Source organism: Pongo abelii, chromosome 9 (assembly GCF_028885655.2).
Source record: "Pongo abelii isolate AG06213 chromosome 9, NHGRI_mPonAbe1-v2.0_pri, whole genome shotgun sequence".
Classification (NCBI taxonomy): Eukaryota; Metazoa; Chordata; class Mammalia; order Primates; family Hominidae; genus Pongo; species Pongo abelii.
Genome location: NC_071994.2, coordinates 121,353,052 through 121,413,368, shown reverse-complemented (window position 1 = coordinate 121,413,368; position 60,317 = coordinate 121,353,052). Strand labels below are relative to the sequence as shown.

At 51.4% G+C, this 60,317-nt stretch overlaps 2 protein-coding genes across 2 annotated transcripts; both read left to right on the top strand.

Annotated features, from left to right (window-relative positions):
* Positions 1-15,119: 15,119 nt before the first annotated feature.
* On the top strand, positions 15,120-29,050 carry SCN2B (sodium voltage-gated channel beta subunit 2). Its single transcript, XM_002822541.5, has 4 exons — positions 15,120-15,488; positions 23,110-23,276; positions 23,564-23,774; positions 24,774-29,050. The coding sequence occupies exons 1-4, from the start codon at positions 15,419-15,421 to the stop codon at positions 24,971-24,973; spliced, it is 648 nt and encodes a 215-aa protein (XP_002822587.1). The 5' UTR covers positions 15,120-15,418; the 3' UTR covers positions 24,974-29,050.
* A 9,959-nt stretch (positions 29,051-39,009) lies between these two features.
* On the top strand, positions 39,010-58,552 carry SCN4B (sodium voltage-gated channel beta subunit 4). The gene is made up of 5 exons (XM_002822540.6): positions 39,010-39,203; positions 46,600-46,772; positions 47,768-47,996; positions 50,504-50,633; positions 54,745-58,552. Exons 1-5 carry the CDS (start codon positions 39,062-39,064, stop codon positions 54,836-54,838), a joined length of 768 nt encoding a protein of 255 aa, XP_002822586.2. The 5' UTR covers positions 39,010-39,061; the 3' UTR covers positions 54,839-58,552.
* Positions 58,553-60,317: the final 1,765 nt, after the last annotated feature.

Sequence of the window (60,317 nt, the reverse complement as noted above, 5' to 3'; positions counted from 1 at the left end):
CCCATGAAACCATTTTCTCCTAGGCCTCCTGGCCTGTGATGGGAGGGGCTGCCATGAAGACCTCTGACATGCCCTGGAGACATTTTCCCCATTGTCTTAGGGATTAACATTCAGCTCCTTGTTACTTATGCAAATTTCTGCAGCCAGCTTAAATTTCGTCTCAGAAAATGGGTTTTTCTTTTCTATCACATTATCAGGCTGCAAATTTTCTGAACTTTTATGCTCTGCTTCCCTTATAAAACTGAATGCCTTTAGCAGCACCCAAGTCACCTCTTGAATGCTTTGCTGCTTAGAAATTTCTTCTGCCAGATACCCTAAATCACCTCTCTTCAGTTCAATGTTCCACAAATCTCTAGGGCAGGGGCAAAATGCCACCAGTCTGTTTGTTAAAACATAACAAGAGTCACCTTTGCTCCAGTTCCCAACAAGTTCCTCATCTCCATCTGAGACCACCTCAGCCTGGACCTTATTGTCTATATTGTTATCAGCCTTTTGGTCAAAGCCATTCAGCAAGTCTCTAGGAAGTTCCAAACTTTCCCACATTTTCCTGTCTTCTTCTGAGCCCTCCAAACTGTTCCCACCTCTGCCTGTTACCCAGTTCCAAAGTACCTTCTGCATATTCAGGTATCTTTTCAGCAGTGCCCCACTCAATGGGTACCAGTTTACTGTATTAGTCGGTTTTCTTTTTTTTTTTTTTTTTTTGAGATGGAGTCTCACTCTGTCACCCAGGCTGGAGTGCAGTGGTGCGATCTTGGCTCACTGCAAGCTCCGCCTCCTGGGTTCATGCCATTCTCCTGCCTCAGCCTCCCGAGTAGCTGGGACTACAGGTGTGCGCCACCATGCCTGGCTAATTTTTTGTATTTTTAGTAGAGATGGGGTTTCACCGTGTTAGCCAGGATGGTCTCAATCTCCTGACCTCGTGATCCGTCTGCCTCAGCCTCCCAAAGTGCTGGGATTACAGGCGTGAGCCACCCTGCCCGGCCATTAGTTCGTTTTCACACTGCTGATAAAGACATACCCGAGACTGGGAAGAAAAATTGGACCTACAGTTCCACATGGCTGGGGAGACCTCAGAATCATGATGGGACGCAAACGGCACTTCTTACATAGGGGCAGCAAGAGAAAATGAGGAAGATGCAAGAGCAGAAACCCCTGATAAAACCATCAGATCTCATGAGACTTATTCACTACCATGAGAAGAGTATGGGGGAAACCGCCCCCACGATTCAAATTGTCTTTCACTGGGTCCCTCATGCAACATGTGGGAATTATGGGAGTACAATTCAAGATGAGATGTGGATGGGACACAGAGTCAAACAATACCACTGCCAAAAGCAATCTACAAATTCAATGCAACTCCATCAAAATACCTCCACCATTCTTCACAGAAATAGAAAAAACTATCCCAAAATTCAAATGGAACCAAAAAACAGCTTGCATAGCCAAAGCAAGATTAAGCAAAAAGAGCAAATCTGGAGGCATTACATTCCCCAACTTCAAACTATACTATAAAGCCAGTTATCAAAACAGCAAGGTACTGGTATAAAAATAGGCATATAGACCAATGGAACAGAACAGAGAACCCAGAAATATAGCCAAATACTTACAAGTCAACTGATGTGTGATAAAGCAAACAAAAATATAAAGTGGGGAAAGGACACTCTATTCAACAAATGGTGCCAGGATAAATGGTAAGCCACATGTAGAAGAATGAAGCTGGATCCTCATCTCTCTCCTATACAAAAATCAACTTCAGATAGATCAAAGACTTAAATCTAAGACCTGGCTCCATAAAAATTCTAGGAGATAACATTAGAAAAACCCTTCTAGACATTGGGTTAGGCAAAGACTTCATGACCAAGAACCCAAAAGCAAATGTAACAAAAACAAAGATAAATAGATGGGATTTAATTAAACTAAAAAGCTTTTGCACAGCAAAATAAATAATCAGCAGAGTAAACAGACAACTCACAGAGTGGGAGAAAATCTTCACAATCTGTATATCCAACAAAGGACTATTATAATATCCAGAATCTACAAGGAACTCAAATAAATCAGCAAGAATAAAACAAACAATCCCATAAATTAGTGGGCTACGGACGTGAATAGACAATTCTCAAAAGAAGATATACAAATGTCCAAGAAACATATGAAAAAATGCTCAGCATCACTAATTATCAGGAAATGCAAATCAAAACCACTATGCCATAACACCTCACTCCTGCAAGAACAGCCATAATAAAAAAATTTTCTTAAAAATTTTAAATTTTAGATGTTGGCATGGATGTGGTGAAAAGGGAATACTTTTACAAGGTTGGGGGGAATGTAAACTAGTACAACCATGATGGAAAACAGTGTGGAGATTCCTTAAAGAACTAAAAATAGATCTACCATTTGATCCAGCAATCCCACTACTGGGTATTTGCCCAGAGGAAAAGAAGTCATTATATGAAAAAGGTAGGCTGGGCACGGTGGCTCACGCCTGTAATCTCAGCATTTTGGGCGGCTGAGGCAGGTGGATAACAAGGTCAGGAGTTCGAGACCAGCCTTGCCAACGTGGTGAAACCCTGTCTTTACTAAAAATACAAAAATTAGCTGGGTGTGGTGGCACATGCCTGTAATCCCAGCTACTTGAGAGGCTGAGGCAGGAGAATTGCTTGAACCTGGGAGACGGAGGTTGTGATCTGAGATCGCACCACTGCACTCCAGCCTGGGTGACAGAGCAAGACTCTGTCTTGAAAAAAGAAAAAAAAGATGCCTCCACATGCATGTTTATAGCAGCACAATTCGCAATTGCAAAAATATGGAATCAGCCCAATTACCCATCAATCAATGAGCGGATAAAGAACATAAATATGGTATATATATATATACACACCATGGAATACTACTCAGCCATAAAAAGGAATGAAATAATGCCATTTGCAGCAACCTGGATGGAACTGGAGAACACTATTCTAAGTCAAGTAACTCAGGAATGGAAAACCAAACCTGATATGTTCTCACTTATAAGTGGGAGCTAAGCTATGAGGATGCAAAGAAGAAAATAAATATGGTATATATATATATATATATATATATATACCATGGAATACTACTCAGCCATAAAAAGGAATGAAATAATGCCATTTGCAGCAATCTGGATGGAACTGGAGAACATTATTCTAAGTCAAGTAACTCAGGAAAGGAAAATCAAACATCGTATGTTCTCACTTATAAGTGGGAGCTAAGCTATGAGGATGCAAAGGCATAAAAATGATACAATAAACTCTGAGGGCTCAGAAAGGGTGGGGAGGTAAGCGATAAAAGACTACACATTGGGTACAGTGTATACTGCTCAGGTGATGAGTGCATCAATATCTCAGAAATCACCACTGAAGAACTTACTCATGTAACCAAACACCACCTGTTCCCCAAAAACCTATTGAAAAAAAATCCTTTGGGGTTGGGTGCAGTGTCTCATGCTTGTAATCCCAGCACTTTGGGAGGCTGAGGGGGAGGATCACTTGAGGCCAGGAGTACAAGACCAGTCTGGGCAACATGGTGAGACCTCCATCTCAATAAAATAAAGTAAAATAAAATAAAATCGATTAGCTAGGTGTGGAGGTGCATGCCTTTGGTCCCAGCCACTCAGGAGGCTGAGGTAGGAAGATCACTTGAGCCCAGGAGTTAGAAGCTGCAGTGAGATATGATTGCACCACTGCACTCCACTCCAGCCTGGGCAACAGGCTGAGATCCTGTCTCAAAATAAGAAAGAGGAAAGGAAGGGAAAGAGAAGAGGAAGGAAAACAAGAAACAAAAGAATATCCTTTGGTTCTGAACAACTTCCAGCCTCTGCAGATCAGCCTGGGTTCAGCTCCGGTCTCCTTTCCTTGACTGCCACAGACCCTTTCTTATTCTCTGCAACCCTTTCTTCGTATTTAGCCGTGCAGGGCCAGATAAAGAGGAGGTCTTTTCTATTTTTCTGATTTCTGATCCAGTCTTAAATGGGGCTACATTTCTTTTTTCCTTTTTTGAGATGGAGTCTCGCTCTGTCACCCAGGCTGGAGTGCAATGGGCTATTACGGCTCACTGCAACCTCCGCCTCCCGGGTTCAAGTGATTCTCTTGTCTCAGCCTCCCAAGTATTACAGGCGATTACAGGGATTACAGGCACACGCTGCCACGCCCAGCTAATTTTTTGTATTTTTAGTAGAGATGGGGTTTCACCATGCTCCCCAGGCTGGTCTTGAACTCCTAAGCTCAGGCAATCCACCCACCTCAGCCCCCCAAAGTGCTAGGATTACAGGTGTGAACCACTGCCCCTGGTGGGTCTACATTTTTAATGATTCCCCCAACTCTCCAAACATTAGGATCCTCTCATAACACACCGGTTATGTTCTAGTTTAGACCTGGATAAGCATCATTAAATGCTTCCTTCCTATCTGCCAACTCTCGATGAGGAGTATGTCAGGGTTTTCCATATGGGTATTGAAGGCAGTATCCTGTCCCAAACATACCAGGGACACATATTGGTGAGACAAGTAGAGGGGGAAGAGGACTCTCTTATATCCGGAGTGTTCATGGAGAGGAAGTGGTTTCATTTCTGGGCTATTAAGTAACTTCTCTCCTGGAATAAGGGACCCTTTTCCACTTCCTCAAATATCGTGTGCATTGGAAGATGGCCTTCAGGATACAGAGTTAGATGGGTGGATGGTGATTTTACATCTGTTGCTCAGGGTCTAAGAAAATAATTAGGATAAGAGCAGGAGGATAGGCTGGACAGCTTAGCCACATGATCCTCAGCAGGCACTTGGACCGTGAAAGTGTAGGTGTGCCCAAATTCAAATTTGATTCATTCAGAGTTTGGCTTCCATTCTGGGTTCGGCAGTTGAGACTGAGGGGGAGGAAGAGGAAGTCCACATCTCTGCTCCAAGCCTTCTTCCCCGCAAACCTTCTTCTTATCCACAGGCATGGAGCCAAGGTTGAGGGTGGAAGTCCACAGTTGTCAAACACTAATTTCGCCTAAAGCCAAAGCAGCCCTACAGGGGACTGGGAAAGAGACCTGCTTCTCTCTCAGGCCTTCTGCTAGAGGTGGTTTGTCCATTACACCCAGGAACATGAAGGGAAATTGTGTAGGGAATGGGCTTCAAGATCAAATAGTCCTGGTTCAAATCCTGGCTGCCTCTTCCTCTTCAATATTGCAAAGTGTGTTTAAATCCTTTGAGGTTGTTTTCCCTGTATGTAAAATGGAGACTCACAGAAGTTTGTTAGTTTGTTTGTTTTGCAAGGACTGAATGAGGTAGTATGGGGGATAGAGCCTGGCCTGAGCCTTCCATCTCCATCAAATGTGTTTTTCCACGTAGATGTATCTTCTTTACGTCACTCGGAAATGAAGAACCCACTCAGAAACAGGTTATTTTATCTTCTATTTAATGCTAGTCAATCTTTGCTATTCAATGTTAATAACACAATTAACAATAGGGATGACAGTATCTTCTGGTGATTCAGTCCCCATCTCTTAATTTTGATTTCTATGGACAAAAAGCCCTTTACCAAAATCCCTAAATCCCTCTTCCTATCCAAAGAAAGACTGAGTTAGGAAGCTGAGCTTAGGCCAAGGCTTTGTATAGCTCTGAGGACACAGATTTTGAAGGACCGGAAACCTACTGAAGATCCTTGTAGTAGAGCCTTTGGAAAGCAGTTTTGTTACCTGAATTTGCAGTATTTTAGATCCCTGGAACATCACATGCTTTCATATTTGAAGGTTTGCAGAAGTACACAGGCTTTTGCCAACAGAAAGCAGCCCCAAGGGTGGAGGGTGTGGAGCTACTCATGAATAATGGAGAACCTAGCAGCTTCAGAATTTGGCTATTGCAACTGAAAACAGTTCTGCCTGTCCACTGGGGATCGGTAGAAGATGAACTGAGTCTTCTTTAAAAGTCTGCAGCCTTTTGTCTGCCAGGCGTGGTGGCTCACGCCTGTAATCCCAGCACGTTGGGAGGCCGAGGCGGGCAGATCACCTGAGGTTGGGAGTTCGAGACCAGCCTGACCAACATGGAGAAACCCTGTCTCTACTAAAAATTCAAAATTAGCTGGGTGTGGTGGCGCATGCCTGTAATCCCAGCTACTTGGGAGGCTGAGGCAGAAGAATTGGTTTAACTCGGGAGGTGGAGGTTGCGGTGAGTCGAGATCACACCATTGCATTCCAGCCTGGGCAACAAGAGCAAAACTCAGTCTCAAAAAAAAAAAAAAAAAAGGCTGCAGCCTTCTGCTAGCCCTTTAGTTGTCTCTTCCTGGTTGCCCCGACCAGTGTCTTTTTCTCCCTTTTGACTAGTCAGTATGCTCACCTGTCTGTTGGTAATTGGCAATTTTCCTTCATAAAACACTAGCTCTGTGTGTGTGTGGTTGGAGGGAGCCACTGAGTTGGCTCAGTTATTTAGAGCTGCAGAGCCTTAGGTTGCAGTTATCCTCTTAATTCAGCATAAACAAAGTTTCCCAGGACCACTGACCTTCTGTCCTGGCCAGCTAGTTTGCAGATGTGGTCTAGGGAGGTCAGGCAATCTGTGACCACTTCTGTAAAACCCAACTACCAGAACATCTCTTCTTCAAAAAATAAGGGAACTTAAAGTTTTCTCAGAAAGCTGAGAACTTTCTCATTTCATAGATGGTGCGAGCCATAGTGATTTACCTGTCCGAGATCTTTCAAAGCTGTGTGAACTCTGCCTTGTATGTTCATGGCCTTCTGTATGCTGGTGCCATCTTGTCTGCCCATCTATACTTCGTTAAAAAAAAAGTTTTAGGCCAGGTGCGATGGCTCACGCCTGTAATCCCAGCACTTTGGGAAGCCCAGGCTGATGGATCACCTGAAGTCAGGAGTTCGAGACCAGCCTGGCCAACATGGTGAAACCCCCCGTCTTTACTAAAAATACAAAAAATTAGCCAGGCATGGTGGTGAGCGACTGTAATCCCAGCTACTCGGGAGGCTGAGGCAGGAGAGTTGCTTGAACCTTGGAGGCAGAGGTTGCAGTGAGCCGAGGTCATGCCATTGCACTCCAGCCTGGGCAACAAGAGCGAAACTCCATCTCAAAAAAAAAAAAAAAAGTTTTAATTTTTTTTTTTTAAATTTCAATAGTTTTTGTGGAACAGGTGGTTTTTGGTTACATGGATAAGTTCTTTAGTGGTGATTTCTGAGATTTTAGTGCACCCATCACCTGAGCAGTGTACACTGTACTCAATATGTAGTCTTTTATCCTCAGCCTCCTCACAGCCTCCCTCCGGAGTGCCCAAAGTCCATTACATCACTCTTACACCTTTGAGTCCTCATAGCTTAGCTCACACTTATAAGTGAGAGCATACCATATTTGGTTTTCCATTCCTGAGTTACTTCACTTAGAATAACGGCCTCCAGCTCCATCCAAGTTGCTGCAAAAGACATTACTTCATCCCTTTCTATGGCCAAGTAGTATTCCATGGTGTATATATACACCACATTTTCTTTATCCACTCATTGGTGGATGGGCACTTCTGTTGGTTCCATATCTTTGCAGTTGTGAATTGTGCTGCTATAAACATGCACATGCATGTGTCTTTCCCATATAATGACTTCCTTTCCTTTGGGTAGATACCAGTAGTGGGATTGCTGGATTGAATGGTAGTTCTACTTTTAGTTCTCTTTTTTTTTTTTGAGATGGAGTTTCACTCTTATCACCCAGACTGAAGTGCAGTGGTGTGATCTTGACTCACTGTAACCTCTGCCTCCCGGGTTCAAGCAATTCTCCTGCCTCACCCTCCCGAGTAGCTGGGATTACAGGTGCCTGCCACCATGCTCGGCTAATTTTTTGTATTTTTAGTAGAAACAGGGTTTTGCCATGTTGGGCAGGCTGGTCTTGAACTCTTGACCCCAGGTGATCTGCATGCCTCGGCCTCCCAAAGTGCTGGGATTACAGGTGTGAGCCACCACACCCGGCCTACTTTTAGTTCTTTAAGGAATCTCTACACTGTTTTCTATAGTGGTTGTACTAATTTACATTCCCACCAGCAGTGTAAAAGTGTTCCCTTTTCACTGCATCCACGCCAATATCTACTGTTTTTTAAGTTTTTAATTATGGCCATTCTTGAAGGAGTAAGGTGGTATCTTATTGTGGTTTTAATTTGCATTTCCCTGATGATTAGTGATGTTGCATGCCTCATTTTTTTTCACAAGAGGAACCCTCTGCTCCATGCATTGCTGTCTTTCCTGCTGTTGGTGTACTCTTGTCTGGGATGACCCTTTCCTTTCCTTTCCTTCTTGCCTCCCCACATCAACATTCCTTCAAGGCCCTGCTTTAGATCACCTGCCTGGGTGATCTCCTGCTTCTCACCTCTTCCTAGATGTCTCTGCACTTGATCTGCTTTTGTCTTTCCTTGTCTTCTAACTGTTTCATGGGTGTGATACTTTATTTTCTCTTAGAGATCTCAAACTCTTAGAAATTCTGCTTTAGGCCAGGCACGGTGGCTCATGTCTGTAATCCCAACACTTTGGGAGGCCGAGGTGAGTGGATCACTTGAGGCCAGGAGATTGAGAACGGCCTGGCCAACATGGTGAAACCCTGTCTCCACTAAAAATACAAAAATTAGCCAGGTGTGGTGGCACAGACCTGTAGTCTCAGCTACCCTGGAGGCTGAGGCACAAGAATCGCTTGAGCCTGGGAGGTGAAGGTTGCAGTGAACCGTGATCTCGCCACTGCACTCCAGCCTCGGCGAAGTTTGAAGACAAAAAAATTCTGCTTTAGGTCTTTTCTGTGACCCCTGCAGCATTTGACCCCAAGGGGGACAATCCCTTGTCGAATGAAATTCCTAGGGAGTGGAGGGGAACAGCATGCACAGATTGTGGCTGAACCTGGCTCCCATTCCCAATTCTACCACACCTTGACTGGGGAGATGAGGCTGATGGAATTTCTGCCCCTTCCCCAGATGTGAAGTAGATATTCACTCATTTTCATCTGCTCAAGGACCAGTAGAGGCCCAGTGCATGCTCAGAAGAATAAGACGCAATCTCAGTACTTAAAGAACTACAGTCTAGCTGGGGAGGTCAGATGGGTAAGTAACTAATAAAAATACTCTTTGACTCCTGTTAGTTCAATATAAGGTGTCCCTGGGTTCCCATGTCTCCGGTAGATGGGACTGCACTCACCATGCTGTATTGTGAGTGTATGCATTTATCTCCCTATCTAGAATGTTAGCTCTCGAAGGGCGAGCTGTACCTCATTCATTTCTTGGTCTCTAGCTCCTAGCTGAGTGTCTAGCACATAGGGGCTGTTCCATAGATATTTGAGTTTGTTCAATGAGAGATCTGATTGATAAATGAGTGAACGTACCCAGGGTCACAGGAGCAGAGAGAAGAGGTATTTAGAAGAGCAGGAGTAGGTGACTTTGGAGCACATTTTTGAAGAAAGACCATGAGATTGATGAGCAGGCAAGAGACAAAGGGCATTCCTACAAGGGAAAACGGCGAAGGCAAAGACAGAGATGTGAAGCTGCATGCAGGGTTAGAGAAACCTTGCCTGGTAAGGAAGGGCTTCAGAAGTGTGTGGGGCAGAGAAGAGAGGTGAGTGATATGCATCCCTACCTGGTAGCTCATGAACAGACTGCTGTGTGCTCTGCAGATCACCAGAGGCCAGCATTTCATCTGAGGCTTGTTCCTGCTTCCTACTCCCCTCTGCCTGAACCCCCAAACCTGGCTTCTAATGGCCCCTTGCTCATGGTATGCAAACCTTTTGATATCGGCTGAAGGCAGTGTTTCTCAAGCTTTAATATGTTCAAGAATCACCTGGAGATCTTGCTAAAAATGCAGATTCGGGCCGGGCGTGGTGGCTCACACCTGTAATCCCAGCACTTTGGGAGGCCGAGGCGGGCGGATCACAAGGTCAGGAGATCGAGACCATCCTGGCTAACATGGTGAAACCCCGTCTCTACTAAAAATACAAAAAAATTAGCCAGGTGTGGTGGCGGGTGCCTGTAGTCCCAGCTACCCGGGAGGCTGAGGCAAGAGAATGGCGTGAACCCAGGAGGCGGAGCTTGCAGTGAGCTGAGATTGCGCCACTGCACTCCAGCCTGGGAGACAAGAGTGAGAAACCATCTCACAAGAAAAAAAAAAAATGCAGATTTGGATTCCTTGGGACTGGGGTGGGGCCTGTGGCACTGCCTTTCTCACCAACTCCCAGGTGACACCCATGATGCTGGCCTGGGGACCACACTTTGAAAAGTGAGGCTCTAAGGTAAATAACTAGGGAGGCTCTCTAGCCTCAACGAGGCATTCCAAAGGTAAAAGGAAACTATCTTCTTTTGAATTATTTGTAACACTACTTCTCCCAGCAGGGTAGGTAATTGAGAGCTGTCTAATTAAACCTTCACTGATAAATAACCCTGGGCACAAATGCCAAACCCACAGGGCTTCACTCCTAAAAAAGCACATCTTTGACACTGGTGTCTTCATTTGGCAAAACACCTCTTAGAGCTGCTGCTTCCGAGAATTTCACTGGCTCCTGGGGAAGGCTTACTCTTTCGGAGCAAATCGGTGTCTGGAGGCCCAAGTGGGTTGTGGGGAAGTTCCGGGGTAGCTCTCCCTCTCTCTCCCCTTGGCTCTGCCTGTTACTGCCCCTAACCCTTGATCTGGTTCCTCCTGACCCTTGGTCCTGGGGGGCTGAGTTGGATGAAGACTGTTCTAAGTCTGGATAAGCAGTTTCTCTTTGCTGAATTCTGGATAGAAACAGATCTTCTGGATCCACTTCTTGCCTCAGATGCCTCCAAAATAGAAGCTTCTGGACCTAATGTGAGACCAAGTGAGACAGGCAAGCAGCTTCCTCCAGTTTCTGGGCCTCACGGGCACCCTCTGCTGCATTAAGAAAAAAAGAGGAGGCCGGCTACGTCAAACCAAAAATCTCTGGCAACGGGGCAGAGCTGACATGTGTCTGCGGCAGCATGGATGGCTGTGCTGCAGAGTGGGACTTGGCAGTGCACGCCTAAGCGGGAGCTGAGGCCTGGCTTGTGCCAGTCCACCCCTCGGGGCACAGCTGTGAGCTGCTGACAGCGGGGTAGACCTCAGGGCCGGAGGGCACTGGGGATGGGGCCAGGCATGGCCACTGAAGGAGACTTTTCTTCCCAGGCTGCCCCACCTCTCCTTCCCTGCAATTCTGCCCTGTGGGCCCTGTGTTTTGTGAATGGGCCAGCCAGAGCCAGACCCTAGGGATGGGACAGAGGCACTTGGGGACAGAGTCTGTGTGTGATCTGGGCAGGGACAACCACAAAGGGCGCTTAGACTACCCACCCTTCTGCCTTCTGGCAACTCTGCCTCAAAGCCCTGGCCCCCTTGCTCCTCCCCAACCCAGAACAGCTTGAGAGGCCGTGGCAGGATTTCATTTCCTCCACAATGTCTACTTTCCTCCCTTCCCTCTCCAGATTCATTAATTCATTCAGGTGTGCCCCTGTGCAGTCATTCACCGCCTGCTGACGAAGTTTCTGCCCTGAGCCAGGCACTGTGCTGGATTCTTACTGTTTCTCCATAGCCTGCCTCTTAGCCCTTGCTTTCATGTCACCTGCAGAGGCTAATTGCTTCATGTGTCTTGTTGGTCTTCTCTTCCCAGTGCCTTTCTAGACAACCTGGGGGTAGCTCCACGTCTCCTTCCCTTGGTGCTAAGCAATGTGGAATGCTGGAGACACCCAGAGTTTCACAAAGACCTTGGTTTGAATCCTGACTCTGCCCTTAAACTCTCATATGTAAACTTGGGTGGGTTGAGCCCCATGAGCCTCTGTTTCCTCATTTGCCATTAAAAAAAGAATAGGCTGGGTGCAGTGGCTTATGCCTGTAATCCTAGCACTTTGGGAGGCCAAGGCGGGCGGATCACCTGAGGTCAGGAGTTCGAGACTAGCCTGGCCTACATGGTAAAACCCCGTCTCTACTAAAAATACAAAAATTAGCCAGGCATGATGATGGGTGCCTGTAATCCCAGCTACTCAGGAGGCTGAGAAGGGAAAATTGCTTGAACCCGGGAGACGCTGGTTGCAGTGAGCTGAGATCACACCACTGCACCCCCAGCCTAAGCAGCTGAGTGAGACTCTGTTTCAAAAAAAAAAAAAAAAAAAAAAGAATAAAGGCCAGGTGCAGCGACTCACGCCTATAATCCCAGCACTTTGGGAGGCTGAGGTGGGAAGATCACTTGAAGCCAGGAGTTCAAGACCAGCTTGGCCAACGTGGCGAAACCCCGTCTGTACTAAAAATACAAAAATTAGCTGGGTGTGATGGCAGGAGACTGTAATCCCAGCTACTTAGGAGGCTGAGGCAGGAGAATCACGTGAACTTGGGAGGTGGAGGTTGCAGTGAGCCAAGATCGTGCCACTGCACTCCAGCCTAGGCCACAGAGTAAGACTGTGAACAACAACAACAAAAGAATGAAAAGAAAAAGAAAAAGGAAATCATGGTGGCGGGAACCTGTAAACCCAGCTATTCAGGAGGCTGAGGCAGGAGAATCACTTGAACCCGGGAAGTGGAGGTTGCAGTGAGCCAAGATCACGCCACTGCACTTCAGCCTGGGCCGCAGAGTGAGACTCCATCTCAAAAAACAATAATAATAATAATAAAATAAATAAATTAAAAAAAAGAAAAAGGAAAAAGAAATCACCTATCCCAGGGTTAAGATTAAACTGACAGGGCAGGGCATGGTGGCTCACACCTGTAATCCCAGCACTTTGGGAGGCCAAGGTCGGTAGATCATGAGGTCAGGAGTTCAAGACTAGCCTAGACAAGATGGTGAAACTCTGTCTCTACTAAAAATACAAAAATTAGCCAGGCATAGTGGCAGGCACCTGTAATCCCAGCTACTTGGGAGGCTGAGGCAGGAGAATTGCTTGAACCCGGGAGGTGGAGGTTGCAGTGAGCCAAGATCACACCACTGCACTCCAGCCTTGGCGACAGAGCGGGACTCCATCTCAAAAAAAAAAAAAATAAATAAAAATAAAAGATTAAACTGAGATATCACAGGCTGGGCATGGTGGCTCACGATTGTACTCCCAGCACTTTGGGAGGCTGATGAAGGTGGAACACTTGAAGTCAGGAGTTTGAGACCAGCCTGGCCAACATGGTGAAACCCTGTCTGTACTAAAAATACAAAAAAATTAGCTGGGGGTGGTGGCCCATGCATGTAGTTCCAGCAGCTCTGGAGGCTGAGACACAGGAATTGCTTGAACCCAGAAGGCAGAGGTTGCGGTGAGCTGAGATTGCACCACTGCACTCCAGCCTGGGTGACAGAGTGAGACCCTGTCTAAAAAAAAATAAAAAAATAAAAAAATAAAAAATTGAGATATCGCATGTAAAGTGCTTGGCAGAGAGTTTATGATCAAAAATATTAGTTGCTCCCTGTTTGGTACACAAAGGGCCCATCACAAATGCAGATGACTGCTGCATGTGAATCTCTGTCCTACTTAACCATCTCCCCAGGAATATGGGGGTCACCTCTGCTTAGGACCACCTTGGACTCCACCCACCAAGTTCTCCTACTTATGACGTTAGCTTATTTTTTCTTCCTTCTTCAAAAGAAAAGTTTTAAACATACACAAAAGAAGAGAGAACTATATGACAAACCCTTTACACTCATCACCAGCTAGTTTCAATTATCAAGCAAAACATCCAATCTCGTGTCACCTATTCTCCCATCTCTTTTTCTCTTTGAATTTTTTTTTTTTTTTTTTTTTTTTTTTTGAGATGGAGTCTCACTCTGTGGCCCAGGCTGGGACATAGCAGAGTGATCTCGACTCACTGCAACCTCCGCCTCCCAGGTTCAATCAATTCTCCTGCCTCAGTCCCCCCAAGTAGCTGGGATTACAGGCACATGCCACCACACCCGGCTATTTTTTGTATTTTTAGTAGAGACAGGGTTTCACCATGTTGGGGAGGCTGGTCTCGAACTCCTGACCTCAGGTGATCCACCTGCCTCGGTCTCCCAAAGTGCTGGGATTACAGGCATGAGCCACTGCGCCCGGCTTCTTTGAATATCTTAAAGCAAATCCAGTCATCCTATTATTTCACCCATAAACACACCAATGTGTGTCTTTTTTTTTTTTTTTTTGAGACAGAGTCTCGCTCTGTCGCCCAGGCTGGAGTGCAGTGACATGATCTTGGCTCACTGCAACCTCTGCCTCCCGGGGTCAAACAATTCTTCTACCTCAGCCTCCCACGTAGCTGAGATTACAGGCACGTACCACTGTGCCTGGCTAATTTTTGTATTTTTAATAGAGACGGGGTTTCACCACGCTGGCCAGGCTGGTCTTGAACTCCTGACCTCGTGATCTGCCCGCCCCGGCCTCCCAAAGTGCTGGGATTACAGGTGTGAGCCACCCCGCCCGGCCACCCATGTGTGTCTTTAACAGATAGAGATGTTAAAGGACAAAACCACATTTTATCACACCCAACAAAATTAAGAATGATTCATTAATACAATCTAATATGTAGTCCATATTTAACTTTTCTGAATTGTCTCAAAAACTTTTCTTTCCTGTTGATTTGTTTGAATCAGGTTTCTCCAAAGGCCTGTGTTACATTCAGTTGTAAGATCTCTTGGGTATTTTTCTATCAGCCTGCTTCAACATGTTCTGTTTTCAGAGGAAATGCTAGAATGAGGAAATCGTTACCTCTTGAAAGTCTCTCCAACTCACTTTCCTGAACCCTTTTCAATAACACAAAAACAAGCATCTCCTTTTTTTTTTAGGGTTTTTTTTTTTCCTTTGGAGGCAGGGCCAAGGCTGGAGTGCGGTGCAGTAGCTGGGACTACAGGCGTGCGACATTATGCCTGGCTAAATTTTGTATTTTTAGTAGAGATGGGTTTTGCCATGTTGCCCAGGCTGGTCTTGAACTCCTGGACTCAAGCGATATATCCTGCCTCCCAAAGTGCTGGCATTACAGGTGTGAGCCACTGCGCCAGCCTGGGGGTGTTTTTAAATGACAAAAGGTGTTTCCCTTTCCAGAGTCTTTAAAATAAATGGATTCCTCTAATAGCTTTCAAAATCCAACAATCATCCCAGTGAAGTCAAAAGGCAGGGTTTGTATTATTTCTTGTTTTAGAGGGTAAAAATTTCTGGGATTTTGTTCTTTTCAAAATGACTTTTTTATGCCCTCCCACCTGCTTTTTGAAATCCACCAACCACAATATTTACCCCATCCCCCTTTTCTCTCCCCCCCATCTCTCTCTCTCTCCTTTACACACTCCCTCTCTCTCTCTCTTTTTAGCAGCAACATACAAGCCGGCCATATTAGAGAGATGGAAATAAAGCTTCCTTAATGTTGTATATGTCTTTGAAGTACATCCGTGCATTTTTTTTTAGCATCCAACCATTCCTCCCTTGTAGTCCTCGCCCCCTCAAATCACCCTCTCCCATAGCCCACCCGACTAACATCTCAGTCTCTGAAAATGCACAGAGATGCCTGGCTACCTCGCCCTGCCTTCAGCCTCACGGGGCTCAGTCTCTTTTTCTCTTTGGGTAAGTTAGACTCACATCTGCATGCTCCCGAGGGTTCAGAAGTGTAGCCGCAATGTGAAGAGGATGGGGGCAGGGGATAGGAAAGAAGACATTGCTAGCGCTTTCCCTCTGTGTCCTTGGGAGGGGAGGTGCTGGGGACTGGAAGGGACGTTGCTGGGGAGTGCAGAACCCTGGGACTACTTAGTCACAGAAATGTTGGGTCAGGGGATCTGAGTGTTGCTGGGGGCTGACAATTGTCAAGGGAGGTGAATCTTCTCTGGATTTCCCCTAAGTGGACCTACGTGGGGGTGGGGCAGAGAGTGGATTGACCTGCAGTCTCTTCAGGGATTTTTTTTTGTGGTTGCCGCAAATGTGGGGTCCTGGGACTTAATGCTCCCTTAAAGGGCTTCTTTTTGGAACCTTGATCCTGGTGGATTTAGGGTATTAGGAGAGTGTGCAGGGGAGCTGGTGGCAGAAAGTTGAGTCTGGGTCTGGCTTCCTGGCACTCGGTCTCACTGATCTGTTGGAACGTGTGTGGGAGTAGGTGGGAAGCGGGCTTGGGGAATGATGTCTGGATTGGGAGGAGACCTGCTGAGGCACGCACTGATGGAGAAGGCACCTTTGGTTTGGGCTGGATGGAATGGAGGAAGGGCCAGGTGTAGAGATTCAGGAAAAAAAATGGAACCCACAGGCTGAGCGAGGTTGCAGCCCTTTAAATCCAGCCTCAGAACTGCCCAGCCCAGTCTTGCAGACTGTCCTGTCAAGTGGCCCCAAATATTAATTTTGTATTTGACCACTCAGAGACTTCCTGGTGGGGAAGTGGGCTAGAAAGTTATTTGCAAGCCTGCTTTTTAGAGTTTCATTCTCGCTCCTAAACTTACTTATTGCTGGAGCAGCAACTGAGAGTCAAGTCCAAGAACTGTTGATGGAACTATTCCCCACCACAAAGCCTCTCTTTCTGTGGTGTGATATGCTGGGTTTGGAGTAGGAGTGCTAAACACAGACAGTGCAGAGGCCCTGCCAGCCTGCTTAGCTGAGTTACTTGGCATATTAACATCAGAGCAGGAATGCTATGGAATCTCTGGCAGGACCTGGGTTTCAAGCCACCTTTGTCATTTACGTAATGATCACAGGCAAGTTACTCAACCCATCTGAGCTTCAGTTCCCTCCCGGGTAAACTAAAGAATGCCTACTGCCTGACGTGTTTGTGATCTGGTGCATGGCAGGAACTCAACGATGGCTAACGTAAGAATGCTTTTCGTGAGCCCAGGCACTGTGTATCTTGTTTAGCCCTCACAGCAATCTGAGGTAGATTCTATTATACTCAGGTTACAGGGAGGAAACAGATGACTATGGTAACGAGAGCTGAGATTTGGACTCCCTGTGTCTGACTTCAGCACACTCTCTTAAACGTTGGATTCCACTGCCCCCAATGTTCAAGAAATGGTACTGCTATATTAACAGTACCTAATTGATCAGAGTCTCAGGACAGGCTGAAAGAAGGGGAGTTGGGTGAGTGGCCTGTTGTAAGGAGCCCCAGCTGGAGGACAGGACCCCTCCCTCAGGAGTTAGGAAGCACTTCTTGCAGGAGAGAAGCTGCCTGGTGAGAGCCATAGCTAAGTAAAGATAGAAAGGGGGCTCAGTGACCAGGACCCAGAGCCCTGGGCTAGGGCAAGGAAGAGGGAGTCTGGGATGAAGAGGTCTGAGTGTTGGGGGTGGGGAGATGGTGGTGGGAGGAAGCTAAAGCTTCCACAAAGCTGAGTGGGAGAGGATGCAGGAATGGGGACCTTGAACTTGAACTTGAACTTGATTGGTGCTGTAATGAGGCATGTCCCTGGCACTCCAATGCTGAGGGCTGAGTTTACAATGGAACTTTGGTGGTGTTGCAGTAGCATCGATCCCCAGGATGGAGGATGCCACAAGTGACGAGGGAGGGGACTCTGTCGGGGCTGGGCTTGTGGGGATGACTATGGAGGTGGCAAAGAGAAAGGGCAGGTGGGCAACCAGCTCTACCCACAACAGAAGCATATGATGCTAGTTTTAGCCAGAAACAATTCAAATGACTGGACTTCCCTCAAGCTTTTCTTGAGACTGTTGACTCCACAGTCACTGGCCTGCTTACCAATGTATGGATTATGTTAGGGGAGGCATAGAAAGTGGAGTCTGGGCTGAGCACGGTGGCTCACGCCTGTATCCCAGTGCTTTGGGAGGCCGAGGTGGGAGGATCGCTTGAGGCCAGGAGTTGGAGACCAGCCTGGACAACATAGCAAGACCCTGCCTCTTCAAAAAAAAACAAAATAAAAAAAAGAAAAGAAAAATAAGCCAGGCATGGTGGCATGTACCTGTAGTCCTAACTGTTCCAGGAGGCTGAAGTAGGAGTATCAAGAGTTCCAGGCTGCAGTGAGCCGTGATCACGCCACTGCACTCCAGCGTGGGCAACGGAGCCAAACCCTGTCTCTTAAAAAAAGAAAGAAAGAAAGAAAGTGAAGTCTAGTCCTCACTGTAGCCCACTGCACATATCTGCTGCTTGTGGTGGCGGGGACCCAGACATGGAGAGAAAGCTGTCTCTTCTTCCTTTAATAGACTTTATTGAGTCCCCACTCTGCCACACACTGTCCTGGGTGCCAGGGATACCAAGATGAATAAGAATCAGTTCCCGGAGCCTCTTGAGGGAAACAGGCCCATGAACAAATAATAGCAAGACAACATTGTATGTATGGCAATAATAATAGCAATAATGATCATCATACTCGCAGATGACTTTTGTCCAGGCCATGTGCTAGGCACTGTGCTGAGCTTCATACAGGTAGTAAGTCATTTAATCCTTACGACAGCCCTATGAAGTTGGGCTTATTGTCCCCTATATTACAGATGAGGAAACTGAGGCACTGGGAGGTTAACTATCCTGCCATTCTGCCCTCAAGTCATGTGGAAGAGACAGGAACAGGGCTGGGGTGAGGACAAGGACACTGGGGAAACCGTCACCGAGGCTAATGCCCTGTAAGCTGGGACCTGAAGGATAAGTAGAAGGGGTCCAGGGGCAGGAGGGCAAATGAGCTTCTCAACCTGAAGCAAAAATACATGCAAAGGTATGGAGAAGGGAAGGAAGGTGGTGTTTTCGGAAAAAATCAGAACTGGGGTCACTGGAGTGAAGGAGACCTGGGGGGATGGGGGCTGGCAGGGGATGAGGCTAGGGTATAGGTTGGTCCCAGATGGCAAAGGGCTTGGAAGCTGTGCCCAGGAGCCTGGACCCGATCCTGAAAGCAGTGGGTAGCCGCTGGAGGTTTGGAGGTGAGGAGTGATGAGGGTGGGTTGCTCCTGGCTGCACGGGGATGGACTGGAGTGGCGAGGGTTGGGGAGGCCCTGGAGCAGGAAGGGTCTGGATGGTAAGGCAGTGCAGGTGCGGAGATACGGCCTGGATGTCACACTCACCTGGGAGGCAGGGGCTACCCCGGGAGACAGTTCATCTGTTTAGACACTTAAAAAAAAAAAAAAAACCAAGAAGAAAATAATTACCTCATAGGTTGCTGTAGGGTGGAAAGAGGAGTGAAGAGATTAACTTCCAGTCTCTGCAAGAGACAGCATTTGGCAGATGAGCAAATTTTCATAGTCTCTGCAAGATGGGCTAGTTAGAACAGTGGATGACACCGGGCCTGAGGGCCCAGATGTGCCTTGGAGACTGCGGGGGGCCCGCCGCTGCTGAGGTTTTGGATCTAAGATCAGAAGCCACATCCCGTTGATGATCTTTTCCCTTCTGTGAGTTGAAAATCAGGAGACACAGGCCCCAGACCTGGTCTCAAATGGGACAACCAGGAAGATTGTGGGCCCCCCTTGTATGGAGGTTCCTTTAAATGGGACCATTCCCTACTGGCCGGCCTGCCTGGAGTTGGACCTGCCATATAGTCGGCAAGAGATCAGATGCCTTGGAATGGGGCTCATTTCCCCACTCAGCTTCAATGCCTCAACCCTGTCTGGAGCCAGGCAGGCTGGCTTCAGATTCTAGCTTCACCTCTTACTAGCCGTGAACTTGGGCTCGTCTCTTAACTTCTTTGTGCTCCATCTTCCTCATCCGGAATGTGGGAGCGATAACAGGGTTTTGTTAGTATTAAATGAGGTGATATATGTAGAGTACGTAGACAGTGTGCCCAGCTCGTTGTAAGCATTTTGTAAGGGTTTGTGGCTGTGATGAAGTCCTTTCTGTGATCTCGGCCATGCATTCGGGTGCTTTCCCGAAGCAGGAGAGTTAATCAAGAGACCAGAGTTTTGCTCACAGCTCTGACCTTGTTGAGCCATGGTCCCCTTGTCTTTAATGAGGGCCCGGACTGGCGGAAGGTCTGAGGCCAGCACCCCAGAGCTGCTGGGATTCTGGTGAGGCCACAGGCTCACGTGGAGATCTTGGGTTAGGGGCTAGGAACCATGATTCTGGCCTCAGCTTGTCCCTGTTCTCTGTGTGTGGCTCTCATGGCCTGTCTTTCCTCACCGGTAAAACAATGGGGCTAGATCTGCGGTTTCTGATCTCAGCTCCAGCTGTGGCTCCGGATCTCATGCTCGCTCCGCAGGATGGAACTTGACGTTTGACTCTGTGACCACTAGAGGGCACGCGTGTTCCGCCCGGTACCTTCCGCAGTGCCCCGCTGCAGGGTGGGGAGGGGGAGCCCGCATTGCACCTCTCCGGCTGCCCCAGTCCTGCCGGCCAGAAAAGGCGCCCCCGCACTCCTCTCTACCCTGCTCTCCCCCACGGCAGGGTGCTAGCTCCTTCGAGATGGTGGAGTTCAAGTTCTAATCCGGAGCACTGCCTTGGGCTTGGTGGGGGGCAGAGGCCCACGCAGGGTCCGCCAGGCTTCACAGAACACAGACTTTTTGGTCTGGGGAGCCCCTGGGAAGATGATCGACCTTCCAAGGGAAGAGCTAAAGGGGCAGGACATTCCTGGGATGGGAGGTAAGCTCAGGACAAGCACTGTCAATGCCTTCCCTCAGAGCTCTGGGCCTCTGCAGATGGAGATGCTGTTGGCATTTTCTGCACACCTCCTCCTTGGCTGGTGCGGTGCCAGATGCTTTCAGAATGGCGATGAAAGTACAGGAGATGGAACTGGGCTTTGTTCTTCCTGGCAGGGGCCCACTCAGCCTCCCCAGTCCTTATTCCCCTAATGAGCACTTAAGCTAACACCTGGAATCCTCGGCCCTGGGCTCCTCCTCTAGAAAACGCAGATGGTGACACCTGTCTCCCAGCTTGGAGAACAGATGAGGTCCCCATGCCTACCCCTCCATCCAGGGCTGCTGCCGGTTCAGAGAATCTCTGGTTCTTAAGTCCTGCCACTTGCCCTGGTCACTCGGGCCAGGGGCGGGGCTGGCAGAAGGGTGCTCCAGGCAGATGTTGATTTCCCTGCAGGCTGCAGGGCGGCTGCTTCTGCAGCTTTGTGCAGAAAAAAAAAAAAAAAAGTTTGAAAAATAGGAGCCCTGCAGGCCTGGGCTGTTCGCCAATTCCTACGGACTGGCTGGAGGCGGGCAGTCTCCAAGGTGCCCTCAGGCCAGCCAGAGGCTCCCCTAGAAGCCCTTCCTGTTTGCAAGGCAGAACTTGGGGGGAACTGAGGATAACAGCAGCTACCATTTGCTGAATACTTACTGCTTCTTTTCATTATCGAAACAACCCTGGGAGATCGGTGTCACCAACTGCGTTTTACAAAGGAGCAGCCTCTACTCTTCCAGCTTCTGATGTTGGAGCTGGGATTGAACCCAAGTCTAGTCGCATCCCCTTGTCTACGCTATTCCCACATCAGCCTCTATCGGGCTCACCTGGACAGCCTCCCAGCAGCCCCCAGACTCCCCAGCCCTGCAGGGACCTCCTATCACACTCCAAAGAGGAAACTCCTAATTCCATATCCTAGCCCACAAAGCCTTTGTGAGCCGGTCCCTGCCTAACCTCAGGTCTCACTATGCACCCCCTCGGTCACTCTGCTCCCTCTGCCTCAGGCACACGAAACTCCTTCCAGCCACTGGGACTTGGCCCCTGGGAGTACCCCTGCCTGGGAACTCGACTCCCTCAAAACTTCAATGGGCTCACTCTCTCACTTCAGGTGGGCGCTGTCTGCGTGTCCCACTCAGAGCAGTCTTCCCTGCCCACCCGACATCAGACAATGCCCCTCTACCTTGCCGTGTGTCTCTACCTAGAACTCCATGATTTTTTTCCTTGTTGATGTCTATCCTTCTCTCCAGAATACAAGCTTCATGATGCAGTGACTCTGCCTGTCCTGTTCACAGCAGTAACCCCAGGGCCTAGACTAAGTGACTGGCACACAGCAGGTGATTTATAAATATTTAGTAAATGAGTGAATGAATGACGCTGAACACTGCTATTTATCCCCCATAAAGAAAAGGAATCTTCTGAGATAAGGTTCTTGAGGATACGGGCAGAGCATCTTGGAATGAAGGCCAGGGCTCAGGTGAGTCCTGTGAGGTGCCTAGGCCATGACATTTAAGGAGGTATTTCCATGACCAGACAGTGGATGCCCCTTAAGTGTCTTGCCCCAGGCCCCTCGCTCGCCTCTCTGTAGGCTCTGTCCTGCTTAGAATGTCGGAGTGGGACAGGCCTTTCTCAGCCCCAGCACCAAGTTCTCCTGGCCTACGTCTGGTGTTCCTAATAGGACTCCGCAGAACCAGCAGCTCCCACCCTGCCTGCCTGTAGCAGCTCCTTGCTGTGGTGTCTCCAGGCCTGACATCTCCAAGGACTCCTGTCCCTGCAGACCCATCAGCTGGTCCTTGGAATGGTGCCTCACCTTCTGGGGCACCTCTTCCCTCCCACAGCTTGTCTGCCCTCTTTCTTGTCTGTCACAAGCCTGAGGAAGGTAGGGGGCTGGGCTGGGCTGGGACACAGCTTTGCTCTGTCCCTGGGATATGGAGAGCGAGGCCTTCCAAATCTCCAGCTGTTCTCAGGCTGCTGTCCTGAGAACAGAACTGCAGGGGAGCCCTGCAGTTTCAGCTGGAAGGGCTTTGGCCCAGCAAAGATGGTTAGAAGTGGTGAGAATAAGGGGGAAACTGAGGCAAGCATAGTGAAGCCCCTTGTCTGTGGTCTTCTGCTAGCATGTGACAGAACTGGGGCAAGTGTGATGGGGGCAGGGGTGCCTAACAGTGGTTCTAGAAAAGGCTTGGGGCCATTTGGCTTTCCCTGGCTTGACAGATATAGATGATGTGATGATTTGGTCTCTCTCCCCCGCTACCTGCTCTGCGGCCCCACTTTGCCCCAAAGACCACATCTGGTGCCCCATATGTGCCTGCCCACTCCAGGAGTATGGACTGGGGAGGCTGAGTGGGCCCCTGCCAGGAAGAACGAAGTCCAATTCCTTGCGGCTTGCACCTGTACTCCCAGCTACTTGGGAGGCTGAGGTGAGAGGATCACCTGAGCCCAGCAGGTCTAGGCTGCATGCAGTGAATCAAGATTGCGCCACTGCACTCCAGCTTGGGCAACAGAGACCCTGTTGCAAATAACAGTAATTCCCACCTCCTGACTAACTGGAGCCGTCAGGGACCCAGTTGCCTGCCCATAGCTCTGCTCTGCCTCATCCCCCAACACCCTCAGGCACAGAGGGCTTGCCCCTCCCCAGCCCTTTCAGCCAGACTCCTCACCAGCTTGTGGCTTCATCTGCAGTGCCACCAGGACGGAGCATGGAGGTCACAGTACCTGCCACCCTCAACGTCCTCAATGGCTCTGACGCCCGCCTGCCCTGCACCTTCAACTCCTGCTACACAGTGAACCACAAACAGTTCTCCCTGAACTGGACTTACCAGGAGTGCAACAACTGCTCCGAGGAGATGGTGAGTCCTGGGCTGAAGGCGGGGGTGGGGGAGGAGGTAGGAGCCCCACAGCATGAAGCCCCCGGTCCCACCACCAGCCCCTGCACTGCACTAGGGCCCCAGAGGACCCTGGCTGGGCTGCGTGCTCTGGAGGCTTTGAAACAAGGTGTGCTGCACACCCAGGTGCCTCACAGAGGTAACTGCCTCTCTTCCCCAGGAAAAGGGTGGATGGGAAGAGGGGCATCCTCACTGTCCTTGTAGTTCCTTGCTCATCCAGCCACCCATCCTGTCCCTTGCTCCAACCCCAGTTCCTGCAGTTCCGCATGAAGATCATTAACCTGAAGCTGGAGCGGTTTCAAGACCGCGTGGAGTTCTCGGGGAACCCCAGCAAGTACGACGTGTCGGTGATGCTGAGAAACGTGCAGCCGGAGGATGAGGGGATTTACAACTGCTACATCATGAACCCCCCTGACCGCCACCGTGGCCACGGCAAGATCCATCTGCAGGTCCTCATGGAAGGTGAAGGCTGGGGTGCCAGCTGCGGGGCCCTGACCTTTCCCACGCACCTACTCTCCGCAGCACTCGCTCAGGGCACTTTGGAGAGGCCATGCCCTCCTGAGGGTGGGAGCAACCATTTGTGCTGCATAGAAGGAATCCATTTTCTTCCCTCTAGTCCTCAAGAACCTGGGAACATGTCCTAGAGAGTCCTGGTAATGATATAGACTATAATCCCAGTCTTAATAATGGGGCTTGGTGTGATGGCTCACACCTGTAATCACAGCACTTTGGGAGGCTGAGGCAGGCAGACAGCTTGAGCTCAGGAGCTCGAGACCAGCCTGGGCAACATGTCAAAACTCCGTCTCTACAGAAAATGCAAAAATTAGCTGGGCATGGTGGCTTGCACCTATACTCCCAGCTACTTGGGAGGCTGAGGTGAGAGGATCATCTGAGCCCAGCAGGTAGAGGCTGCAGTGAATCATGATTGCGCCACTGCACTCCAGCTTGGGCAACAGAGCAAGACCCTGTTTCAAATGACAGCAACAGCAATAATAATGATGGTGATGATGGCAGCTTTCATTTATTGGGCACCTCTATGTCTCAGTCATAGGGCTAAGTGCTGTTTATGCATTATCTCATCCTCATGAAAACCTTTGAGGGAGGTACTATTATTAACCCCATTTTACAGGTTAGAAAACTGAGGTTAGAGAGGATAAGTTACTTAAGGTCACGCAATTCGTAAGTTGTACAATTAGGACTCAGATTTGGGTCTGTTTGATCTTAAAGTTCATGCTCTTAAATACTTCATCACACTACCTCCTCTGGGGGCTTTAGGTGTCCTGGGATTTGGGGGTGGGGGTGCTTCAGGGTCAGTCACCTGGATTGCTTTTTGGCTTTGCTAAAGTCCTGTCTGTGGAGGAGAGTAAAGTCAGGATGGTTCCACGCATGCCACGGGTAGTGGGGTGGTCGGGGAGGCCCCTTTCCCAGCCCTGGTGCTCAGTGGCTCTGCTTCCTTTCCAGAGCCCCCTGAGCGGGACTCCACGGTGGCCGTGATTGTGGGTGCCTCCGTTGGGGGCTTCCTGGCTGTGATCATCTTGGTGCTGATGGTGGTCAAGTGTGTGAGGAGAAAAAAAGAGCAGAAGCTGAGCACAGATGACCTGAAGACCGAGGAGGAGGGCAAGACGGACGGCGAGGGCAACCCGGATGATGGCGCCAAGTAGTGGGTGGCCGGCCCTGCAGCCTCCCATGTCCCATCTCCTCCCCTCTCCGCCCTGTACAGTGACCCTGCCTGCTCGCTCTTGGTGTGCTTCCTGTGACCTAGGACCCCAGGGCCCACCTGGGACCTCCTGAACCCCCCACTTCGTATCTCCCACCCTGCACCAAGAGTGACCCACTCTCTTCCACCCGAGAAACCTGCCATGCTCTGGGACGTGTGGGCCCTGGGGAGAGGAGAGAAAGGGCTCCCACCTGCCAGTTCCCGGGGGGAGGCAGGAGGCACATGTGAGGGTCCCCAGAGAGAAGGGAGTGGGTGGGCAGGGGTGGAGGAGGGGGCCGCTGTCCACCTGCCCAGTGCTTGGCCTGGCAGTGGCTTCAGAGAGGACCTGGTGGGGAGGGAGGGCTTTCCTGTGCTGACAGAGCTCCCTCAGGAGGGCCTTGGCCTGGCACGGCTGTGCTCCTCCCCTGCTCCCAGCCCAGAGCAGCCATCAGGCTGGAGGTGACGATGAGTTCCTGAAACTTGGAGGGGCATGTTAAAGGGATGACTGTGCATTCCAGGGCACTGACGGAAAGCCAGGGCTGCAGGCAAAGTTGGACATGTGCCCTGGCCCAGGAGGCCGTGTTGGGCCCTCGTTTCCATTGCTAGTGGCCTCCTTGGGGCTCCCGTTGGCTCCTAATCCCTTGGGACTGTGGATGAGGCCAGACTGGAAGAGCAGCTCCAGGTAGGGGGCCATGTTTCCCAGCGGGGACCCACCAACAGAGGCCAGTTTCAAAGTCAGCTGAGGGGCTGAGCGGTGGGCTCCATGGTGAATGCAGGTTGCTGCAGGCTCTGCCTTCTCCATGGGGTAACCACCCTCGCCTGGGCAGGGGCAGCCAAGGCTGGGAAATGAGGAGGCCATGCGCAAGGTGGGGCAGCTTTCTTTGGGGCTTCAGTGAGAACTCTCCCAGTTGCCCTCGGTGGGGTTTCCACCTGGCTTTTGGCTACAGAGAGGGAAAGGAAAGCCTGAGGCCAGCGTGAGGGGAGGCCTTGGAACCTGAGCCGCCAATGCCAGCCCTGTCCCATCTGCGGCCACGCTACTCGCTCCTCTCCCAACAACTCCCTTCGTGGGGACAAAAGTGACAATTGTAGGCCAGGCACAGTGGCTCACGCCTGTAATCCCAGCACTTTGGGAGGCCGAGGCGGGTGGATTACCCCCATCTGTTTAGTAGAAATGGGAAAAACCCCATCTCTACTAAAAATACAAAAATTAGCTGGGTGTGGTGGCATGTGCCTGTAATCCCAGCTACTTGGGAGGCTGAGGCAGGAGAATCGCTTGAGCCCAGGAAGTGGAGGTTGCAGTGAACTGAGATAGTGATAGTGCCACTGCAATTCAGCCTGGGTGACATAGAGAGACTCCGTCTCAAAAAAAAAAAAAAAAAAAAAGGCAATTGTGGGGAGCCAACCATCACTGCCATTACACTCACATTCAATGGAAATTGGTTAGGCCTGAGAGACGGAGCAAGAGGCAGAAACACTGACTCTGAGAACAAGACCTTGGAAGATCCTCAGAGATCAACTAGCCAAGTCACTCACTTAAAATGGGGAAACTGAAGTTCCAACTGACAGAAACTGAGGGTCCTGCCCTCTTCTCTGGCTCCTCAGTCTCCAGTCTGAAGCAACAGAGCCATCATTTTCCCGGTGGGAGGGGCCTCTGTGGCCTGGTCCATGATGGGGCGAGTTGGAGGGGTGGGCTCCTCTAGCCCTGCCCCTCTCCCAGGAGCCCAGCCCCTCTGGCCAGGACTGAGGAGGAGTGGAGGGAAGCAGGGAGGGAGGGAGCGAGTGTGAAGGGCACAGCTGCTGGCAAATGCCCCATTCCCTGCTCCTGCACTTCCCAGCCTTTCCAGGAGCTCAGCCCCACCCCTGCTCAGGGAGTCAGGTGCCCAGGGTAGGGAATAAGTCTAGGAAAGGGGGTGGAGACAGGACCGTGACAGTCTCAGGGACCAATCCCTGCCTCTGCCCATCAGATTGCCAATTTGGGGAGAGAGCAATATCATCTGGGAGATTCAGCTTAATTTGCTTCAATTCAGCAACCATTTATTGAGCATCTATTATGTGCCAGGCACTGTGCTGGGTGCCGGGGATATACACAAAGCCATAAGCACTGGGGACTGCCAGGTTGGCACTGTAGGGACCAAGATTAACTTTTTGGTGCATCTAATACCACCTCTGCAAGACACTGCTTCCAAGGCTACAGCTGGGGAAGATGAAGAGATTCTAGAATCTGGGCCCTGGGAAGGGAGAAACAGCAGGGAAGAGGGGCAATACAACAGGGTCAAGGGTGCAGAGGCCAGGCAGAGTGGGTGCAGAGTGGGGGATGGGCAACCAGCCTGGTAACACCTGGGTGAGGTGATTGAGTCAAGCCCATCTGGAAATGCTAAACTCATCAGCTCAGTACCTAACTGCCAATCAACACACTGCCAATGGGGGTGGGCTAAGCCGCCAGGATGCCTGCAGCAGATGGACGCTGCCCATCCTTGAGCCAGCCAGCTGGGGGCAGAGAGGTGGGTGGCAGGCACCTCATGCCAGCTGAGACCAAGAGTGGTTGTATACATTTCTGCAGCTTGCAGATTTCATTTTTTTGGTCACCCTTTAAGTGTCCTTCTCTCCCAGGATGAGTGAGCAGCTGTGCTGATGCTGGGAACTTATCTTTTTCCAGGATCCATAACATTTGGGGGAATTATTTGCGGGCTTTCCTAGTGTATTCTAAGAAGTTCTAACTCTCCATCAAGAAGCCCAAGATTCCTGGAGTCTTTTTTTCCTCTGCCCTGACCAACGGGGGCCCAGGAAAAGCAATGTCTCTTCGCGGGCCTCAGGGCCCCGGCGGATGGGGCTGGGTCAGGAGCCATCTCTGTCCCAGGTGCTCAGCCCTCATATGCATTTTCTTCTGGAGCCTCTTAGAATCTCCTCCAGAGGACTCATAGAGCTGCCTCCCCCAGGATGGTGAAGTTGGGAGCAAAATGGGGCTTCTCTAACTAGAGGTGGAAAACCAGAGAGACGTTTCCACAGCGGCCATTTCTCTACCCTGTTTCCTAACTTATGCTGACAAGTTCTTCCTCTTCCTACCGTGGGGTTTGAGCCCCACTTCTGGCTGCATGTTCCCACCACCACACTCTGCTGGTTTCAGTCGGCTGACTTTCTCAACTGCTCCAGCCTCTCCTGCTCTCTCAGAACCTCTCCCTGCCCCCACCCCCCATCTGTCTCTTCCTCCTAATTAAAGGTCACTGCAAACAGAGACGGGCTGGCTAACCCATGGGATTTAGCTTATAAGAACAAAGCACAATTTTTCAGGACTGAAATGCCTTGAGGTGCCTTGGAACTGGCTTTGGAAATAGCTATCTGCCCCCTAGCTGCGGACTCTTCACAGTTATTTCCAGTTTGTAAAAAGGAAAAGCCGATTGGATCCATGTTTCTCTCTGCGAGTCTCCTTGGGGAGGTTGGGCTGGTAAATATTTGCAAGGTCAGGTTAAGCAGACAGACAATTGAAAATACTGGGCAGGTCCAAAAGGATAGTTCCAGGCCATAGGAATGGCTTGGTGCAGTTAACGGGTGATGAAGCAAGAAATCTTCCTTCCTACTTATGTCTTAAGGATGGACAGCCTGTGTCTCTTGCTGTGCCTCTTGCTGGCGTCTTCCTTTATTGAAGCTTGCTGATGCACTGTACATAGTCTCTCTCTATAGGTATAGATATATTATACATACAAATATCAAACATCTCACCACACCCACCCCAAAAGTTACACTGTGTGTGTGTGGGGAGATGTAATAACTTCTCAGTGTTTTGAGTTGATTCACCAAAGGCAAATTTTGGAATGTTCTTGCGCTTTGTGCACTTGGAGGGGAAAACCCAACTACATATGCACTTTCTCGGTTGTGTGTGCTATAGAGAGGTTGGAAGGGGTGGTTGGAAGGGGAGAGAAACTGAGATGGCCCTCTATGACTCGACTGCTGGGATGTATCTGCTTTTGGGAGCAGACTGAGTTTCTTTTGCAATTTGTCTTATTGTTTGGGTCTACTGGCGACAATAAACTATCTCCCCTGAAAATCCCTCGAGTGTGGCTTTATTCAGGGGTTCAGGGCGGGGTAGGCTGAAGCTTCACCAGGATCTTAACTGGAACCCTAGGTGCTCCTTTTCTGGTAATCCCATTGGCGCTGCCAGATCTCCAGCATCTGAGGGCTTCAATGCCCCTGCCTCACAAGGGGAAGGTTGTCTACCCCACACTTGCGCCCCCACAGATGTTTCATCCCTTTGCCTTCCCCAACCCCCTGGGGACTCCGCTCACCCTGGAACAGAGTGGCTGAACACCTGCTTCTTGGAGGGCTCTCGATTATTTTGGGGATGAAGACAACCCTGGAAGCTCCCAAGGCTGACTGTCATGCGGATGTTGCCTGTTCTTTGCATGGGCAGACAGGCCATCCTTCCTGCTCTGTTCCCCAAAGGTGTTGGATTAGACATTTCTTTTGCCTCCTCTGGACTCAGAAAGAATAGATGACAGCTGGTCAGAGTCTGCCCTCATGCAGTTCATGGAGAAAGGGTGGCTGTGGGAAGGTTCAGGTGGCTCACGTCCCATCTACATACTGCTGGATCCTATTTACATGTGCCAAAGCAGCCCTAAGAAGTTTAGGACCAAAGGCAACCTCCTGGCTAGGGGCTCCACTGTCCCAGACAGGCCTTTTTTTCTCCCTTGCTGTCCATTCTTCCGTCTCTTTGCATCTCTCCCTCTCTCCCTTGCACCTCTCTCTCTCTCTCTCTCTCTGTCTCTCTCTCTCTCGCCTAGGAGGCTTACCAGGCTTAACTTCCTCTTCTTACTCTGGGGTTCGAGCCCTGCTTCTGGCTGCATGCTCCGGCCACCACGCTCTGCTGGTTTCAGTCTGCTGACTTTCTCAACTGCTCCAGCCTCTCCTGCTCTCTCAGAACCTCACCCTGCCACCACCCCCATCTGTGTCTTCCTCCTGATTAAGGACCACTGCAAAGAGAGATGGACTGGCTAACGCTTTTCAGCAAGAAAAACCTCAGCTTGCTGAATGGCAAGGACGTACTTAGATAGTTGGTTCCTACTTTTCTCTTGGTTTCTGTCTCATTCCTGTCTGCTCCCTGGTGACGCAGAGACCCTCACCAGTGGTTAGTAGTTAGGAAGATGCCAGGAGGACCTTGATATTTGTAGTTCTAATGGCTTAAAGGATGACAGCTGCCACTTAGGAGAGAAGTCAGACTGGAGGTGGCAGTGATAAACAAAGGTGGCTGATATTCAACAAAGCCAAAGTTCCCTTGGTTTAAAAGGATGTCTATCCCTGGAGCCTGAGTCCTTCCAAGAATGGGGTGTTGGGGGGGTGGTGCTTTCTACTTAACAGATGGGAACATTTGGGCGAGGGACATGGACTGAGCAGCAGAAGGCACCAGGGATTCTGGTTGGTTCCTTCCAGGATGGACACAGGCCCCCGCTATTTGGCCAGGCCAGCAGCATCTTCCTCACTGGGCTTCTCCCCCAAACACTTGGTTTTGGGGACCAGGTGGCAAAGGGATTAAGGAACAGTTTGCCCCAACAGATTGAGAGTTCTTCCTATGGGCAAAGAAAAGGGAGCAAGGCCCTGGGGAAGAGGGCCTTGGTAGTCACAAACTGGGCCTGGCTTCTGGGAAGGCTGGATTTGGTTCAGGCATCTCCCCTAAATTTGGGTTCTTTGGCCTAGCCTGCCTGGGGCGGGGTAGATTAATTTCAATTGCAGAATGAGCTGCCTTGGTGGGGGAAGGGATAGTTCCCACCCTGGTGCTCAAAATTATTGGTCTCCTGTGCCCCTCAATTGAAGTGGAGGTACCTGTACAAGAGCTTCCCAGTTCCCACTGGACACCCCACGCGTGGGATATCCCAGTGGGATAGCCATCGGCCTGCCCATGGACGGTTGCTAGGGAATAGGAATCTGGGCCAAAAGGAGTAGGGGTGACGGAGTAGACCTTTACAACAGCAGAGATGGGAGGGCCCCCAGGAATACCTGTCAAGGCTCCTCATTGTTGTAAAGGGGAAACTGAAGACCAGAACAGAGAACTGACATGCTTAAGGCGACATGATGAGTCAAGCACAGACAGAGTCTGGCATCAGGCTCCAAGTCTGCTGTTCTTCCTGCAGTCCACAGGTGCTGGGTCTAGTGCTTGACACGGCAGCACGCACCAGTCCAGGCCCCTCCCCTGCCCTCCTCAGCTTGGCCTGAGTTGGTGCAGAAGAGGCACTCATGCTTCCTTAAGGGCCCAGTTTTCAAAGCTGAGGTTCAGAGAGGGAACGCGATTTGCCCAAAGTCATACAGTTGGCTAATGACAGAGCCTGGGATAGAACCCAAGTCTCTCTTCCCTCAGTAAAGGCCTTCCCTAGGCTGAGCTGATGTCCCTGGGCAAGTAGGCTCATGTCCTTTGGCACTAGTTCCCAGAGTCCCATTCCCACCCCCCATCAGCGTGACGTGCCTCATGTCAGTTTGCATATGGGCCCCTCTTAGGCTACTTATCTCCCTCCCATCTTGCAAGGGTGGAAGGTAGTATCAAATCATCTTTAGGTGACAGCAGCCTGGGGTAGTGTCTGATGGGGTGCAGGCTGGGCAACTGGACACAGAACAGGAGGGCAGGCCCCTACTAGGTCTCCTGGCCTTCTTCATTGGTTCTTTGGGGGCTCAGAAGGTCCGCACGGGAAGGGCTCTGCAGGAACTCTTCTCAGAGAGTCCTGGTAACACTGCTGCTCCCGACTCTTCCTACAGAATCACACCCCGAAACCCACCATGTTTTAGTCATTCCTGGCTGCCTGCTACAAGCTGATGTCCAGAGTGCCAGCTACCTCTTAGGACAGGCTCCAGCAGCCCAGTGGATGAGGGCTCCGGAGGGCCTGGGGAAGGAAGCCCCGCTGAGAACCACATCCTGGCATCCTGACACGGCACATGGACGTGGTGGGGGGCGGTCAGTGGAGCCTAGCCTAGGAGAAAAGGGAGCAAGGTCCTGGGGAAGAGGTGATGGGAGTAGATGAGTTGGGATGGGGGAGTCAGTGGCCTGGTATGGCAACTTTTTCTTTTCTCTGGCAATAATGACCTTCAGGTCTAGGAGGTGCTGGGGAAGGAGGGGCAAGTGGGTGCCAGGCACTCAGCTTGGCTACTTGGGATCCCATGGGGGGCGCTTTCCCCTATAGCCCTGGCAAAGTCACCTCTATCCCAATCACAGTTGCCTCTGCTTCTCAAGTGGGACACATTCCCAGTAAACAGGTGGCAAAGGGACTAGGAACGGTTTGCCCCAACAGATTCAGAGTTCTTCCTGTGGGCAAATGGGCAGAAGAGGAGGGTGTGTTCAGCCAGGAGGGGAAGTGTGCATCACAGCTGTTGACCGATAGAGTGGCCCAGGCTGTAGCCTCAGGGACAGGGATTAGACTTGTCCCATTCTGTCCCAAGGCAAGACGTTAGGACTGGCAGGGAGCGACAGATATTGATCCAATGTAAATCAGAGCTGTGCAGAGGGTCGAGTTTTTGAGATAATGAAATCCCCATCCCGGAAGGTATTTAAGCGTAACTTAGGGGTGTTGTTGAGAAGGTTCATATATCAGGGCATACTTTTAGATAGCCTTTAAGTTTACTGATAATGGCCCTCTGCAGTCCTCATTTTAGGACTCAAATTATAGAAGTGGGATAGAAGTCTTGCTTGCCTGAAGATAAGTATAACACATACACCGACAAACATGCACACGTGTCTGGCCCTCTGCCTTCTTACTCAGTTGTGATCTTCCCCAGGCCCCCTCTATACCCCTGTACCGCTTTACCTGGTTCTTCTGTATCTGATGTATCAGTGGTGGGGATGTGGGGGGTGTGGGCAAACCTCTATGTACAGTGAGAAATACTCTGGGAGAGGGTGGGAAATTTGAAGCCAGGTGACCTTGGGGAGCTTCTTTCCAAAGATGAGGTCAAGTCTAATTTGCCTCCCTAGGCCCACCAGCCAGGTCAGAAACTCCTGTCTTTCCAGTCAAGACTGTAGATGGAAGATACAAGTCCTCCCTGCCTCTCTCTCCCTGAGTGCTCCCAGCTTTGCCAAATCTGTCAACATCGCCCTCAACTCCCCCCATAGCATGCTCATACCCGTGCAGGCTGTCCCCTAGGAGCTGAGCCTGCTGGAAGGGCTAAGGGGTGGATTTCATGGCCATCTTGAACTTGAAGGGCATTGAAGGAGGAAGGTATGGGACTCTTGGCTAGATCAATAAGAAGAGCCACTATTTACCGAGTACCTACTCTGTGCCTGGTGCTGATCTAGGTATTCGACGTATGTCAGCTTACTTCATCCTCAGGGCAAGGCCCCGCCCAAATGCATTATTTTCTCATTTTTACACATGAGGAAACAAAGTTCTGCAGTATCATAAGTATGTGTACAAACAAGGTGGCACAGCTAGGAAACAGCAGAGCCAAATTCACACTCAGGGCCTGGTGAGGCCAAAGCCATCACGTGACACCAGGAGAAAGGACAGTGAACTGGGCTCTCGCAGACCGAACACTTGCGGGTGGGGGAAGGGTGGCTTGGAGCCAACCCTAACATGACCAAGGACGACAACATAAGGGCAAAACTGTGAGCAGAGGTCACACTTTCCCGGTGGGCCCCTCCTGCCCACTCCTACATGGCCTGGCCCCTGGCCCCACAGCTCTGTGCAAACAGCTGCAGCATCTGCTGGCCACCTTCTCCTCTCCCGGCTTCTCGCTCCACTCCCTTCCTGCTGAAAGCCTGTGTATCCTCTGCTTCACCCACTAGACAATTGTCTCCCTGTCCCCACCCGTCCCCTTCAGCCTGAGCCACATTCCAACTTTAAGTTGCCCTCGACTCAGGAAGACTCTCCCCTGCTCCCAGGCCTCCTCTCTTCGTCTCCTCTGCCCCCCACCTTCTCTGCCACGTTTCCTCTCCTGGTCCACATCCTCCCTCTCCTCTCACTTTGCAAGACCCACTGCTCCCACACTAAAGTGCTCCTAATGCATGAAACCAGAGCATCTGGGGAGTCGTGCCGGGTACCCCGCGCTATGCTGTGCTTCTGGCTTGGCCAGTCTGTCTCAGGTGCCCATTTCAGAGCCAGGCCAGAAGGGCATCTGACTATTCAGCTGACAAGGCAGTCCTGTGAGCAGCAGGCTGCAATGAATGACAAACATTCCCAAAGCCTCCAGTTCCCAGCCCTCCTGAGCCACCATCCTCCCTTGATGGGCAGGCAGGGGGCCATGGTGACCCATGAAGCAGAGAGAGAAATATAGCTCTAGGGTGCTGGGTAGGGTCATTGACACACTGCCTGGGGGCTTCAAACCCCACCCCAATGTGGCCTATAGTAAAGAGATGTCCAGGACTCACCCCATCTCGGAGCTACTGCAAGGGCAGCACATACCTGCTCCCGGAAGTGGGCACACACCCTCTCCAGCTCGGGACTGGCCGGTGAGCATCCCTCTGGTCAGGATATTTCAGCTCCCTCCTCCCTCTGCCCTCCTCCTTCCAATGAGCTCATCTGTCTGGGGCTCCCTACCCATCTTAGCCTGAAAGGATGTTTGGACAGAACCTGGCAGAAAACAGAAACAGAGGAAGGGAGGGATTGAGGAGGTGGCTGCCTACCTGCCTCTGCCCAGAGCCCCTAGAAAGCAGAGAGGAGTGAGAAGAAGCGATCGACTCTCCTTGGGAGAAGGGTTCAGAAAGAGTTTATCTTTACTCCAACTCGCTGATGTGAGGTGGACTCTGTGCGGTGTTCCTTGCTGGACTGCTAAGCCACGTGCCTGCGGGTTGGTTTGGTACATGCTGTCCTGTTAACCCCCTCGGCACCTGCCAAACTTCAGTGGATGCTGAGACTCTGGCTAGGGGCAAGCCAGTGCTCTGAGCTGGAGGAAGGGAGTGGTGAGTAGGGAGGGGTAGAGAGAAGACCTCGGTGCAGCAGAAGGAAGCTCCCAAAAGTTTGTCCAGGTAGCGTCCACTCAATCCCTACCCAAGTGGCAGAAGGGTTTGTGGACATTTAACTTTAAGTTAGTGAAAGTAGAGAATCTCATGCCTGCCGTTTCCCCATCCTGAGACCGGGGCTCTGGTTACCACCAGGGGGTAGCTCAGGGAAGGCGAGATGCACCTCTTGGTGTTGCTCTGGAGAGGAGCTGTAAGGTGGGTGTGTGTTGGGGGAGGCGGGATCCCTGCAGAGCCCGTTGTCCTCCAGCTCCAAGAGTCGAGTCAGCGCTGCGCTGAGCTCCTTCTGTTACCTGCAGTGGCCCGGCAGGAGCGCGAGGGTTTATGGGGGAAGAGGAGGGAGAGGGAGGCGGGCGGGGAAGGGCAACAGGGGAGCCAGAGTGGGAGGAGGCTCCCTGCCAGGCTCTTGTTACTTAGGAGGAACTCCTCTCAAAATAGCTCTGGAGACCTCCTTGGAGCTCTCTGCTGCCCTTCCTCCTCTGCACAGGGTCTCGATAGCTTTCTGAGAACTGACAGGGGAGGACGCACTCCATGTACCCACCCTGATCATCTGTACAAGGTGATCCTGCTCCAGGGGGTGAATGCCTTCCAGTGTAAGAGTGGCTCTGGAGGCTGGCAGCTGGAGCTCAGCCCATTCCTGCCCACCCGACTTCCCCTGGGGCATGCTGATTCCTCTCTAGTCTGGCCCCTCCTGGAAAGCAGGCACCCACCCTCCTTCCTAGCTCAGATCCAGCTCCCTAGGAGGGCAGGGGAGGAGGAGACCAACTGAGTCAGTTGCTTGGTCCCTGGGGATTTTTGTTGGGCTGACTGCTTCAAAGAACCCTACATGAATCCCCAAGGAAACAATCTCCTTCCCCTTAAATCTAGGCCTTGTCTCCTGCAGCCTGAGAGCGGGCAGTTCTCTGACAACTCTGTGGCACAGGGCGCAATCCGCCTCTGCATCTTTGAAAACTGGCTCTTCAATGTATTTCTGAGCTAGGCCACCCAAGAGCTGCGTGTGCATTACCCCATCACCAGGAATCGGGCTTGTCTGACCCTGGCTGGGGACTGTGTCCCCAGATACCACCCCTGCCCTCCCGCAAGGGCAGAAGGGACAGGAGCCAAGGTGTGGTGTGTTTCTTCCTGTCCCTATCCAGTGTGACTGGGGACTCTTGAGCTGGGTGAAGAGGTGCTAAATCAGGGAGGGCCCCCGGAAAAGATAGTTTTGAAAAGGTAAGAGAGAAGGAGCTCTGACCTTTTGACACCCTCTCCCCTGGCATCCTCAGTAGCAGCCTCTGAGTTAGATCGATGGGCTAGGGTTTTGAGAATTTTTGAGGAAAGTGCTCTATAAATGTAAAATCCTCTAGCCCTTAAGCTAATGCATTTCCCAAGCACTCTTTCTGCCCAGCTGCGGAGCCCTCCTGGAGTTCTTTAGAGGAAAGCCGGGGGTGTGGATTGGGGAAATCAAGTAATGGGGGACTTTAACAGTAACTTTGTAGGTGACCTCGGGTTACACATTCTACCTCTCTGAGCCTCTTTCTTCATCCCTAAGGCATGAGGGTTTCCTATGGACCCTTCAAACTCTACGAATTGGTGAGGTAACAGTGAGGTAGCAGGGAAGGTGAGGAGAGGACACTGAGGACACTGGCCACCTTTTCCTGTCACCAGGATCTAAAGATATCCCTGCAGCTCTGTCCCTCTCCTCCCCCTGCTCTGGGCAGGGGTCACTTTCCTTCCCTTTGGCTCACCTCCTCTCTCACCTCAGTCTAGGGCTCTGAGAAACATGAACCCTGCTGTAAAAATAAAGTGGTCAGTTTGTATGCCTGGCCTTGCTGATCTAGTGCAAAGACCTCCTGCGGGAAGGACAGCGTAAGCCTTCGAACCTGGAGACAGACGGAGAGGCTTAGCCTCAGGGCCCACAGACCTCTTTAAGTTCAAACGTACTGAGTGTTTATCCTGTGCCTAGCTGTCTGCTAAGCACTTTTGCATGCAATAATATCTCATTCCCTCTTTACAGCTAGGTCCAACTCTGATGTTGCAAGGCCTGGAGCAAAGGTAAAAATGGAAATTATACATATGTCTAAATATTAATCAGGATAACAAAGTGTAAGATTGATGTTTTATCCTCTGCCTTTAATTACTTTTCCTTCATGATAACCTGGAAAAACATGTCCAAAATGAAATTTTCAGGCCATTCTCTGGTACACGCTCTTCTCTAGCCCTGTAGTGAGAGGGGCTGTTGTGCATGCCTGGGGTGTATGTCAAGTTTCATGCATTCCCCATCACCTGCAAACAGGCAAGAGCCCACTGCTGTAGCCCTTGAGTGTACACCTGATATGGTCAGCTCTTGAAAGGACAGATCTGGGGAATAGGGGGATTCCAGAGTTCCTGATACCTGGAGTACAGTCTAGAAGGGGAGGAGGTGCATGCCCCCGCCTGCCCTGCCCCCTTGGTCCCATGGACTCATTCTCCAGTGAGGAGGGGCATGGCCAGAGGAGGGCCAGAATGAGGGCCTTTAAAACCAGAAATCCAGGGCTGAGGCTCCTGTTGCCCAGGTCCAGGGGTAACATTGCTCTTAATAAGCCTAGGAGGCAAATATCATTGCAGTCACCATTTTATAGATGAGGAGCAGAGGCTCCCCCAGAAGACTGTGTAACTTGCTCAAAGCCATACAGTCATAAATGGTGGCGCTGCCAGAGACTCTGTGCCACTATAGGGAAGGCAGCGACCCTCTCTCCCGAAAAAAAAAAAAAAACCAGACATTCAGCACTTTGCCTGCAACCTCAAGGGGTCCGTGATCACTCCGAAGTCCACCCAGAGACCTCTCATTAAGAAGGCGGTGCGTTGGTGTGCCTGCAGCAGAAGTCAGACCGTGAAGTGGGAGCGGGCTTCCCAGTTCGGACCAGTCCTAGACAGTAAAGAGGGCCTGTGATGCAGGGAGGGTCTTGGATGGTTGGAAAGGTGCTGAGGAAGAGATCGACTCATTTACAGAACCACCACCCCAAGTAGCACCGCTCAGGTGAAACTCTTTCACTTGGGCCTGTCTGGGAAAAGGCTTACTCGTTCACTGCCTCGCCTCAGCCCTCTGACCTGGTTGTCACCCTGGACTCCTCCACCCGTACCCCAAAAGGGAGGCCAAGGGAGTCTGCCGTTCCGAAGAAAACAGGAGAGTTGGAGGAGGGCAAAAAGGCAGAGTCCGAGGGGGATGGCCTAGGTAGGAAAAATGAGAAGCAGGGGTGCAGCGGGAGGGTGAAATGGGGCGCAGGACACAGACCAGGCGCGGACCAACCTGCTCCGTAACCTGGAGCATGGTGATTTCCAAGGGGTCCATGGAGAAATGTGGGGCGGGGTGGCGTGGGGGTGGGGGAAGGGAGGCCCGGGGCGGTTTGCAATTGGAAAGCTCTGTTCCGGGCTTCCTAAAACAACCGCTGGAGTTGCTGAGCGATGGGGCAGAAGGTGGCGGGAGCGGGTCCCGAGGCTGCACGCGCGCTAAGTCGCACGGCCACCGAGGAGGCGCAGGCTGCAGTGGGCAAGCCCGCACACGCCCACACGTTGCGGCAGCGTCCGCTGCGGACTTTAGAGCGGTCCCTTGGAGGTCCTGGGAGAGGGAGCCGCTAACCTTCCCGTGTTCCCCCAAGCAAAGCAAAACAGCCTTCCAACAACCGAAAAGCTCCACCTCTACTCCCCCCGAACTATGCTCCTAATTGGCAGCTCAGCGCATGGGATGATGCGGGTGGCTGCAGGCCGGCCCTGCGGTGCCAGCCGCAGCAGCCCAGCCCCACTGGAGAGGGAGTTGGGGGCACGGCGTGGTCCCGGGGCTCCGGGACCGCGAGGCGGGGCGCAGCAGGCAGGGTGCGCAGCGGGCGGGGGCTCCCTGGCCTCCGCGGCGGCCACCGCCCCTCCTGCGGCTGGAGCGCTTCCAGAGCAGAGGCGCAGCCTCGCTCGCCGCTGCGCTCGCTCCGTCTTCCTCCCGCTCCTGCTCCGGCTCCTCCTCCTCCTTACCTCTCGCCGCAGCTCCAGCAGCCGGCTCCCAGCAGCGGGCGAGCGCGCCTTCCCCTCCGCTCCCTCCCTCCCCCTCCTCTCGCTCTTTGCCCGCTAACTTTCCCGAGCCCCGACCGGCGGCGCAGAGCTCCGGGGTAGCTTCGTGGCCGAATGCCGACCTCCGGAGGAGAGCGAGGCTGTGCCCAGTATCCCATCCCCGCGACCCCCGCGCGCTCCGAAGAGAACAGGACTATGCCCCGGGCTGGGGACGGAGGCAAAGCCCCGGCGAGATGGCTGGGCACTGGGCTTTTGGGTAAGGCAGCCCCAGCTTGGTCTCTTCTCTTGCCTCCCCCCACCCCCAGAGAAGGGGACACTCGAGAAGGAAGATGCCTTGGGTAGGGTGGGCTTTGGAGTGCGGCACGGAATGAGGATGGTGGCCGCCGGCTTCCTGCCTGGTTCCCGCCTGGTTCATAGGCTGTGCTCCCTGGGGACCTTGTGCGTCCCTCTCTACCCCATCAGCCCGCCAGTCTCAGGATTAGTTTTTTTTGCTGTCTCTGGCACCTTCGGCTCCAGGAATTTGGAGCTGGATCTTGGGGCTGCAGCGCGGGTCCCCAGAGTTCAGAGGTTAAGGATGCTGGAGGAGGGGGTCCGTGCCTTGAGTGCAGGGGATACCAGGTGGGTTGCACGTGTGACTGTTGGGATGGTGGTTTCAATCCCTGCCCAGAGCCGTTTGCTTGTTTCCCAGGCACCAGGCATGCACCAGTTGGGGGTGGGGGAGTCCCCTTCTTCCTGGGCCGTTTTCCTGCTTTGCTCCTCTGCCCTGTACCTCCCTCAGGAGCCACTGCCTTCTCTACAGCAGCACCTGAAAGCCGGAAGGGGCTGGAGGGGCTTGCGGGATCATTCAAGGCCCTTTAGGAACGGCCTTGTCTCTCTTCCTACAAAGAGATTCCGTAGGGAAGACCTGTTTGACCTGCTCCTGGCTCTTCATTTTTGGAGTGAATATGGAGACAGAGGAGAAATGTCCAGAGGACACGGAGGAAGAAGCATTATTAATATCTATTAATATGCACATGAGAGTTTTGAGTGTCAAACTCCAAGAGATTAGGGAATGATATTTATTCATCCAGGATGTAATCTCCTCATAAATCATAGCCAGACTTTAATGTAAGCCGACTCCATCTCTGGCAACGGCATCTCTTCCTGTTTATATTGGTCAGATTTGGCTTTTGGCAGCTCCTTGCATTGGGTAAGACACACGGTGTAGGTATTTGTGCTGAAAACATGGAGACAGAAGCCTATAAGGGAAGTGGCTACTGTTTCTGCGAATGTAAACTATGTGCAGATCTAGCAGGTTGGTGCCTGGTGGTGAAGAGGGGAGAGAGTATTTCTTGTACTTGGGATGTTTATTTACCTCTGTACGGCTAGATGGAAGACACCCTTGTTTTCTCCTGTACCTTTGGCACAGATGTCATGCTGGTTTCACAGTGACCTTAACGAAGTGGGCCTCAGTCAGGCCTGAGGCTCCTTTCCACAGGGTGGGTACAGCACCATTCCATGCTACTTCCCCTCATCCCATCTCAGATCAGCCCAGGTCCCCATAGTGGCAATGGCAGGGGTAAAGGATCACTGAGGAATTCAAACTCAGACAGTCATTAAACTACCCCACTTCACACCTCTGGCTTACCTTCCTGAGTGGTGGGATGCCAGTCCCTTGTTTGTTAGAATACTCATAGAACCAGGCCTCTGTAGGCAACCAAGAGGGCCCTGAAAATGATATAGTGTGTGTGTGTGTGTGTGTGTGTGCACGTGTGTAAGGGGGATTGTGGGCACAGTGTTGGTACATTTCTCCAGGTGGAAGCCCCACCTTCTCCAAGGACTGTTCAGCTGTATAGACCAGGTAGGGGCTAAGGTCTATTGATGTAGGTTTAGATGAATTTCTGAGCTACACTTTGGGAGCCCAGGAGAGAGCAGAGTGACTTGTAGGTGGGAGACCTGCAGGCCCCAGGACTGGCCTCATCTGCTCTGTCCCCTGCCCCTCTGGTCTGCAGAGGGACTCCAACCAAAGTCCCTTTGGCCTTTGACCAGGTAACACTGACTGAGCCCTCATAGGGGCATTGGTCTGAGCTTGGGACATAGATGACATCCTTGCTGTCAGTCCAGTGGGGGAGACACAGAGATGACTGGAAAGCCAACTGGAGGTGTTCCTGGGAGCATCAGAGTTGGCAGGGACTCTGGGAAGCAGAGCACAGAACTCTCCCAGGGATGAGGAAGTCATGGTCCAGAGAGGGATGGTGACTTGTCTAGGGGCACATGGCCAATTGATGGCCAAGTGGGACAGAATCAGAGTTTCTTGGGCTCTGTCACACCACGCTGCTTCCCACTTAACTCAAGTCTGGTGAGGGGGAAGGTAAATAGCGATTGTGCTTAGAGCTGAAGAATAAGTGAGGCTCTGGAGCATGGGCGTGGAAGGATAAAGACTTGAGGCGCCTAGAGCTGCTGTTTTCACAGCTTCGGAGACTGGGTACAGAGCAGTGAACTCCCAGGAGTCCTCTTCCCCTCTCCCCGTATCAAACCCAGTCTCACAGACTGAGACCAAAGTGATTTTTGATAACCTAACAAAATGCCCTTTTCTTAAACTGAGAAGCAGTTTCCAAGGCTGTATTATTGCTATTGAGGTTTATGTGCTTTCCAATCTCTTCCTAAGCATGTAACTGGTAACATCTCTGTCCTGCCCACTCCTTCCTTGTTCCCCCATTTACTTAATTGCTGTGATCTGTGTTTAATTATCACTTGTGAGGGTGCTCTGTTGCACAACCCTGTTTCCCCTGGTGTGTATTTATTAAGGGCTTGTTTAATGAGAATGCAATTAAGGAGAGGGTGCTCAGTCCCACTCAGAGGAAGAAAAAGGAAAGAGGAAGCAAGGAGACTGTGGAGAAGAAGAGAGGAAAAGGGAGAAGGGGAGGGAGTTTGAATCTGGAATCCCGGGTTTGAATCTGGAAAACATGCTTAGTTCTCCTTCTGAACCTGCTGGAGGTGCAAGCCTGTGGGGGCACCTGAGAGAGAAGGCTGGAGTCCCAAAGCTCTTATGACTGGCCCCCTTCTGATGGGATCATCATGAGAGGGAGACTGGGCCCAGCGGACCACCTTGCCCTGCTGCCAGTCCTCAAGGAGGTGTAGGGATCTCTGCATAAGCCAGGGGTGGGCCGTGCCAACACAACCTGCTCTCTGGCCTGTAAGAGGAGGGACAGGCATGCTGCTGGGACTTGTTTGCAAAGCTGGTTTCATTGAGCATCCCATGCTATCTCAGGGGCATGCTTTCATACCAGCAAAGCTCCTGGGTATGGGCAGGAAGCAGGTAGGTTGCCTAGGGAGAGAAAGCTGAAATCTTTCCTTTGTCTCTGGGCCCAGGGGCCTTACCCGACCCAGCCCTGCCTCCCAAAGCCCCCAGGGCCTGCACCCCAGGAGGGGTCCTGTCCTGCTGGCCTCCACCCACTTTCTGCCCCCCAGCTCTAACTTTGAGCCTTTCTAACTCTCCCTGGGCCAGAGTATATCAGCCTCCTTATTAAAGTCAGCCGTGTGTCCACTTGCCATGCCAGCAAGCCCTCAGAGCTATACTTACAGTGGGTACCAGCCTGCCCCTCTTTCCTCCCCCCACCTTGGGGTGGCTGTGAGTGATCCCTGGATGTGGGAAAAGGTGGTGGAATGTTTTCTGCCTCCACATTTGCCTTGGGATATAAGGTAGCTGCCATAAGATTCCTGCTGGTGTGAATATTTAATAATATGATTTGCATGTGCTGAATACTTTTCCACTTTAACAAAAGTGATCCTGAGTCAGTCCTCAGACGAAACCCCAGATGAGGATGGCAGGGGGCCAGGACTTCAGAGAAGGCAAAGAAAATGGCTGCTCTGAGAGTGGCTTTTTAGTGAGGAAAAGCAAGATTTTGGGGTTCAGGATGGAATTCCACAGGATCAGGACTGGGAAGAGTTGCTCCTCAATTCCACAATGCCAGAAAGAGGCCCCCCCACTCTCAAACACACACATGTACACTTTAACATTCTAGAATTAAGTTTAGAAAACAGCAAAGCAAGGCTTTCTTTACTCCAGGGAAACGGCCATATGGAAATAAGCCAAGAAGTGGTAGAGGGTGAAAATACAGATCAATGTGGGAACGGCCTGGAGACATTCTTGGCTGACACTGGTTATTCAGGGAAGCTAGGGGTGCCCTGGTTACCTGTAATGAGGGACACCCTTGTCCCCTGCTCCCCTTTCAAATACCACCCTCCTCTACCTGCAGGGTGCCCACTCACGGAAGCCCCTCTTGTGTTTTATAATCTCCTGTTTTGGCTTGACACCAAGCTTGAGAAGTAGGAAAGAGGCATCCCTGCCCCAGCTTGGGGATATGCACACCGGATGTGGCACCTCTGACTTTCTCAAGGTCAGCTGGCAGAGTGGGGCCTGCCTTGCGCATGCTCACCAGTCCTCTCTGGACTTGGTCATCCTGAAGCAGCCCTCCGGCAGCCTTTGTGGACCAACACCTGCCCCTGGTTCCCCCCTCTCCCCCAGAGCAGCCTCATAGGAGACACTGAGTTCAATGGGAGGCAGGACCCTCGGCTTTCTCGTGCGTGACCCTCCCAGACATAACTGGCAGGACTGCATGACTCCCGACTGGGAGGGCTATGCACTGAAGAAGCCAGGCTTGCCCACCCTTTCTGATGCTTTCACTCGGGCAGGGCTCTGGACTCTGTGAAACCATTTCTGCCGGTTTTCATTTTCCCCTCCCAGCTACTGAGGAAATGGCAATGCTTCACTTGCAGAGTCCTGAGTGTACTGGAGTTAAGTCATCCACATAGGCGCACACAAACCAGGCAGAAATGTGTACTGTGTCATGAGCCAGACCTTAAAGATACAGTGTTCTCCTCTCTTCTGGACCCATCTTTTGCTCATTTTTCCTTCTGTTTAAAGCAATCAACAAGATTTCCCTTTTCGCACGCATCTTTTGTGCTCTTGAATATCTCTTTCTGGCTGGGGTTGAGGTGGGGAGATTTGGGCACTGATTTGAGTTCCCCCATCTCCTCCAGGACCCTGATTCCTGGACCGGTATGCTGATGAGGGGGAGCTGCCACACTCCTTGGTGCCCTGAGGGAGGCCATTAGCTATCAGGAAGCTGCCTTATCTGACAGTTTCCCTGTCCACTGCTCTGCATTCACTTCCTGTTTGTGGGGGCTATGGAGGGTGGGAAGCAGAGTTGGTGTCTCTCACCAGAAGGTTCTAGTGCTGGCCGCAGACTGGAGAGTGGGATCTTGTGTCTGGCTTCTGTTCCTAGACCTCTGGGGGAGATGGGGTGGAGGAGGGCAGAGGTAAACAGAAAGGCAGGAGTTCTATGGAGTGCTAAGCCCTGACGGCAGGTGTTTTTCTTGGAGAGTGTGGTTGGTCACAAAGTGGTGGAAGGGGGCTAATATCTGAACGCTGCTTATGCCACTCGCTGGGCATGTGTGGCCATGAGCAAGGTAATCTCTTTAAGCCTGTTTCCTCATTTGTTTATTGGGAATAAAAATAGTAACTTACAGGATTATGATGAGGGTTAAATGAGACAGTGTATATAAAATACCTCTCCTATCCTATAGTAACTGCTCAGTCTCAAATTCACCATTTACTGTGTGGCCCTGGGCAAGTCAACTCTCTGAGCCTCAATTTCATCATATATAAAATGGGAACATTATACCTGCCTTTGAGCATTCTAATAAAAGTCGTATTTAGTATGCACAAATCCTCTCGCACCGTGGTTCTCAAAGTGTGGTCCCTGCGCACAGCATTCCCTGGGAACTTTTTAGAAATGTAAAAGCTCAGGCTCCACTCCAGACCTGAATCAGAACTCCAGGGGCTGGGCGGAGCCAGCTGTAACTGTTCCCCAGGGGATTCTGATACCCTCTCAAGTTTGAAAACCATGGCTCTAGAACAAATCCTGGTTGGCCACAAATCCTAGGAGCTGACCAAAAATGAAGGCTAATTGAAATAACTTCCCAGCACTAATTGGAGCCCTGGTGGGCAGATCTAGGTCTCTTAGGCAAGTTACATGACCTCTCTAGGCTCAGTTGTCTCACCTACAATGTGGACCTATAATAGTAGGTGACTCAGGACAGGCCGTGAGGATGAAATGTGCCTGGCACATAGTAGATGCTCAGTTAATATCAGCTAGTACTATTGTTATCGACAGTGGCCGAATCACGATGGGGTTACTGGACCACAGGGTGTGATTTTAGGGCTGGGGGCTATGAGCACTTCACTTTGTCATCAGAATCTAAGGGCACAGGAAGAAGCTGAGCGAGCAGGGCTGCCTGCTCTCCTTGGAGATCCTTTTCTGTCATTTGAAAAGCATTGCTCAGACGCATTATCATCCGGTGGGGGCAAAACAAGAGGTTTATGATGCAGAACAGGGAATTAAATTAGACAACAGAGGGCCTTCCTGAGCGTGGGGGTGGAAGGTGCCAGTGTCCTCTAGGGACGAGGTGAGGCGGGCATCCACTTCCGGACACTCTCCCCGCCCCCGCCTCCACCGACCTTGAGGCGAGTGGGTTTTCCTTGAGGCATCTGCAGGACTGGGGGTGGGTGTGTGTGTGGGGCGGGGTGGCAGGGAACCAGGCCACCTTAGAAGGACTCCGGAGCGGGAGTTTGGAGGCCGTGAGTGGAGAGACCTTGTCCCAGCAGAGGGGGCCGCATCGGAGTGCTGGGGCGGAGGTTCGAAGCGTGAGAAAGAAGCCTGGGGGCGCTCGGGGACGCTCGGGGACGAGGGGGCGGAATGTGGCGAGGAGGCCGGGCTGCCGGGCTCAGGAGGGGACCGCGGGTCCAGCGCCCTCCCCGTCTCGCCCCTGCGCGCGTGCACTCGGGCTGGCCCGGAATCCCTCCCCGGAAAGGGGTGTCTTCTGCCACTGACTTTCCCACCCTGGCTGCGCCCGCGCGCCCCCACGGCTGCCAAGCGCCAAGCCCCGCGTCGGTCCCCACCCCCCACCGTGTTCCCCCGCGCCCGGCCGTCTTCCTGCGGTTCCCAGGGTCCCATTTGGCGGCCAGAGGGCGTCGGACTCGGCTGGCCCAGCCCGAACGTGTCGTTCTGCTTCTCTGCCCCTGGGGACCAGGGAGGAGCCTCCAGGGCGGGGGAACGAGAGGCTACTGGACGGCGGCCCGGGACTGCGGCGGCCGCGTTTCTCTTCTTCACCTTACGGGACCCGGCTCTTCCCCCTCCTCGACCGCCCCGCCCGTCAGTCCTGAAAACCTGGCGAGAGGCGCGCACTGTCCTAGGGGAATTCCCCTGCAAACAGAAGGGAGCCCGCCCTGCGCGTCCTGGAGTGGGTGCAGCAGGAGCGCTTCCAGGCACTGCGTCCCCAGGTGAGGGGCGGAGCGGGGGCGCGGTTCGCGGCAGTGGCCAGGCCTTTGTTTCCTTGGGTTGGGGTGACCCCTGGTGGTCATCCAGAGCGCAACAAGGGCTACTCCCTGGTCCAGAATTCAGTCCTTTCCGGGGGAGAAATAGAGAATGGTGGAGGGTGGCCCAGGCGGTGTTGATTGGAGTAGAGAGCCATCCTCCCGAAGTTGGCACTGAGGGTGATAGAGACCTACCTGCCTGGCCAAGCCACTCCGCCCTGCCCAAGCATCCCCTTCCAGAGCTCCAGGCTGTTTTGGTGGGGTTTTATTAAGGGAGGCGGTGTTCCTTACACAGGCCTCTTCCTGCTCCCCGTAACCCTGTCGCTGGAGGTGTCTGTGGGAAAGGCCACCGACATCTACGCTGTCAATGGCACGGAGATCCTGCTGCCCTGCACCTTCTCCAGCTGCTTTGGCTTCGAGGACCTCCACTTCCGGTGGACCTACAACAGCAGTGACGCATTCAAGATTGTAAGTATTTGGAGGAAGGACAGTACAGCCCAGCCTCCCTCACCCATGCCTCGCCTCCTAGGCTCTGGTCCCTTCTGGACTGAGACCCACTGCGATGGTCCCCAGAACCCACCTTTTGCCACCCTTTCTCCCAGTATTCTTTTCAGAGCCTGCCAGGAAGGATGTAACTGGGAGAGATGCTTAGATCGTGTTTGCCAGAATTCGGGGACTGTTGGAATTCTCGGCTAGAGTCCTCTGTCTGGTCTTAAGAAACACCCGGAGCTTGGATTGCTTGTCTAAAAATCAATAGTTTAGTCTAACAAACAGGAGAGAGAAAGGCCTTGGAAAGCTTGGAGAGAGGGAATGAGAAGAGTCTGAATGAGGGAAGGGCTGAGAAGCTGGACTGGCAGGGGAAGGAGAGAGGAAGAGAGGGAGAGCTTCAGGAGCATTGGCGCGGCTGTGGTGGGGGTGGGAGTGAACTCACTAGATTGTACTCACTCTACAATCTAGTGGGGGATCCAACCTGAGACTTTCACAGGGAAGCCACAGGAGACCAGCTCTGGTTACAATTAAATGCTAACCTCAGAGGGTGCTGATGGGCAGAGCTGTGGGATTGATCCATGTCTTGATAGGGAGCCAAAATTCAGTTGGGCAGGTGACACGGTGTCAGCAAAAGCTGGGTGGGAGGTGACAGAGGGAGATGAGTGCGGTGCTTGCAGGAGTCATTACGTAAAAGGCTTTTATGAAGAGAGCAGTAAGAGCTGTGCTGCATTCCAGGGAGACCTTAATAAAAGGAAATGGGTTTAGCCTGAAACAAGTAAAATTCAGGTTAGACAGGCAGAGCTATTGACGCTGGAAGAGGAAACCATGGGGGAAGGAGCAGGGTGTGACTACAGGCTCTTCCTGGTCCTGGACAGGGGAGGCATCCAAGGAGTGGGCTGGTGTGGTATCATGACCCTTGAGGACCCTGATTCTTTCTTGGCTACTTTCTCACCCCAACCCCCTTCCTCCACCAGCTCATAGAGGGGACTGTGAAGAATGAGAAGTCTGACCCCAAGGTGACATTGAAAGACGATGACCGCATCACTCTGGTAGGCTCTACGAAGGAGAAGATGAACAACATTTCCATTGTGCTGAGGGACCTGGAGTTCAGCGACACGGGCAAATACACCTGCCATGTGAAGAACCCCAAGGAGAATAATCTGCAGCACCACGCCACCATCTTCCTCCAAGTCGTTGATAGACGTATGCAGTAGGGGCTGGCACAGGGCAGTGGAGTGGGAAGGACTTGGGAGGCGCCCAACTCAGCATCACAGTGAAATGGCAAAATGGACCGTGTTGGTGTTTTCTTTTGCTTTACACTTTCCAGAGCTGCTGGAGTTACATCTAAAAGCTAGAAGAGCTCAGCTTGAACACTATTCTGCTACCAAATAGCTTATGAAATACTCTTAGCCTCTCTGAGCCTCGTTTTCCTCATCCGTAAAGTGGGAATGTGGCTTCATTTTCCTAGAGCTGTGGTTAGAGAAGCTACCTGGGAGTGTTTTGTGGCTAGTAAGGTTTTCTCCGTATATACTGATTATTAATACCATTGGGTATTCCATTAGCAAAAATTGATTGAATGTCAGGCATTGGACTAAAAAGTGCTATGAGTGATACATTACACTCTTCCTTGAGGAATTCACAGCACAAGGTAGGACAGAGGATAAATAAATAACTAGAATGGGCAGAACATGATGCATACATCTGTCAGTCGAGGCAAAAACAACAGAGATGGAGTAAGATGGAGTAAGGCCCTTGTCCTCTGGGGGCTTACATCCTACCTAGGAGTCCAGTCTGACACAGGAGGACCAATCATACAAGGAGGGTGCATATGACAAGGAGCCAGGTGGTCCCTGACCAGACCTAGTGTGGTTAGAGAAGGAGGATATAATAACCAGGGCTGGAGAAGTGAGGCGCGGCCCCACAGAGGGGAGAGGCCTGGAAGACTAGGGAAGTGCAGAAGCAGAGAGAAAAAGGGAAGGGGGCTTGCTCAAGGATCCTGACTCTGCTGCATTTTGTGTGCACCAGCGGTTTGCTGCTCTCCTGGATGACAGAGTCCCTGGAGAGGGAGATGCCCGTGAGTTCAATCTTGAGTGTGCAAGGGCGGAGCCAGAGGTTATCCAATCAGCTTTTCTGAGTCTGGAGTCATAGGTCTGCCTGTGGTGTCACCTCTTCCTTTCCGTCTGGGCTCCTGTCACCTGGCTTGTGCTCAGCCTTTTCAGAAGGAAGAGAATCGGCATTTGTGGAGCATTTCTGGGTGCCAGGTCCCGAGTTAGGTGCTGTCATTGACTTCAGCTCCTTTGCTCCTCACCAGCTCCCTTGAGGTGGATTGTCTCTCCATCTGTATGGATTCATTCATCCATCTGTTCAGCAAATATTTACTGAGCACCTTGTATGGGGCAGACGTTATTCTAGGTTCCGAGGATGTGATATGAACAAGATAGACAAATTCCTGCCTTTATGGAGATTACCTTCCTCCTCTTCTGTGTGTGAAGATACACAATAGAAAATAAAGAAGAAAAATTGTATTGTAGAAGAGAACATGGCTAGTGTTAAGAAGAAAAAATAAAGCAGGAAAGAAAGATGGGGTGCCAGCAGGGTGAATAGGGAAGGGCTCTCTGGAAAAGGCGATAGAGTGGGGATATTTGAAGGAGGTGAGAGAGGAGCTGTGAGGGCATCTTTGGGAAGATAGGGAGGGAACAGTGAGTGCAAAGGCCTTGAGGTAGATGCGTGAAGAATCACAGCAGGCTAGTGCTGGAGCAGGGCAACGGGTGAGAGATGAGTCAGGTCAAGCCAGATTGTGTAATCACCCTACTGGAAGGGTGAGTGAGGTGGGAGCCACTGGGAGAAGAGGAGTTAGGGCCTGAACAGGTTCACTCAGGCCCCTATGCCAAGAATAGATGATAGAGGGAGGAGATCAGTTAGGAAGCTATTGCAGACATCCATGCAAGAGGTGGCTTGGGTCAGGGCCAGGGAGATTGTGAGCCATCAGATTCTGAAATTTTTTAAAGTTAGAGCTGTCAGGATTCTCAGGTAGCTTGGATAAAGCATTTGAATAAAAGGCATCAAAGAAGACTCCAAGGATTGTGGTTATAGCAATTGGGAGGATAAAGTTGTTCTCGGTGGAGAGGAGGAAGACTGTGGGTGGAGCAGGTTCGGGAAGCAGTCAGGAGTTCAGTTTTCAGATGAAGAAACCGAGGCTAGGAGGGTTCAATGACCTGCCCAACATTGCCAGCTAGTTAGTGACAGTTAAATCCCGTACTTAAAATTCAGACTATCTGACTCCAAAGTCTTCTCACCATCTAAGAGGTATCCTAGGGAGGTTCTTAATTTTTTTTTGTGTGAGCAAAGGAGGTCTAGAAAGAGGCAATGAAATTTTTGCCTGGCAATTTGGGGATCAAGTCACAACTCAAACTTGAGTGTTATGGGCTCCAGTTCTGATTTATTCCAGAACGTGTGTGAGTGCATCTGTGGAGGGCATGTGCAGGGCGGGGGAGAGGGCCCCTTGTGTGTGCCCTAGCCTGATAGATGCCATGCTCTGCCTCTCCAGCTTCCTGCTGCAGGCCTGGGGAGGGCTGGGGGTCTGGGAGTGGATGTGCCTCAGATGCCAGGGGGTGGAGGCTACATGGCCCTTGCACTGCCACGGTGCTCGACTCCAGGTTGACTCATGCTCCCTTTGTGCCTTCCCTTTCCTCCCTACTCGGGCCACACAGTGGAAGAAGTGGACAACACAGTGACACTCATCATCCTAGCTGTTGTGGGTGGGGTCATTGGGCTCCTCATCCTCATCCTGCTGATCAAGAAACTCATCATCTTCATCCTGAAGAAGACTCGGGAGAAGAAGTGAGTTGATCTGGAGCGCACTCCTGTCCTCCCAGCAGCCCACCACCCTCTCATCTACCCCCACCAGCTTTCAGCCTTCCACCTGCCTCCTCCTTCCTCCCATTCCCATTCCTACTGCTCTCTGTTCTATCCCTGCCACCCCCTCCCCATCTCTCAGCCCCTTCCTCATCACTTTCCCTCTTCCCCATCCTCCCAATGGGGAATGTATTTATTGAATACGTTCATTGAATACACAAACACCAACCACCTGCTCTTCCTCATCCCACTGTCTTCCTTCCCGTCCCATTAGCCTCTCTTTCCATTTGTACCACCCAACCGAGAGCCTTACCAAAGGACTTAAGGAGCCTTTGAAAAAAATCAGAGAAAATGTAAGATTCCATGTACAGAGACTCTAAAATAGGAAGACCCTTCTAGGGAGACGGGAGCGAAATTCTTCTGTTAGGAATTTCTGAAAATTCAGATGGAGGTGATGTTTTAAAAGTTTGAAAAGGCAGATATGGCCTCCCAGGGAGCCCTAGGATAAGTTCAGGTATAAAAATAGACATCTATAAGGGGAAGGGGAGGGAAGATGGGGGAGGTACGGAGGGTGCAACCCTCAGGTCCAGAGTTTCTGGAACAGTATCAGACAGGCTCCAGAGCAGCATGTGGAGAACCTTGCAAAACTAGAGCAGGGAAAAGGCATTTGAAAGTTGTGTTCTGAGCAAGACAGATGCAACGAGATGGCTTCCCATTGGAACAGAGAGGGTGATGGTAACCACGAGATGCAGAGAAGGGAGAACTCCTCTGCCCCTGTTTGCTGAAACATTCTGCTCTGCTGAGAAGAGGGAATTCTGCTGGAAAGGGCAGAACTTACTCTAGAAAGAGGGGATGGAAGTTGGAGGTAGGGAGGGGCCGTACAGGTAGCAGCGTTGGGGCTGGGGAGCAGGGGAGGACCCCAGAACTGGGTTGTCGATGAAGAGCTCAAGGGTTGTCTGCCTGCCTTGTGGCCAGAGGCTGTCTGGGTTTTGGTGATCGTGAGAGGGGCTAGAAGTGTGGAGCTTGATTAGGTTCTGTTTTTCATAACCAGTCTTACTATCGATGGATGGAGAACAAATTTGTGAATATATGGTTTAAAAGCACTTAGAAAAGACAACGGTGGTCCTTCAGAGCCACAGAGGGTTTATCAAAAACAAGACATGCTAAGCTGGATGTGCGTGCCTGAAGTCCCAGCTCCCTGGGGGGCTGAGGCAGGAGGATGCTTTGAGCCCAGGAGTTTGAGTCCAGCCTGGGCAACTTAGCAAGACCTTGTCTCCTAAAAAAAAAAAAAAAAAAAAAAAAAAAAAAGGAATGCTAGATGTCTTCTTGATAGGGCACTGGCAGAACAGGAGATTGCTCTGGAAAATACTTCCTGTCATTCACCAAATGCTTACCATATGTTAGGAATTCCACCAGGCAATTTTATACACTACCCATAATTATTATTTTACAGTTGAGCAAAGTGAGGCTCAGAGTAGTGAAGTGATTTGCCCAAGGCCACACAGCTAGTAAGTGATAGAGCTGCGATTTGAACTCTGACTAATTTGGCTTCAAAGCTTAAACCATTGCCAGGATGTTCTACTGACTCACTGGGCATATCTAGAGTTCATTCATTTATCTGTTCATTTTGTGGCTATTTTTGAGGCACTGTGTGCAAGGCACTGTGCCAGATGCTGTAGGAAATTATGGAAGGAATGAGATTCTGCCTTTAACTAAAGAAGACAAGATACAAATAAATGTGTATACAAATAAATGTAATACAAGGTAGAGGGGATCAGTGCCAGCCAAGAGGTTTGATACAATGCTGCTGTGGGGGTTCAGGGCAGGGTGAAATTCTGGGAAGGATTTCTGGCTGAATGGGTGTTTGTGGCAGGCCTTGCAAGACGAATATAACTTAAGCCCTGGGGAGAGTGAAGGGAAGATTCTTCCAGATGGAGGCACCACTGAGAGCCAAGGCAGAGAGTCTGGGAAGTGGGCTTGTGTCTGGAGAACAAGCCTTTTGTTTGTTGAGAGAACTGGGTATGGTGAGGTGGGCCGGGAGGAGAAAAAAAGCCTGCAGAAGGGGTTGGGGACAGACACTTGGGGACCTGGGAGTCTAGGCTGTGACTGACTTCTGACTGCAAGGGAGCTGGCGAGGGCTTGCAGGGCTCTGGCACGATCAGAGAGCACAGAAGAAAGGATCTGGCCATGGTGGGCAGGGGGATTGGGTGGAAGAGCCTGGGGGCAGGGGACAGGCCGTAGGGAAGCCTGAGGGGGTCCTTGGAGTGGCGGGGAATGCCTGCATTACAGCAGAGACAGTGGCTTCTCAAGAACAGGGAGGTACTGGACAGCATCTCACCATTGATTCTGAAACGTGGGTGCTGTTTCCTCTGTCTGGAATTTACCCTCTCTCTTTTCCTGCTCATCTTTCTTGGTTTCAAAGAAGCTTGGAAGTTTAAGGTATACTTCCAAAAACCCTTCCCTGACTCCTACGAGGAGGCTTCCGAGGTTGGGCCCTCCTTCCTACATCCCCCATCCTGTTATTTACCACAGTGTGTCACAATCACTTGTTTAATGTCACATCCCCTAGGAGAGTGCACATTTCCTGACACAGTGCCTGGTACCCAGTAGGTTCTCAGTAGAGAATTATGGTCTGCATGGAATACAGTTAGGTGGGTCGTAACTGGCTGGGTTAACTATGCCTTAGGTACAGAGACAGGAGAGAGAGAGAGAGAGAGAGAGAGAGAGAGAGAGAGATGGATCCATCCGAATAGAGGTCTTTAGTGTATTCCACAGGGCTCTGCCTGTTCATTGTTATTATTAACATTTGAAGTACACTAGGGATGTCATATTTATCAAACTTCTGGAAGCCTAGTGACTATGTTGGAAGACAAAGGGATCTAGGAAGATCTTGATAGGCTGGAGCTAGGAACTAGGTATTGCAAGATGAAATTAATGAGGACAAAATATTCAGTCCTTCCCAAAGGTCTCAAACCCAGCTGCCCAAGCCCAGGGTGAGGGTAGGATGTAGTTTGGCCGTAGCAGCTGTGAAAGACTTGGCCATTTTCATGAGCAGAAAGCTCAGAGGGAGGCAGGTGCTCCCTGGGGAGCTCTGTGTGCCCAGCTGGGCGCTGCTGTGGAGAAGGGACACACTGAAGTCGAAGCATGTCCAGCTCAGGGCGGTCAGGGTGGAACAGCTCCCGGGAGGTGTCTTCCCATCTCACCATCTCTCCTTCCTGCTCTTTTCTGCTCCGTCCCACCAAACTCTGCCCAGACCTGTCACCCTTGAAGCCAAACCCACTGCCTGCTCTGCCCCTTCCATGGACTCTGTTCTTCTCTTAATACCTCTGGTCACAGAGAGCTCAGGGAGGAAGGCCTGGGGGACCCTGGGGAGAGGGACTCTGTGTCCTCAGCATACTCCTTGCTGGCCTGGACCCCTCCCCCTGGCATGGCACAGCCTGGGAACTGACCCCTGGGAACAGCACCTGGTGCCCTTTGCTTTCTGCCATGTTGAGACAACTAGGTGACAGCTAAGCTTTATTGAAAACTTTCTTTTTTTCTTTTTTTGAGACAGAGTCTCGCTCTGTTGCCCAGGCTGGAGTGCAGTGGTGCGATCTTAGCTCACTGCAACCTCCGCCTCCAAGGTTCAAGCGATTCTCCTGCCTCAGCCTCCCTTGTAGCTGGGACTATAGGCACGTGCCACCACGCCTGGCTAATTTTTGTATTTTCAGTAGAGATGGGGTTTTGCCATGCTGGCCAGGCTGGTCTCAAACTCCTAACCTCAAGTGATCCACCTGCCTTGGCCTCCCAAAGTGCTGGGATTACAGGCGTGAGCCACCGCACCTGGCCAGTTGAGAACTTTCTACATGGCAGGCACTGTTTTAAGTGCTCATTTCTCCTTCCAGCAACCCCACGGAGAAGGTGTCATCCCTACATCTATTTCACAAATGAGGGAACTGAGGTACAGAGAGGTTAGGTGACATGACCTCTGGCTACCTTAGCTCTGTAGAAGGCCAGGGAGAGGCACAGGGCTGGGTGCAGGGCCCACAGCTCCTGCCACAATTCTCCCCCTACTCTTGCTCCTCCTCACCACTGTCCCTTCTCTCTCCCTCTCCAGGAAGGAGTGTCTTGTGAGCTCCTCGGGGAATGACAACACGGAGAACGGCTTGCCTGGCTCCAAGGCAGAGGAGAAACCACCTTCAAAAGTGTGAGCCCTGCTTCGGGCTGAGCAGCTGCAGGGAGCCCCCTTTCTGATGATGAAACTGATGCTTGAGCCCCGTCCGTAGAACCCACGTGCCTGAGACATCTGCTGCTTGGCTCAAACTGTAGTCTTTCCGGGCACAAGAAACCGGAGTCCTGCCCAGCCTGCCCATCCCCTTCCCAGTCAGGGCTCCCCAGGGACAAGGGATGGCCAGGGGAGGGGGTCTGTGGAAGATTCAGGAGAAAGAAAGGAGAGGCTAGGGTGGTGTGGAGGGGCTGGTCCCCTGACACCTGGGCAGATGGGGTCTCCTTCGGTCTCCCTACCCTGCACAAGCAGGGCCTTGGTTTTCCTCCAGGCTTCTCTTCACAAGAGACTGGGAGGATCCGTAAGGGCTGTCCTAAGAGCTGCGCCCTGGAGATGGGGTGTAGGAAGAGGTGGCTTCCTTTGGAGGTGGGAGTGGGCTGGAGGCCTCTGGAGAAGACCTGGGGTGGGGCTGATGGGGGCAGGCCCACAGTGAGAGACTGCCTCGGCTTCATAGGATACCAGATCCCCCACAGTCTTCCAAGTAGGAAACTTCCTTTCCCCTGCCCCGGGACCCTATCTGCCTATCCCCTCCCCTGCTCAGAGTTTTTAAGCCCTCCCAACCAGGGCTGGCCACTCTGGTCTTGAGGGTTCCTGGCCACCTAGCCTGCTCCTCTGCTCTCTGGGTTATTGAGGGGCTCAGGAAGGGGCCCCTCGAGCCTTCCTGGAGCACCCGAGTGCTCCCTATGCCTTTCCTAGCATTTCTACCTGGGGAATTGGGCCGCAGAGGTAGTGAGCCAGTGTCCTGGGCCTCTGGGATGCCCGCCCCATCGCTGCCAATGCTGGCAGCCCCTCCCCTGGCATGGCAGGACCATCGCCACTCTGGGCACTCCCAAGCCCAGCTCTCCCCTGCTCCTCCCCCTCCTACCTGAGAGGCTGCACCCTCCAACCTCCCGTTGGCTCGCTCCCCCGTGCCCTCCATCACGCCCTGCCCCCAGGGTGGTTCATTTCCCAGCCCTGGGTCAAGGGCCTGCCTTCACCTCAGGGACTCTCTTCCTTTGGATGAGGGGGTCCTTGGGTTTCCCAGCTGCTTCCTGCTTAGCTGGGCCACCCCCTCCCACCCTGGGGTTGGGGAGGAGCAGGGAGTGGGTGCCCACAGTTTTTCTTTGCTTCTGCCAGAGCTGGTTTGCACAGCCCTTGTGTGTGGGGCTAGACTGTGCCTTAGTCCTGAATCCTAGCCCTTACCCCCATCCTCTCTAGACGGTATGTCCTGACATAACAGTAGAGTCTGGTGTGGTGCTGGTGAGGGTTCACCAGCCCTCCCCTCCCCAGGGTCATAGAGGGGGCCATGAGGCTGGAATTGGCCAGTGACTGAATCTTGGAGACATCGGCCAGGTGCTCCCATTGGGGTTTCTAGCCTGCCCGAGGGGGAGGTGGTGATATCGGGAGTGAGATCTCCTGATGGAGCCCATTGTGTGAGTCCCTGTGGGGCAGAATTGGTGAGGCCAGGGATGGCAGGGAAAAGTGGTAACAAGCCTCTCTGCCCATCTACTTCCAATCCCTCTCTCCCTGACTGATTTTTTGATGTCCTGTCTTCTGGGCCCCTGGGAGGGATAAGAGAGGAGTAGCCCTCTTTTTCAGAGAGTTTGGGGTCTACCTCAGAGCTCTCCCTGTCAAAAAGCAGCTGCAAGCCTCGCGAGGGTGGAGGTGGGGGAGACTGAGGACCAGCAGTACCTGCAGGGTGCCCGTGGCTGTGGCCAGTGTCCCTTAGCCAACCTGCTGGGCTCACCAGTTCCCCGTCTGATCTGCCTGTGCGCCTCCCATTCTTCTCTACCCAGAACCTGTCATGGGCTGGGGTTCAGATTTTCCTGGCTTTGGGAGCAGACAGACCAGAGCCACCAGCCATTCAGAAAACTTCTTATAGCTACCTTCATGCAAAACTGCTTTCTTCTTCCTTCTCAATGGTGACATTTGAAGAGGCGGAGCACCTTGGGGCTCCTCCTCCTGTCTTAAGAGAAAGCCAAGGCACGTAGAGTAGGGAGAAGAAGGGCACCATCCTCTCTTTCCTCCCCATGGTCTACTGCTGATTTCTAGATGGATCATGCAGCTTCTCTCGGCTCAGCTCTTTCCATCTACCAAATGGGTGTAATAATACTTGCCTACCTCACAGGACTGTTGTGAGGCTTGGCGAGTTTTGTCTAAAAACATCTTTTTGGCTTGGAAAGGGATCTGGGAAGCCAGGTATTAATTGCAGGGATAGTTCCAAGTCTGTCCTGTCTTCATCTCTGTGTCCCATCTCTACAACCCACATACACACACACGCACACACACACACACTCTCTCTCTCTCTTTCTTTCCATCCCACTCCCCTTGGAATTATTTAGTCTTTGCAATATTAGAAACCTCAACTCTGATGCTTAAAGCTTCTTGTCCATGGCTTTTGTTTGATGGTTTTCAACAGAGGTGACTGAGATTGTGGGGGGGGGGGCATTTTTGGTTGCCCCCATTCCTGGGGGCACTACTAAGAATGCTAAACTTAGTCCCCACAACAAAGAATCATCCTGTCCCATGTCAACATTATACCCATGGAGAAACACTGGCATGGATTTGCACTAGGATGTATATGGGCAAAGCTATCTTCCCCAAGTAGACCCTCAGTGCATGCAAATCTCTGATGGTGGCTTCCAGGGCTTGTGGGCTAGAGAGAGCCACTTATAAAGTCGATCTTGAGAGACCTGGGTGCATGCAGCTGCGCTGAGAGTGATGTCAGCGAGACCAAAGACAAAGTTCAGAGCTCCTCATCAACTACAAAATATGACATCAGCATTCCAGGTTCTGGGCTTCTCCCCATGTTGGAATTGAACAGAAGGCAGCCCGAATAAACCCCTGATGTTAGAGAGGCCTGAGGAGAGCATCCGATGGGGCTCAGACTACATATGGCAGGCTGATCAGAGCTCTTGTGGAACGAGGGCATGAGAGCACCCTTGTGAGATGGCAGGAGGTGGGGTGTGCTTGTGTGGAGTGTGCGTGTGTAAATGGATGCATGTGCAAATGCATGCGTGTGCAGGCAGTGTGGGTGCGTGGCAGCGTAACTGTGGAGTGGATGGGCTCTGCATGGAAGGGGTGATGCGTGATGGGCAAATGCTGGACATTTGAGGAGCCGTCTTTCTTGGCCTGAGCTGTGCCTGTTGAGGCATCTGGAGACTGAGAAAGAATCAAAAGCAGAGAAGACCAGCCGTGCTCCTGCATTCCGTCACTCCATGACTTCATCTCACTGTTACAGACAGCTGCCGTCAGAGGGCTGGCGGTAGGGAGTTCCAGGAGCGGGGACTTCTCGGGAAAATCCTATAGCTTGCTTTACTTTACTTTGTCCCAGGTTGGAGTCCCTACCCTCCCACCTCCCACCTGATATGCAGTGCTTTTGACTATCTTATGCATGGTTTATTCCTCTGGCTTGGATGACAACAATACCCATAGTCAATTTTCCTATGTAACTATAGATCAAATGATGCAGCAACAGGCCTTGGGAGGCCTCAGGTGTGCGAGTGCCTCTGGGAGGCGCAGATGCACACACACCCAGCACTGACTTGTGTTCAAGCACAGAACGGATATAATCAGTCTGGCCTCTACAACAAGTTTTGCATTGTAGAATTGTATTTAGCTTTGCCTTGGATGAAATAAAAATTATGTTTAATAATTTGGGATTTGGGGGCTTCCATTTTTGACTGGTTGGGAGTTGGGTTCCAGTTTTATTTCTTGCCAGCTGTGCTTAGGACAAATTTCTTTGCCTTCTCTGAGCCTCAATCTGTTTGTGTCTAAAATGTTACCTGCCTGGGTGAAATAATACAGGCAAACTGCCAAGAACGTCTGGCACATTCACAGGTGTTTGGGTCGTTTTCATTGTCATACCTTCTCTGGAGAAGTTGGCAATGTGGCTCTTTAATACTGGAATCATTGCCAGGGCCTTCCTGGTATGGATGACCTTGGTCATGACCCTGGCACCACAAATGTCACAACAGCTCCTCCCCCAGGCTCTCTCTTTCCTTCCCTTCCCCAGGTTAGTTAGGTCCAGGTAAAATCTGCTTCACATGAACGCCTACCTTCCAAAGAGTTTCCGGGTGCTGGGCATAAGGCCAGCGCCTGGGAAGGAACTGGGGATATGTACCAATGTGTAGGTGTTTGCTTATATTCTTGGACTTTCTCATACCACAATTTCTTACCATACCATATTCCTCTCTTCGATGGATTCCCCTCACACTGCATTTCAAAGGGTTCCAGATACTAAGTACTCAGAAGAGCTTGTTGAAAGACCCTCTCTTCTCCGTCAAGGACTCCAGGTATTCAGAATCAGTTTTGGCAGATGTCCCTGCCAGCTCTGCTTCCTCCAGCCCTCAGCTATACAGACTGTGTGCTGTGCTTCTGCCCTGAATAGATTCACCACCCGGGTTCCCCACGCAGCCACTTTCCTGTCTTCAGGTACTTCCTGTTGCCTGGGACCTCCTGCTACCTTCCCATCTGCAATACACTGGTTGGATATTGGGGTTTCCTGGGGCAAGCCTGGGTTTAGAACGCTTGGGATGCTATGCATTGAACTTGCAGTTACCCCTGTAAGGATCAGTCCCCAGGTCTGATTAGGTCTCTGTCATTGCTCTGTTTCATCCCTACTTCCTTTTCCCACCCAATAGCCATTATAACTGACAGATGGCCCAATGTCTCAAAACCACATTAGGAACCGGGACTGTCCCGGGCAAACCTGCATATCAGGTCACTCCCTGTTAAGCTCCATGCCAGCCCCATGCTGACTCAATGGGGACTAACATACACACAAATTAAGGGTCCTTAATTTGAGCTGGTGGCAGGCACGCCGATCAGATTGACTTTAGGAGGTCTGTACACCTAAAAATAAAGGTGAAAATGAACATATGTGCTTAGGGAACCTTTCAGAAGGGCCTTGGTACAAAAGCTGGGAATTATCTTCTACTCCCCCGCATTGGTGTTAGGAAAGAAGCTGATTGCACTTTCCTCCCCTCCCTCCCCAAGCATGTTGTCTTCTCTGTTGCTTTCATAAAAGAGAGGGGAGCTTTGCTGACCCCAAGGGCTAGGCCTTTGCATTAAAGGAACAGAGAAGATTTCTTTTGATAGAACTTTTGGTCTTTTGGCCTTTGGGCCTAATTTCTTTCTTTTCTCTAAATCCTGTCTTTGGCCAACTCTCCTCCCTCCCTTGCATTCTGCAACCCCCAGATTGGGTCGATTGACTCCCGGTGGAGAACCCTTTAACTCCCTATGTTCAGTTTTCCAGGAGGCTGGGGAGTATCCATGCCTCCTAACAGAGGAGGCAATAGCACAGGTGCATCTGCTCCAAAATGGTAGACAGTTACCAAAAAGAAGTCTGGACCTTAGGAGTAAGCAATCTCTCAGATTGTGGGGAAGGTGGCTCATCTAGATCACGGGAAGAGGGAATGCTGGTC

What these genes read in the sequence shown, in the direction of transcription:
- SCN2B (XM_002822541.5), top strand. Translation starts at nt 15,419, where the DNA reads ATGCACAGAGATGCCTGGCTACCTCGCCCTGCCTTCAGCCTCACGGGG. An exon ending in ACAACTGCTCCGAGGAGATG is followed by an intron (nt 23,277 to 23,563) that starts GTGAGTCCTGGG and finishes CTCCAACCCCAG; the next exon opens with TTCCTGCAGTTCCGCATGAA. An exon ending in TCTGCAGGTCCTCATGGAAG is followed by an intron (nt 23,775 to 24,773) that starts GTGAAGGCTGGG and finishes CTTCCTTTCCAG; the next exon opens with AGCCCCCTGAGCGGGACTCC.
- SCN4B (XM_002822540.6), top strand. Translation starts at nt 39,062, where the DNA reads ATGCCGACCTCCGGAGGAGAGCGAGGCTGTGCCCAGTATCCCATCCCC. An exon ending in GCTGGGCACTGGGCTTTTGG is followed by an intron (nt 39,204 to 46,599) that starts GTAAGGCAGCCC and finishes TTCCTTACACAG; the next exon opens with GCCTCTTCCTGCTCCCCGTA. An exon ending in CCTCCAAGTCGTTGATAGAC is followed by an intron (nt 47,997 to 50,503) that starts GTATGCAGTAGG and finishes CGGGCCACACAG; the next exon opens with TGGAAGAAGTGGACAACACA.